The following is a 64,334-nucleotide window of genomic DNA, read 5'->3' on the forward strand; positions in this document are numbered from 1 at the left end:
GAACATGCGAAATAGAATAACAGTAACTTTTATTAATATAAAAAATTATTACAACGTACAAAGAAGGGCTTAAACAAGCCTATACAAAAAATGAACTGCCGAAGCGGTAATAATATCCGTAATACAGATAAGTAAACCGTCAGGTGTCCTTTAAACTCGCCTTCAATGTCTCTCTGAAATCTCTGCCTCAGTACTGTTCTTATCGGAAGAAGAACCTTGTATAGAAAAGGAGAAGGAGAATGAAGAAGAATTGGAACACATGGAAGTACTTCAGCAAGCTCTTGCCGCTGAGGAGGGCAAAGGGAAAAGAAGATGGAGGACATGAGCAAGAAGGAGGAGAAGAAGAGGGAAGAGATGAAGAAAATAAAAAGGAGCAAAAGAGGGAGAAAGGGAATCAAAGGATGGCGCCAGTGAACAAAGAGAGGAAGAAGCAAGGGCGTTTAGTCCCTGCCTCAATCCTAACTCTTAGCTCACTGGAGCCATATTAGGTATGCTCATGAGAGAGCGGGTGGAGATGACAAGGGAGGTTTTCGACTCAGTCACACCGGAAGTGAGATGTGACGAGTCCCTGCTTCGGATTTTGGCTAAAAGAATGGGGAGGCAAATCTTGAGTCTCCGCCACCCTTGCCCCGACCGAGCCATCTCAAGTTTTGTTAGGACATGGCGTTTCTGGAGAAGGAGGGGCTTATTCATGGCTGACTACTATGGTAGATGTATTATGGGATAGGGAATAACCAGATGGAGGAAGTGAATTCTGAGAAGGGCCTAAGGGATTCAGATATGAGAAAATCGCCTTTTGTCTTCTCTCTTTATATAGGGAACGAAGAAAGGGATATATACCACGATCAGATCCCCAGGGAAATCTGCAGAGAAGAATGCGCCGCTTCGTTCCCCCACGCCATCAGTAACCGTTAGATCTGGGAGGTCTCGTAAATGGGAAGCTATTAAAGACACGCTGCAAACAACCAAACGTCATAATGGCAACGTACGCAAATTTAGGAAAACGGCTCATAGACCGGTACATTCCTCGGGGAGGTGAAGAGTCGCCAACGTTGATCAAGGGCTGAACTCAATGAACTGCAATGAAGGCTTGATATTATCAAAACCCACCTTTCCAACCGTGACGTTGGACAGCAGGGTTTTGAGGGGCTAATGTGGGGCCCAGTAGTTTAGGAACCCGGCTCGCTCGCTTATGGGGAGTCCACAGGCCCCAAACTAAAGGAGGCCAAGGCCCAAGTCCAAAAATAGGAAGCCCAAAGTGGCCCGAAGATACGGCCGAGGACAGCTTAGTCCTCGGCAGACCCAAAGTCTCATGGATCAGAGTGGAATACAAGCTAACTGGAAAGATCACAAAATATCTTGGGAAAGTTGTCCTTAATACCCTCCACTGATATGACACTGCACCTAACAGAGCCGGATTCTTAGGCTTTATTGATCATCTCCAACAATTTCAGGATTAGATTGATGGGACAGATATCTGTCCTGGAAAGGTCGACCCTACACGTGGACGAGGGACAACGAACGTAGGCGAGTATAAAAGAAAACGTTAGGTAACGAAGTGAAGGATCCCTATCTCACTTCCTGAAAAATAACTCTAGGAATGAGAATGCCCGGATAATATATGCATTCCACCATGGAAAACCCATCGACGGGCAACCGGAGAAAAACACTAGTGCTCCTCGGACATGATCCGAGGAGCCCAATCCCTCAAGTTATAAAACTATTGGGCTTGGATATCCGGGATAAAGCCTCTTCTAGTCTAGATTTATCTAAGGTCCGGCCTGTACTAACGCCCCGTGACCCAACGCCAGCCTTTCACACCCACTCTCTACAAATTTTATTGTGAATGATCCATCACGCGCGAGCCCAACGTCATCGTTGGGCCGCTTGAGAATCGTGTCCCTACAGCTATTGTCGTAGGATTTGTGTTGAAAGATTTAATTAATTCAAATATTACTAATTGGAATTTTTTTTTTTAAGTATTTGGAAAATCTTTGGAGAAAAGTAATATCGGTCCGTGCATGAATTATATGGATCTTAAAGCATTTGTATCAATTCGTGCAAAAAAAAATCTACTTTAGCATAAGAACTTACCTTTTTCTAGTTTACACAATCGTTTTTAAAAAATTCCCCTATCAGATTATCGATTTTACACTATATTTTACTAAAATATTATTTCTTTATCAACCAAGAAAGGGGTGGGGGGGGGGGGAGACAGAGAGTTGAGAAATGACTAAAAAATTAAATATATAGCTACAATGTAGCAACTTTGCAAATTTATATATTTTTAACTTGACTAATGTGTGATCTTGAAACTTCAATGCGTAAAACTGAGTCATTTTTATATTTTGTATTGTCAAATGCTCTTAGTTGCTTCTATCATGATATTATAAAGAAATAATACAATAATCGGGCATCAAAGCAAACGGATTATGATCAATTAACTCTTACACTAGTTTAGTGCAGCAACATCAATTATCTCTTGATGATGATAATACAAGAGGTTAAGTGAAAGGAGCCCTTTTTCCACTGACTTGACGGTGTAAACACTAAACATATATGATAGCCTTTTGAAAGTAGTGTCAAATCTAACCAAAGAGTTCTAGGACTTTCTTGTTTGTAATTTTCTAAAACTGATATACCGTGTGGAAGCCACTCTTGGTTGTTTCCTCACTGGAAACAATTATGTGTATGATTGCTCATCAGAAAGTAAAGCATACTTATCCAGTTTTTGTAGTTTTCTCAGGAGCTCTTGGAGTTTCTTTCTTATCCTAATTAAAGGGAATTCTGATTGAAAAAACATAAAGCACATTAATGGTAATAGCACTACTGACAGTGGTGTTAAAGTAAGCCTTATGAAAAGATGGACAACCAATCTTATTTCTCACTAAAACGTGGTGATTTAGAAAGCTTGACAACTTGGCTGGGTTTTGTTAGCTTTTCCCAACTAATCTGATTGAACTTCAGATTCCAAATGGGAAAACCCAAATTAAGCTGAAAAAAAGGAAAAACTTCTAGTACATTTTTAGAAATTTGGCTTGGAAAAGAAAAGAGCAACTAGTCACAACATGGGGTAAAAGGCCCCCAAAATTGTGTATTACAAAAGAGAGAGATCAGTTTATTATAAGTTACTGTAAGCCTTTATTTGATTTAGTACTCTAATTACTAAGTATGTTTTTTCTTTTCCTTAAGAGATTTCATGGACTTAAAGCCCTATATTAACCATACATAAAGACCCGTGCTTTTCTATGAAGAAATTGACCTATAAAAGAAGTCATTCTTTATAGCTCAAATTAAAAGCAAAATTTCAGCAAAATAAATAAAAGCAAAAAATCAGTCTCCATAAAAATAAAATTAAAAGCAAAAAGAAAAAGAACAATACCAAATAAAAGGAAGGAAAAGGATCCACCCAATTTCATTAAGGGTACATGGGTTTGGAAAGAGCCCAAAAAACACCTGTCATTGTGAGAGACCCGGTCAATGTGGGCCGACATGAAAAAATATAGCTGGGTTGTTTCACTTGTTTGACGCCCAATCTCATCTTTATCTTTGATGAATTAGCTCTTTTTGGGCAGCCATAACTTCTTCTTCTCAGTCAGTGTACGTATCACATGAAAAGCACTCTATAATTTTTTTTTTTTTTTTTTTTTGAGAAACCCTCTATAATATTCTCTATTCTTGATAGAAAGGCCAACAACCTTTTTCTTTTCTTTTTTGAACAACGGACATCTCTTCTTTAAGGACCATGGACCTAAGGTAGTATTTCCCCCAGTGGTGTCCTTGTTTTGGGAGGACCATTCCACTCTGAAAGCTTTTCTCCAAATCCATTGAATAGCGGCTTGGAAAGATTATTCACAATTTCACGATACGATTGAGGATTGAGCGACTTATATAGCTTCTTTAAATAATATGTATGGATGGTCTTATGAATCATCACAAAGTGGATCAAAGAAAAATTCTTCCAAATCAATTTAAAAGAAAATTTTGTATATTTCACTCTGGTCATGAAGCACCTTGAAAATCCTATCAATTGATACTATAAAGTTCTAAACCAATGAATCTATGAAAAATATGATGTATCTTTTTAAGTCTATAGAAAGGATTTGGATTAGGTCTAGTCTATCCAGTGCATTGAATCGTTGATATGATGACATATAGTAAAAAATGCACACATATTATCATTTCAACAAGTGTAGTACAACTAAACACTAAACCCAAGCTTTAGCCAATACAAAACTCTCCATCCGGTGTGCTCAAACTAAGTCACTAACCACAAAGCTAAGAGCATTCCCATTGGCAATTGTAAATGGGAAATGTAAGGGAAATTTAGCATGAAGGCACAAAAAGAGCCCAGTAGTTGGACTTGTAAAAATTATAATATATTTTAACTCCAAAAGATCATTGCAGCATTGCAGTAGTAGCACAAAAATTATATATTATATTATTTTAGTAGGCAATATATCTGTATATATTAAGAGGATTCAGAAAGTTAGTTATTACTTTTTTTTTCCTATCAAAAATACCCCTAAATTAATTAACCAACAACTTAAAAATTGGATTAAAATAGTAAATTAGAAAAATAAAATTGGTTATTACTTTTTTTACTGTCAAAAATACCCTACCTAAAACTTAAAAATGGGGTTAAAATAGTAAATTGACAAAAATAATAAATTTCTACTTCTACATTGAAATACCTTCTTGCTTCTAATAAACTCCTCATTTCACGTGGATTTAAATTCTCACTTCTACTCACTAACTCCCTACAAAATAGGATTACTTTTTTGTTAGTTTTAAAACTCCTCCAATTTACAAAACTCACCCTACATATTCTTTTTTTTTTTTTTTTTTTACTTCATCACGATGTATTTGTTTCTTCTGTCCTCCTTTTATTTCAATTTTTTTTTTTTTTTTTAAATTTCATTACACCCTCAGTTTTTAGTTTTTTTTTTTTTTGTAATTGGAAAATGTAGAAATCCCAAATTATAATAAATATAAATTATTAATTTTTACCCAAAAAATAGAAGAGCGTGCCCAGAGGCTAGTATTATTTTACTGAGTAAAATAGGAAAATAAAAGTTTGGATGTTGATTGTGTTATAAAAGAGTATGGTATAATTGATAAAGTAGTTTTTTGAGATAATAAAATAGAATAAAATAAAAGTTGGGATGTGAATGCTGTAATAGTTACTAGTTAGTAGTAAAAGCATATAAAATTGCGGTTGACATCACCATATCCACTTACATAGGAGTGTGGCTATCATCAAGCCATGACACTCCCTCTTCTCCTCTCTTTCACCCACACACACTTTTCCATTATTTTCCTTCTCTTCCTCAAACAGAAAAAGAACTCCTCACATCACATGTGACATGGCCACCACAACCACCGTCACACCCTTCAACCTCACTTCCCCATTAGCCCCCACATTCCCCCGTAATTACTCCCTCACCCCTCTCTCCCTCCCTCACCACCACCACTTCTTCACACTCCGATATGACCAGTTTTCCCCTCCGCCCATTCGGAAGAGACTCCCCACATGCAAGGCCACGGAAGTCTCAGTGGCAGAAGAACCATCACCCTCTGGAGGCGGCGGAGGAGGAGAGAAGTGGGTGCCGGTGGTGCCACTGGGAGCACTGCCGCGTGGGGAGCGGCGCGTGATAATTCAGGAAGGAGAGACCATACTGCTGCTGTGGTATAAGGATGAAGTGTTCGCTATAGAAAACAGGTCCCCTGCTGAAGGTGCCTACAGCGAAGGCTTGATCAATGCCAAGCTCACTAAGGTTACTCTCAACTTCATTGTTTACAACCTTTTTTTCCTTTTCTTTTTTACTAGTGTTCCTTGTATAACTTATTTCATGATTGTCTTCACACTTTCCTACTCACATAACATTGACACAGAACACAGAACATTTGAGATAGTGCTTGACTAGGCCCATCACAACACAAAAACAGAGGGATGGTGTGAAACAGTTGGTGAAACTCTTTCCTTTATCATGCACTAATCACAACATGCCATTAAGCATTTGTAAAATAAAAGTGGTGAAAATTTTTGTGCCGGTATACTTATTGTTTTATTAAAATTTACATGTTAAGGAAATTGTGCAATTATGAGTTGGTATACCCTATTACATGTTCTTTTCATGTAGGATTTGTCTTTGGTTTTTGGAAAATGTTGAAGGAAAGAAACATTTAACAGGGTGTCACTATATTTTTACATTTTCATTAATAAACGTGTGCATGCACGTTTATGTATTCTGATGCGAAAAATTAAAAACATAGTGAATGAAGTCAGTACTATCTTATTGGAGGAAAATGTCCCATTGAGCAATGTGTTCTTAGAGATTGTCTAAGTTTCTAGTAGGAGAGGGGTATTGTAATTGTGCCCAATGCTTGAATTTGATGCTAACTGCTATGCATTGGAATGTCACTCCTACATTGTTCAGAATTTAGATTTGAGAAAATTCTGCCACCCCAACAATGAATAATATTTAGAACAGTCGGATCAATGATTTTGTAAATGTTCTATTTTCCATTGCTCTACCCTCCCTCTAGTACTGGTGGAAGTAATATTAACAATGCAGAAAGGAAAATAACTTTCATTTTATGTATTGATAGCTGATGGGAAGAGTTTGAGTATCCTTTCATTTCTAAACCTTGTTTTAAGAGCTGTTACAGTATCCTTGATTTCAACTCTTTCTCGAACAATTGCAAACGAACATTTTAAGGATAAGGAGAATTATAGTTGACCAATGTGTTGCATTAAATGGTTCCTTTCCATCTCTAGATGTTATATCTCATGGCCAATAGAGACTTTAGCCTTAATAATTCTATATTGGATTCTGCTGTTTTTAGGACACTTGAAAATGTTTATTCAGCAGTGTTAACTCTATGAACTCTGTCAATGTCATTACAAACTTCTATAAGATACATGTACGGACTCATATTTGTGTCGAAATATGCCATGAACTGTCTTTGAGATATTGTTCTAAAATGATGAGAAGCAAAAAATGCTGATTGTGTTTTCCTTTTTCCTTTTATTGAAAGGATGGCTGTATAGTTTGTCCAACAACTGATAGCACATTTGATCTCCGAACTGGAGCAATGAAAGAATGGTATCCAAAAAATCCTGTGCTGAGAGCCCTTACTCCTGCTTTAAGGAGTCTATTTGTTTATCCTGTGAAAACGGATGAAGAAAATATTTACATCAGCATGAGAGGAGGTCTAAGTTCTAATGCATCGGCTGAGATTGTCTTCAGTGGGAAGGCTCAACCTGGTATAACTGCAACTGATGTCAATGTGGATGAGGTAACTGAACCTTTTCTTTATTTATTTCTTAAATGTGGGTGTCCGGTTATCTTAGAACACCTGGCTAATCCCTAGGTGCATGTAGTCCCCCGTCTCACACATACCGGATAATTACAGTAAGTAATCTCTTTGGGGTGGCCCCAGTGTGTAGTCTAGGAGACTTGTACCAAAGACCTCATGAAACTACTACCTAATTACCTTTAATAAGAGGGAAAGGAAAAAAAAAAGAACTACAGCCTACCCGTAGGAATTAAAATCTATGGACCCCTTGAAGCAAGAAAGCAGTTTGTTACTTTCATATCTATTATTCTGATTTGTTTACTCTATATGTGTTTTAGACAAGAATGGTGGTTGATGAGGGTCAACAGGGGTTCGGTTTCATCAAGAAGAATGAAATTATCAATGGAAAGGCAGCTGTAATTGGCTTCCTGCTATTGTTAGATTTTGAACTTTTGACTGGTAAAGGTCTTCTCAAGGGAACTGGTTTCTTGGACTTTCTATATGCTGCCTCCAAAGCTTTCAAGTAGATGTGTCAACTAGTCATGGTTCTTTCAGGATGAAAGAGTTTGTCTTTCCCAGCATTCACAAGGGGGAATTAAATGAAAAAACTAAAATGCTAAAGAAGTCTGTCTGATTAGTAGGAAAGTTTACCTGTTTTTTGTTCTTCACATTTTGATGTTTGTCTCTTTGATAGTTTAGACGTGTTTGTTTGTAATTGTATATTCTCTAGAAATCAGACCATGTTGTTGATCCTTGTTCATGTCATGCAGTTGATAATTTCAATCAATTTGTACACTAAATACAAATTTTCAAATTGAAGGACATTGCAAATGCTTTAATACATTATAAATATTGGCAAATTTGTTTCTGAAAGGTGTATTCAGAGACTTCTATGGTGCCTAAGGTAAATATATTTGATGTTTATTATAATGGGCCGAATGGCCCTTTTGTTTTGGGCGATGTTGGGCTTATCTTTCGGGCACAACAGCTCCCATAGTTTCTGAGGTTCATTTTTCTTGATGGGTTGGGCCTCAGTGTTGAAATAGATGGACCAGTGTTCAATAAGCCACTAAAATCACGGTATTATGTTGTTCAGAAAGTATGTGCTACAAGTCGTTAGTGGAGGAAAATATTCGAAAATATGTGCGACAGCCGACAAGTCGTTGGTGGAAAGAAAACGAAAAAGAGGAAAAAAAAACATTGGTACTTTGTAAAGTCACTTCTCATCTCACAGAAAAATGATAAAATGTCAAAAGACATGTCCTACATGTTGTGGTTATATCATATGGATGCCCTCTCATTTTGCTTCTTCTTTTACTCTCTTAGCCCATGTGAAAAGTTCTTTGTACCCTTTTATTCTATAAACTTTTTATCGGTGTTTTTTTTCTTTTTCTTTCCTTTGTAAATATGATAAGATTTGAACTTATAACTTTCGTTTTATGATAGTTGTTTTTAACTAAAAAAAAAAAGACCAATTAATTTTAGTGAAGTCTACATTTGATTTATTTTGCATACTTCAAGAAATTTTTTTTTTTTTTTTATCTCAACTAATAAAAAAAAGTATACATCATTATAAAGTTAATCTTAATCTAACAAAAAATTTATTACCAAAGTTTCTATCTACAAAAATTTATTATATTTATAAAATATTACATAGTGAAAATATGTGGTACTTTTTGTAACACTTACATTACATGGTGTAAACAAGCTTATAAAACTCATCTTTATTATACTAACCATGATATAATATTTTGAGATGTATTTCTTCTTCTTCTCCCCCCACCTTTTTCTTTCTGTTAAAAAAAAAAAAAAAAACTTTGGAGCCCACTTACATCACCTTAATCATTGATAACCTCCTTTTTCAAAATTTTATTATTTACAATAATTTATACATAATAAATGTCCCCCATAAAAAAAAAAAATGAAACGTTAAAGGATGCCCTAAGGCCATTGGTTTATAAACTATTTTAAACAACTTTTTATGTAAAAAAATACAATTAATTATTTTGATAGTTTTTTATATTTTCTATGAAAGTGGTGTCAAAATTTTCCTAAAATGGTTTGTTAACAATTATTTTAAGGGTACCCTTTAAAAGGACCCTAAAAATAAGGAAGAAATTAAATAAGATAATTAAAATATGAGCAAAATTTAGGTGACCTATATTAGGTTCTTAATTTAATTCAAACACATGATTGTATTAAGTATTAACTAATAAAACACAAATAGTGTTATTAATTTTTTGTTTTGTTTGTTTTTTGAGAAACATAGTGTTATTAAATTCAAGACCAATTAAGTCAAATTAAACAATTAGGTGCTAATTGGAGATTTTCATACATTGGCCTAAAGTATTGTACCTTTATTTTTTTAATAAATGTAGGACCCATGCATTACAGGAGCTGCTATATATAATAGGGTGCAGCTTGTGCCTAGTAGCCAGTTCCGCTGGACACGCTGGGATACAGAAGCGTGTCTGCATCTTAACGTGTTCAGTAAAACTAGTCACTAGACATGTCCAACCCTATATAATATAGGTTCTATTTTAGGAAGTGAAAAGTGAACCTTAAATCATTTTTCCTTTTTTTTAAAAAAAAAAAATTCAATTTTCTTTAATTGCAATAAATGAAAGGTTGAAATTCTAGTGGATTTGGTAGCTGCCATCGTCCACAAAATGGTCAAGGAGAGAAAAAAAAAAGTTGCCATAATAATAATAATATAATTTATCCATTTGACCATTTTTTTTATTGGTGGGAATAGTGGAATACATGCTCAAGCTTTTTTTTTCATACAGTGATTCTCCGTATGTTGTGATTAGTCTACCGACTATGATGACCAAGCACGTGATTAATGAGTCCAATAAATTTCTAATTCTGTAAATTATATAAAAAAAAATACATGACTATATAAAAAATTCATTGACTTCAGGGTGACTTCTTAGTGTACTTGAGAAATCTATGGATATGTTAATCAATTTGTAAATGCTCGTAGTTTTAAAATATATCAAGTGGTTTTGGTGGATTGACAATGACATGCAATTACTTTTTGAAAAATATATCCCCACATGTTATATATATATATATATATATATATATATATATATATATATAAAGAGTAAAATTTTATTAAAATAAAGTCAATAAACCCCCCAAAAGTAAAAATAAAGAGAGAAGACAATTGACATGTTGTGTCAAATTTGTGATTAATTTTATTTCCACAAATAAAAGATAGATTATATGATTATATAAAGTGTTAGTTTAGCACCAACTTATTTAACAATTTAAAAATTATTTTCTCCTTAATGTGGATTAAAATATTCTAGTATTTGGAAAAAAAAGGGATGTATTTTTTTAACAAAAATATATATATTTATATATAGCGTAATCATTTTCTTTTAATTATTGTCGTTATGATTATTTTTAGTAAAAAAATATCCTCGTTATGATTATTCTTAAATTATTAGGCTGATAATAGTCCAAATGATCACGCTTATCAAAAATATTCAAATAAGACAAACCAAAATTGCATTATTGTTTTCAACTTTGCCTTCTATAGAATGGTCTGGTCAATTAATTTCTTAGAAGTTAGACCTGTGAGCTGTGGGTGAATTCATCGAGAAAGTACGGTCTTTTGGATTCAGGAAAGGCAACGCTGAAATTGTCCTCGTGTTTACAGCTTTAAAGATATTTAAGCAGTTTGGTAGGAGAGTTTAAGTAGTATTATTTGTAGTTTTTTGAAACATGTATAAGTAAAAAATTGTGTAAAAATATGTGTAATGTTATTTAAAAAATGAAAATAAGTGTTTAAAATGCCCTACTAAATAGACCCTTACTTTTACCCGATCAAAATGTCCTTCATTTTTTTTTATCCTTCTAGATTATAATGATAACTTTTTTTTTTTTTACAAGATATAATTTCTACTCTAGTCTAATCTAATAAGTGTATATATATATATATATATATATATATGTGAAACTCTCTCCTAGAGACTTGAACTCTAACCCTTACCCTTACCACCCACATTTCATAAGCACTTATACATGTAGAGTGACCATCGCACCATGAGTGTGTGGTGGAGTAACTTTTTACCTTATAGAATTACTTACAGGGGCAGCTTGATGCATTTAGGGGCCTAAGGCGAAAATTGATCATCTTATTTAGATGCAAAATTACTACTAATTAACATGAACTACATAGAATTTTTTTTTTTTTTTTGAATTTTTAAGACAAAAAAAAAATTTGACAAAATTTTTCATACTTGTTGATGTGGTAGATTGATAGTGGTAAGTAAAACAGTGGTGTTAGTAGTAGATTTAGATGAAAACTAGTAAAGGTTTGCTAATTAAACTCTTATTATTATTCTTTTTTTTAGAAGTGCAACATTCACAATATTTTTTACAACAAATCCTAGATTTTAAACTGTTTTTTGTTTTTTATTTGAAAATATCACTATAATTATTTTTTTGCCATCAACAATAGGCTGTAATAACTTGCTACTTAGCATTAGTTGTACAAGTGTTGTGAAAAATATTGTGGATGACGTTGCATTTTTCTCTATTTTTTTATTTTTTTTTCATCTAATAAAAAAAATTATTTTATTTATTGATTATAAATAATCCTATTGGTTAAAATTTAGGGGCCTTTTTTTTACTTGGGACCTTAGGCGGTTGCATTTTTTGCTCCACCATAGAGCCGGCCCTGATTACTTATAATAGTGACTTTTTTTTTTTGGAGAAATTACTTATAATATTAACTTGGTAAGACCGGGGTGTCAATTCGAGTTAGCGTGTTGGGATCGTATCGTGTCGAGATAGGGGTATTCAACTAAATGGCTCAACTCTAACCCGACCCGAGACTTGAACTCTAACCCTTACCACCCACACTCCATAAGCACTTATACATGTAGAGTGACCATCGCACCTTGAGTGTGTGGTGGGGTAACTTTTTACTTTATAGAATTACTTATAATAGTGACTTTTTTTTTTTTTTTGAGAAATTACTTATATTATTAACTTGGTAAGACGTAGGGGTGTCAATTCGGGTTAGCGTGTCGGGATTGTGTCGTGTCGAGGTTGGGGTATTCAACTAAATGGCTCAACTCTAACCCAACCCATTTAATAATCCTGTCATAATCCGTCAACCCTAACCCGACTTGTTAATAAGACGGGTTGACCTGACCCAACCCATTTGACACGCTTAATAAACAAGTCGTGTTGGGTTGACACAAATGTAACACAATTCATTTCAACTTACTTAATATTAGATATAACATCCATCTAAAAATAATTGTTTTTTTTTACATTCCCAAAGCAATGCATACACTTCAAGTCTTTAACCCACATTCAAAATAATATAGTTCAACAAAAATATAACATTCATCTAGAAAATAATTTCTTTACACTCCAAAAGAAGTGCATACACTTCAACCCAAATTCAAAATAACATAGTTTAACAAAAATAAAATAACATAGTTTAAAAAAAATATAATATCCTTGGAACTTACCAAATGCTAAGTATCAATATTGAAAGAATTGGAGTTTAAAAAAAATATAATATCCTTGGAACTTACCAAATGCTAAGTATCAATATTGAAAGAATTGGAGCAAACAGTAGAGTGAATAATTATAAAATTAAATATTTATGAGAAGGTTTAGAGATCTAAGGTTTGTAGGGTTTAGAGATTTAGGGTTTGTAAAGTTTCAATTTCCAATTATATTCATTGTAAGTTTTTGTAAGTACTCACTTTTATTTTTAAATTTAAAATATATGTTGGATATAAAAGGCATTTGACAAATCTAAAATAAAATGAATATTTATTTGTTATATGAGTTAAACGGGTTGTGTTAAGTAGGTTATTTTGGGTTGACACAAATAAATTGGCATGTCAAACGTGTCTATTGCGGGTTACGTGAGTTGACCCGCTTATGATACGTTTTTTATTGTGTCTCTTTCGGGTTGACCCGTTTATGACTCAAACCCATTAAGGCTTAATCCTAACCTGCAAAAACCCATGTCATGTTCGCGGGTTGGGTCGAACATTGACAACTAGACGAAAGCACAAATGAATCAGGTGAGAAATTACTTGATACGATTTGTGCCATTCGAAGTTCCAGGAATATATGTACATAAGAAGTAAATTACTTTTTTAAGAAGAATTTTTTTTGAGAAGAATAAAAAATAAATAAATAAATTGCTGGTTAAGTGAAGTAGTGTTAGGTGTTACTGTCTATTTCTATGTATCCTTTCCTTAACAAGATTCAAGATTTCGAGCATACATAATAAAATACTATCACATCTTAAATAAAATTATATATTAAAAAAAAAAAAAAAGCCTAACCAGAAGAGTTTCTTGAAATGTGTGGATTTGACAATACCTCTCAAAAGGTATCAAACAGATTTTTTAGAAGTCAACTACAAATGTTAAGAAACAAGTTAGGAAAAGAGGGAGGGTGGGGGGTGACTATAATCAAAAGGCATCAGCTAGATTAGTTGAAAATTATTGTTGAAATTTTATCTCAAAAAAAAATTATTATTGATTCTTTTTTTTAATTATAAAGAGAATTTTGACAACGTACTTTATGTTTCATGCATAACCTTACAAATAGATATGGAATATTGCTTGCTAGCTCATTAGAGGTACATAGCCCAATTAACTATGTAACATTAATTATCTCACTTACCTATTAAATAAAAGCTCACACTATCTACCATTCAATTTTGCTAATCTAAAAGCCACACCATTTCCTTTATGGTAACAAACCAAATTGAACAAGCTTAACCATATTGTCTTTATAAGTACAAAACCAAACCATCCTAATCTTTCATCAAACTCATTACCTCCAAGCAAAACATTTTTTTTTCTTAAAGCCCTCTCATCATATAAAGGAGAAAAATGCACTATGTATCTAGTGTATATTTCCTCCTTCTCATATATAAGTAAATCCCACATGTATGGGGTCCATCTCATGTAAGAGGAGGGGTACAACACCAGATGCATGATATGCATCTTCTATATAAAGCGGAAATGAGAAGTAAATGATAGATAGCAATATTCATAACAAAAAATTAAAAAATTAAATCTCATATATAATCGGGTAAATTATTTGAAAGTCAACCCAACGAATATTAAGAAGTTAGGAAAAACAAGAAAGAAAACATCAACTAGATTATTTGAAAGTCAACCACAAATGTCAACTTAAGAAAGTTAAGAATCTCCCATGCATAGGTATGTGCCAAGTTATGGGTTAATGTACTAATTAAGTCTTTCCATTTAGTAGTTCAAAGTTTAATTAGATGCCCTAACATTGAATCAGAATCTTGAACTCTATGGCATACACAATTACACATGCTAAATTCGTTTTTCTTTGTTTAATAATGACAACATTTTATTTATTTATTTCAATTTTGAAAAGTTAACTAACTCATGCATGCATGCATGCATGTTTTAGACCAGACTCAAAATTTTCCAATACACATTAGAATTTTCCTTTGACATTGTCATTATTATAACCACTTTCAAATTTCTTTCAATCCACCTTTAAACCATAGTCATATTTCTATATATTTGAATTCTTCCTTGTGATGCTTGAGCATAATTAGACCACCTCTTAAAATTTATGCATTTAGCAGTCATACTAATAGAATTTTAGTTTTGTTTTTCAAAAAAAAAAAAAAAAAAATTCAATCAATTTTGCAGCATATATTTTCATACACACTTTGTCGTAACTGTTTTATAAAGCAATTATGATTAGTTGTTTGTTACTATCCATAGACCTACAATTTTTTTTCGCATCAATCACAAACTGTATAGGATAGTAATGACCAAATGTATATAAAAATGTGCAAGTTAGGACCTCCAGGCAGCGCTGGCATCAACAAGGAATGCCTTGTCAAAAAAAAAAAAAGTGTGATAATTATTGATAGAATTTCTGCCCTTAGAAATTTTAACTAGTTGCATGTTTTGGATAATGACTTATTTTTACTATTTTCTATGAAAACATTTTATTTATTTATTTATTTATTTTAACTTTGAAAAGTTAACCAACTCATGCATGGTTTAGACCAAACTCAAAAATTTCCAAATACACATTAAATTTTCCTTGACATTGTCATTATTATAACCACTTTCAAATTTCTTTCAATCCACCATTAAACCATAGTCATATTCATATATATTTTAACTCTTCATTGTGATACTTGAGCATAATTGGACCGCTCCTTAAAATTCATGCATTCGGCAGTCATACTAATAGAATTTCAATAATGTTTGTACCACACATTTTCATACACACACATTTTATTATAACTGTTTTCTAAAACAAATTATACTTAGCTATCTGTCACTATTAGCCTATCACATAGACTTACAAATTTTTATTCTCATCAATCACAAACTAAATAGAATAGTGTGTGCGTCAAAAATGAGACTATTGGGTTGGGCTTCACTTGAGTTCACAATCTATTTGTAAAGTGGGCTTGGATTTCTTACGTTGGGTTGTTCTCGGCACAGAGACTCACCGAAACTATCTTTCTTTGTCTCTGGGTTCCTCACCCCACTCTATTCTTTGTTTCTCTTTCAACCTTCACCACCCCCCCCCCCCCAGTCCAATATTGTTAATCGTAAGTGGGTGTTTAAGTGGGAGTGGGGTGTGGTAAGAGTGACCTTGGTACTGGTTGTAGATATGCTCAGCAGTGATATTCCCTAGGGCACTGCTGGGCATACAAGAGATGGTGTATCCGAATGCCTTTCTTCTTGCTCGGAATGGTTCGCCGAGCAAGGATCAGGCGGCAAAACAAGGTGCGTGCTAATGTAGACTGTCTACTCTTCAGGTTTTTAAGCTATATGAAGCTTGGGCTCGTGGCTTTCGTGGGCTCAGGCTGGGGTCATGGGTAGAGAGAGATTAGGGCCATGGGCCACACTGTTGAGTCAAAACTCAAGGCCCAAATGGGTCTGGGTACCATAGTGCCGTACAAATAGTAATGACAAAATGTATATAAAAAGGTGCGAGATAGAGCCTCCAAGCGGCGCTAGCATCAACAAGGAATGCCTTATAAAAAAAAAAATGTAATATTTATTGATAGAATTTCCTACCCTGAAATTTTAACTATTTGCACGTTTTGGATAATGACACCTTTTTACCATTTTTTTTGACTTTTTACTATAATCCTCCCTGGTCCCTATATGAGTTGGTATACCCTATTACATGTTTCTTTTCACGTAGGATTTGTCTTTGGTTTTTGGAAAATGTTGAAGAAAAGAAACATTTAACAGGGTATCATTATATTTTTACATTTTCATTAATACGCATGTACTTGAACAATTCATTTATTTGATAATCATGTTTATTTGGATTTAGAAAGGAACTTGAGTATACATACCCATTTATATGACTAGCTTCTTAGTGTGCATGCACATTTATGTATTCTGATGCGAAAAATTAAAAACATAGTGGAAGAAAATGTCCCATTGAGCAATGTGTTCTTAGAGATTGTCTTAAGTTTCTAGTAGGAGAGGGATATTGTAATTGTGCCCAATGCTTGAATTTGACGCTAACTGCTATGCATTGGAATGTCACTCCTACATTGTTCAGAATTTAGATTTGAGAAAATTCTGCCACCCCAACAATGAATAATATTTAGAACAGTTGGATCAATGATTTTGTAAATGTTCTACTTTCCATTGCTCCACCCTCCCTCTAGTAGTGTTGGAAGTAATATTAACTATGTGGAAAGGAAACTAAATTTCATTTTATGCATTGATAGCTGATGGGAAGTGTTTGAGTATCCTTGCATTTCTAATCCTTGTTTTAAGAGCTGTTACAGTATCCTTGCGACTTGGAGGACATAAGACTTCTTGGTCAAGCCAATTTAAACTCTCTCTCGAACAATTACAAACAAACGTTTTAAGGATAAGGAGAATTATAATTGACCAATGCATTGCATTAAAGGGTTCCTTTCCATCTCTAGATGTCATATCTCATGGCCAATAGAGGCTTTAGACTTAATAATTCTAAATTGGATTCTGCTGTTTTTAGGACACTTGAAAATGTTTATTCAGCAGTATTAACTCTAAGAACTCCATCAATGTCATTACAAACTTCTATAAGATACATGTACGGACTCATATTTGTGTCGAAATATGCCATGAACTGTCTTTGAGATATTGTTCTAAAATGATGGGAAGCAAAAAATGCTGATTGTGTTTTCCTTTTTCCTTTTATTGAAAGGATGGCTGTATAGTTTGTCCAACAACTGATAGCACATTTGATCTCCGAACTGGAGCAATGAAGGAATGGTATCCAAAAATCCTGTGCTGAGAGCCCTTACTCCTTCCTGCTTTAAGGAATCTATTTGTTTATCCTGTGAAAACGGATGAAGAAAATATTTACATCAGCATGAGAGGAGGTCTAAGTTCTGATGCATCTGCTGAGATTGTTTTCAGTGGGAAGGTTCAACCTGGTATAACTGCTACTGATGTCAATGTGGATAAGGTAACTGAACCTTCTCTTGATTTATTTTTTAAATGTGGGTGTCCGGTTATCTTAGAGCACCTGGCTAATCCCTAGGTGCATGTAGTGCCCCGTCTCACACATACTGGATAATTACAGTAAGTAATCTCTTTGAGGTGGCCCCAATGTGTGGTCTAGGAGACTTGTACCAAAGACCTCATGAAACTACTACCTAATTACCTTTAATAAGAGGGAAAGGAAAAAAAAAAAAGAAATAAAAAAGAACTACAGCCTACTCGTAGTCTCGTAGGAATTAAAATCTGTGGACCCCTTGAAGCAAGAAAGCAGTTTGTGACTTTCAACTCTATTATTCTGATTTTTTTTACTCTATATGTGTTTTAGATAAGAATGGTGGTTGATTAATTAGGGTCAACAGGGGTTCGGTTTCATCAAGAAGAATGAAATTATCAAAGGAAAGGCAGCCGTAATTGGCTTCCTGCTATTGTTAGATTTTGAACTTTTGACTGGTAAAGGTCTTCTCAAGGGAACTGATTTCTTGGACTTTCTATATGCCGCCTCCAAAGCTTTCAAGTAGATGTGTCAACTTGTCATGGTTCTTTTAGGAAGAAAGAGGTTGTCTTTCCCAGCATTCGCAAGGGGGAATTAAATGAAAAAACAAAAATGCTAAAGAAGTCTGTCTGATTCATAGGAAAGTTTACCTGTTTTTTGTTCTTCACATTTTGATGTTTGTCTCTTTGATGGTTTAGAAATGTTTGTTTGTAATTGTATATTCTCTAGAAATTAGACCATGTTGTTTGATCCTTGTTCATGTCATGCAGTTGATAACTTTAATCAATTTGTACACTAAATACAAATTTTCAAATTGAAGGACATTGCAAATGCTTTAATACATTATAAATATTGGCAAATTTGTTTCTGAAAGGTGTTTTCAGAGATTTCTATGGTGCCTAAGGTAAATATATTGATGTTTTGTCAATGGAGATTATAATGGGCCGAATGGCCCTTTTGTTTTGGGCGATGTTGGGCTTATCTTTCGGGCACAACAGCTCCCATAGCTTCTGAGGTTCAGTTTTCTTGATGAGTTGGGCCTCAGTGTTGAAATAGATGGACCAGTGTTCAATAAGCCACTAAAACCATGGTATTATGTTGTTCAGAAAGTATGTGCTACAAGTCGTTAGTGGAGGAAAATATCCGAAAATATGTGCGACAGCCGACAAGTCGTTGGTGGAAAGAAAAGGAAAAAGAGGAAAAAAAAAAACATTGGTACTTTGTAAAGTCACTTCTTATTTCACACAAAAATGATGAAATGTCAAAAGACATGTCCTACATGTTGTGGTTATAACATATGGATGCCCTCTCATATTTTTTCTTCTTTTACTCTCTTAGCCCATGTGAAAAGTTCTTTTTACCCTTGTATTCTATAAACTTTTTACCGGGTTTTTTTTTCTTCTTCTTTCCTTTGTAAATATGATAAGATTTGAACTTATAACTTTCGTTTTATGATAGTTGTTTTGAACAAAAAAAAAAAAAAGGACCAATTAATTTTAGTGAAGCCTATATTTGATTTATTTTGCATACGTCAAGAAAAAAAAACTTTTTATCTCAACTAATAAAAAAAAAAAAAGTATACATCATTATAAAGTTAATCTTACTCACAAAAACTTTATTACCAAAGCTTCTATCTACAAAAATTTATTATATTTATAAAATATTACATAGTGAAAATATGTGGTACTTTTTGTAACACTTACATTACATGGTGTAAACAAGCTTATAAAACTCATCTTTATTATATTAACCATGATATAATATTTGAGATGTATTTTCTTCTTCTTCTTCTTTGGAGCCCACTTACATCTCCTTAATCATTCATAACCTCCTTTTTCAAAATTTTATTATTTACAATAATTTATACATAATAAATGAAAATAAGATAATTAACTCCCATAAAAAAAAAAAAATGTTAATGAATGCCCTAAGAGCATTGGTTTATAAACTATTTTAAACAAGTTTTTATGTAAAAAAATACAATTAATTGTTTTGATATTTTTTTATATTTTCTACGAAAGTGGTGTCAAAATTTTTCTAAAATGGTTCGTTAACAATTATCTTAAGGATACCCTTTAAGAGGACTCAAAAAATAAGGAAGAAATTAAATAAGATAATTAAAATATGAGCAATATATAGGTGTAGTATATTAGGTTCTTAATTTAATTCAAACACATGATTGTATTAAGTATTAACTAATAAAACACAAATAGTGTTATTAATTTTTTGTTTTGTTTGTTTTTTGAGAAACATAGTGTTATTAAATTCAAGACCAATTAATTCAAATTAAACAATTAGGTGCTAATTGGAGATTTTCATACATTGACCTAAAGTATTGTACCTTTTTTTTTAGTTAAAAAATATTGTTAGAGTATGAAATGTAGGACTCGTGCATTACAAGGACTGCTATATATAATAGGATGCGGCTTGTGTCCAGTGGCCAGTTCCATTGGATCCACTAGGATACAGATATGTGTCTACATCTTATCGTGTTTAATAAAACTAGTCACTGGACACACCTAACCCTATATAATATAAGTTCTATTTTAGGAAGTGAAAAGTGAACCTCAAATCATTTTTCCTTTTTTTTTTTTTTGCTTCAAAAAATTCAATTTTCTTTAATCGCAATAAATGAAAGGTTGAAATTCTAGTCGATTTGGTAGCTGCCATCGTCCACAAATTGGTCAAAGAGAAAAAAAAAAAAAAAAAGTTGCCATAATAATAATAATATAATTTATCCATTTGACCATTTTTTTTATTGGTGGGAATAGTGGAATACATGCTCAAGCTTCTCTTTTTTTTTCTTTTTTTTTTTTCATACAGTGATTCTCTGTGACTATGATGATCAAGCACGTGATTAATGAGTCCAATAAGTTTCTAATTCTGTAAATTATATTAAAAAAAAAAATACATGACCATATAAAAAAATTCATTGACTTCAGGGTGACTTCTTAGTGTAATTGAGAAATCTATGGATATGTTAATCAATTTGTAAGTGCTCACAGTTTTCACAAGTGGTTTTGGTGGATTGACAATTGACATGCAATGACTTTTTGAAAAATATATCCCCACATGTTATATATATATATATATAAAGAGTAAAATTTTATTGGAATAAAATCAATAAACCCCCCAAAAGTAAAAATAAAGAGTGAAGACAATTGAAATGTTGTGTCAAATTTGTGATTAATTTATTTCCACAAATAAAAGATAGATTATATGATTATATAAAGTGTTAGTTTAGCACCAACTTATTTAACAATTTACAAATTATTTTCTCCTTAATGTGGATTAAAATATTCTAGTATTTGGAAAAAAAAGTGATGTATTTTTTTAACAATATATATATATATATATATAGCGTAATCATAATTCTTTTGATTATTGTACTTATGATTATTTTTAGCAAAAAAAAAAAAATCCTCGTTATGATTATTATTAATATATTAGGCCGATAATAGTCCAAAGGATCACGCTTATCAAAAATATTCAAATAAGACAAACCAAAATTGCACCTATTTTATCCTGGTAATGGCTTATGTTTTCAACTTTTTTTTTTTTTTTTTTTATCGGCTTATGTTATGTTTTCAACTTTGCCTTCTATAGAATGGACTGGTCAATTAATTTCTTAGAAGTTAGACCTGTGAGCTGTACGGTCTTTTGGATTCAGGAAAGGCAACGCTGAAATTGTCATCTTATTAAGTGTTTACAGCTTTAAAAATATTTACTTTTACCTAGTCAAAATGTCCTTCATTTTTAATTTTTTTTATCCTTGTAGATTATAATGGTAACTTTTTACTTTCTAGAATTACTTATAATAGTGACTTTTTTTTTTTTGTTGAGAAATTACTTATAATGGTGACTTGGTATAAGACCAAAGCACAAATGGATCAGGTGAGAAATTACTTGATACGATTTGCGCTATTCGAAGTTCAAAGAATATATGTACATAAGAAATAAATTACTTTTTTTAAGAAGTTTTTTTTTTTGAGAAGAATAAAAAAATAAATTGTAGGGGCGGTTTTTGGGGCCTAGGCCCAGCGAGTAAGTGGTTCTGGCCCAAAAGTCCCCAGACAATGAATTTGTAGAGAGTGGGTTACAGAACTAAGACTAGACGAAATGAACGTCAATTAGATGTACGCCATGCAACATGTTGAACGTGAGAATATTCCATTTACGTTTAATAGGATATCGGTCCGAGGAGATGCGTAGTGCACCTTTTACTCTGTTTACAGACCATAGAGTTCTTTCACCTTTTTCTCTTTTTTTTTTTCCTTGATTCTCCGATCCCCCCTTCGTGGAGATCTCCTTCTCTTATATAGCCTCCTTGAATTGATAAGGACCTTACACTTGTTAATCATCTGGACCTTCATTTGAGTGCTTGTCCCATCGGACATCTTCCCTATCTTTCTGTGAGTTGCACTGGCCAATGTAATACTGTTTGCCTGTCTTCTCCACATTAATGCGGCTGAAAAAGTAGCTTCTTGCATTTAATGCGGCAGTTATGGCTGTTCCCCGATGTCTTACATTTTCCTTTTCTATGCTGTGTGAGGCTCACCCTCCTGCTCATGTTCGCTTGGATGGATTCTTCACTGTGGAGGGGACGCATATTGGGCCCGTATTGGTGTGTCCGAGGAGGCATTCCTCCTCGGACGTCTTTTAGATCAAACCGGGCTCAACAGGGTTGGGCCAGGAGTCACTTGGACTCCTATTCCCCGTTGGGTCAGGGTTAGGCTTCGTGTGGGCCCCTAGGCCCATTCGTTGATTTTGGAAATTTCACCCCTACATAAATAAATAGCATACACAATAAAATACTATCACATCTTAAATAAATTATAAATAAAATAAAATAAAAAAGCCTAACCATAAGAGTTTCTTGTAATGTGTGGATTTGACAATACCTTTCAAAAGGTATCATACAGATTTTTTAGAAGTCAACTACAAATGTTAAGAAACAAGTTGAGAAAGAGGGAGGGTGGGGGGTGACTATAATCAAAAGGCATCAGCTAGATTAGTTGAAAATTATTGTTGAAATTTTATAAATAAAAAAAATTATTGATTCTTTTTTTTAATGTTTTATGGACCTTTTAAAATATTTATAAAAAAAATAGAAAAAATTCGAAAGATATAGGAATTATGACTTAAAAATTATAAAGAGCATTTTGACAACTTACTTTAGGTTTCATGCATAACCTTACAAATAGATAGGGAATATTGCTTGCTAGCTCATTAGAGGTCCATAGCTCAATTAACTAAGTTACATTAATTGTCTCACTTACCTATTGAATAAAAGATCACACTATCTACTATTCAATTTTGCTAATCTAAAAGCCACACCATTTCCTTTATGGTAACAAACCAAATTAAGCAAGCTTAACCATATTGTCTTTTTAAGTACAAAACCAAACCATCCTAATTTTCCATGAAACTCATTACCCCTAGGCAAAATATTTTTTTTTCTTAAAGCCCTCTCATCATATAAAGGAGAAAAATGCACTACGTATTTGGTGTATATTTCCTCATTCTCACATATAAGTAGATCTCACATGTGTGGGGTCCACCTTATGTGAAAGGAGGAGGGTACATACACCAAATGCATGGTATACATCTTCCATATAATGGGAAAATGAGAAGAAAATGATAGATAGCAATATTCATAACTTAAAAAAAAAAAAATAATAATCTCATGTGTAATCGGGTAAATTATTTGAAAGTCAACACTACAAATATTAAGAAGTTAGGAATAACAAGAAAGAAAAGATCACCAAGATTATTTGAAAGTCAACCACAAATGTCAACTTAAGAAAGTTAGGAATCTCCGGTAGGGATGTGTCAAGTTATGGGTTAATGTACTAATTACGTATTTCCACTTAGTTTCAAAGTTTAATTAGATGCCCTAACATTGAATCAGAATCTTGAACTCTATGGCATACACAGTTACACATGCTAAATTCGTTTTTCTTTGTTTAATAATGACAACATTTTATTTATTTATTTTAACTTTGAAAAGTTACCTAACTCATGAATGCATGCATGTTTTAGACTAGACTCAAAATTTTCGAATACATGCACATTAGAATTTTCCTTTGATATTGTCATTATTATAACCACTTTCAAATTTCTTTCAATCCACCTTTAAACCATAGTCATATTTCTATATATTTGAATTCTTCGTTGTGATGCTTGAGCATAATTAGACCGCACCTTAAAATTCCTGCATTCGGTAGTCATATTAATAGAATTTCAATAATGTTTGTACCACATATGTTCATACACACACATTTTATTATAACTGTTTTATAAAGTAGATTATACTTAGCTATCTGTCACTATTAGTCTATCACATAGAATCACAAATTTTTATTCCCATCAATCACAAACTAAATAGAATAGTAATGACAAAATATATATAAACATGTGCAAAGTAGGGCCTCCAGGCGGCGCTGGCATCAACAAGGAATGCCTTACAAAACAAAAAAAAAAAAAAAAAAAAAAAAAGTGTAGTGATTATTGATAGAATTTCCTACCCTAAGAAATTTTAACTAGTTGCACGTTTGGGATGATGAATTCTTTTTACCATCTTCTATGACTTTTTACTATAATCCTCACCTTTTTTTTGTTTTTGATAAGACTACTATAATCCTCACCTGGTCCCTTTATGTGAATTATGATAAATCAAATGTCACATTTTTTCCTGTTGGTTGACTTCTTTTAAAAGGAGTGACTTGACGGAGTTCAAGAGACATTGACCAGCCACTTGTGTGTTATGACATCATTCCTGAGGTGTCCAAAATAGACATCTCCGTCCATACAGCAACATTAAATTTATCTTATTATTACCGACTAATATACAATTAAATGTACGTATTTAGTATTTCCATGTGTGATATGATCGGTCGAGATCGGAAATGTTTTAATAAAAGTGGGGTGATGAACAGAACCTCTATGGACAATTTACTATTACAATAAATTAGAATAAAAAAATTATTAAAAAAAAACATTTAGATTAAAATTCAATCTATTCTCTTAATTTTTACTTCAATAGTCCAATTATTTATTAAGGCTTAATTTTATCTCCATCTTAATAAAACGAGTTAATTTAGCCATTTTATCTAAATTTGTAAGTAAATGAAACCCAATTTTAACAAGGTAAATAGTACTCATCAAACAACAAGATTTATTTACATAGAGCATCTCGTGAATGTTTTTTAATTTATCTTTAACGCGAAAAAAAAAATTAAAAATTTAAACATTGTTACTAATAAAGTTGGACAAAAAAAAAAAAAAAAGAATAAGATTATCTCAATTTGACAAATTGAAAAACTAAATTGACAAAATTAAACCTTACAAACTAATTTGACAATTACAATAAAAGTCAAAAGTCAAAAAAAAGAAGGACCAAATTGAATTTTAATCCCAAAAAATAATTGTAACATACTCGTATGAATTTATTATTTGACCAGATGTTATGAATGTATATTTTTTGGGCAATATACATAAACGGCAATAATAAATATGGCATGTGTTAAAAAAAAAAAGAAAAAGAAAAGAATAAATGGCATTTACCAAAAGAATCTAGAATCCGAGTCTTCGCGGTGGGGTTTTTAGTTTGCGGCTATAAATGTTGCAACACGTTTTTGCCGCCTAAAGCCACACCAAAAACCAAACGCACACCTTTTACAATTTATAAATCAAACCTCAAATTAAATATTTCCATCTGTATTTTTGTATATGTATTTTCTACTGTACACGTCATCACTCTTCAACTTGGAATGAGTATGAGTATCAATATGACCATAAAAATATTCACCGACCCCACTTTTTTTTATAAAGAAAAGATCCTCCCCAACCCCTTCCTTACTTTTGACCCTTGAAAATTTTGACCCTCTCTACCTCTGACTTTTTTTTTTTCTCAACCTATATAAACACTTCCTCACTCTATTTTTTTCAAAAGCTTTCTTAACTAGCTTGCGCATACACACACAAATTGCAATCTTATTCTTTTTCTCTTTTTTCTCTCACTTAGTCAGAATGAGTTGTAGCTCAGAAGAGAATGGTGCAAGCACATCTCAGAAGAAATACAAGGGAGTTCGGCAAAGGAAATGGGGCAAGTGGGTGTCTGAAATTCGAGTCCCAGGCACTCAAGAGAGGCTTTGGCTTGGTTCTTATTCAACGCCAGAGGCTGCAGCTATGGCTCGTGATGTTGCTTTTTATTGTCTTCACAAGCCATCAACTTTGGAAAAGCTTAACTTTCCATCCATGTTATCTTCGTGTAGTTTGAGGACTGACTTGTCTCCAAGGTCAGTGCAAAAGGCAGCCTCGGATGCTGGCATGGCTATTGATGCTCAGTTGATCACAGAAAGGTTGCCGGAAAGTAATGAAAGGAAGGAGTTTGATCATGGCCATGGTCATAGCGGTGGTGGTGGTGGTGGTGGTGGAGGTCATGGTTTGGGGACTGGGTTTTGGGAAAATGGGGGAGACAATAATTATGGGACTACTTCATGGCAAGGAAGTGAGTTTAAGGAAGAAGAGGGTTTGAGTATTTCCATTGAAGACTACCTTTAACTGGTTTGTAGTTTTTGGTTTTATGATTATCATATGTAGCTTTTGCTTGTATATAGGTAGGTAGTAATGTTTGAAGCATAACTATTTACTCTTTTTTTTTTTTCAAATTGGTTGACTTGATAACTTATGATTGGAGTAATATCATTATCCCAACGTTTACACTGAAGTTGATAACAATCATAACGTATCATCTCATCAGTTCTGAAAAAGATTAAGAAAATTGTTATGTTTTTCATACTTTTTGATATGTAATTGGGGACAATGGTACTGTCATCATTCCCAAGTAGTTGATGATATATATACATTACTCCTCAGTGTTTTGGCTTCCTCTCCAGTTTCAACTTTCAAAGACATGGCTAGATTTAGAGTTTGCTTTTGTTAAGCTTTCCTTGTTTGTAAGCCATGTATACTTATTAGAATTTTCTTTCTACCATTTTGTCATCTGGGAAAGGTAGATTTTACTGGTTGATTTCATAGAAACAGCGGTTTTTAGTGCTTGCTTAGAGCGGTCCTGCTCTTGCAGACCGTGTGAAAGAGAAATAAGTGGTTATTTTGAGTTTGAGGTGGTAGACCATGCTTGACTGGTCCACCTCATCCACTAATTAGACTAATCAATTATATCTATTACACTGCGTTTCGGATCCGAAATTTTATTGACTTAGCCTTTTTGACAAAGCTAATGGACCAGCCACGCTCTAGACTGAATAGCAGTACGCACACGCAAAATAATAAGCATATAAAATTTTCACCACAAATTTCATCATTCTTGAAATGATTGATTATGAGCGATGAAAAACACGTAAAATCTTCTTCTAAATCATAATTCTTGAAATGATCAATTATGAGTGATGGAAAGGACGTAACATCTTCTTTTAATTCATAATTCTTGAAATGATTAATTATAAGTGATGAAAAAGAAGTAAGATCTTCTTTTAATATATATAATACTATTTTTCAATTGGCTAATGACGACTTTTGGGGGAAAAAAAAGGAAAAAGAAAAGGAAAGAAAAACTCTTTTAGTTGTGCCTCTTAACGAATGGGACCCAATTGGTCACCTTTCATCCCATTTGTATGTAGTACAAGCTTTTCCACAAGTATTAAATACGGTAACTTGATAAATTGAAATGGTAATTCTACCTATAAGACTATACCAATCATTTAAAAAATTATAATATGTAAAATAAAAATTTGTGGCATTGGAGTATTATAATATGTATAAATTATAATACTCTGTTAGTAATTGCTATTGGAGAGTTTTTCTTTCTTTTTTCTCTTTTTTTTTTTTTTTTTTTTTTTTTTTTTGAATGAAGGAACTTTCTCTATTCAATGGAAATCTTTTTGTAATTGGACTCAGTCAGTGCCCCAAGCCCTAGGGCTAGACAAAGATCGCTTTAGGCTTAGGCCGTCCTTTTTTTTTTGAGAGATCAGCCCACAAAAGAGGGTGGAGACTATTCATTGATAAAACCAAGATCTTGGTTGTAAACATCAACAATGTCTGGAGGAACTTTCTCCATCTAAACTAGCATAGGATTACAAAAAGATCTACAAGTTAAGAAATGAGCTACCCGGTTACAAAAAGATCTATAGGCTTAGGCCGTCCTACTTCCTTTTTGTTGCTATTTAGAAATAGAAAGTTTGTACTATCTTTTATCGTCAAAAAAAGAAATGGAAAGTCTGTACAAGATAAACAAATCAATATCAAATTACACCGACATTTTAGAAGTTAGTGTACATCAAACTTTTCATTGTCACCTTCCAAGAAGCTTCAAGGTTGGTGAAGTTGAAGTTTTCAAAGGGGCGGTTTGTTTGTTGGTTTCATGCATTCATCGACAAGTCCCATCCCATCCAGGTGGTCCGGACTCAGAACTCAAATCACATGATATTGATATGGTGTGAATATATAATGGGATGGATTAAAAAAATAGGTTCCTCTTGTGGTAAAATTTTAATTTTATAATAAAGTTTGAATTCCTTCTTATAAAGAGTCAAAGAATCGAGTTAGTCAAGAAGTTACTTTTAGTTTAAAATTTACTTATTTATTAATTTATGCTTAGTATTTATTTATTTATTAGTTTTTATTATTTTCCGTAAGACTCTCTTATATATGCACTTGTTAAACTAAAATTTTATAACATAATTAAATTACTTTTTATAGAGAATTGAGCCCCTTTTATCTTAAAGTTCACATTTTTCTTAGTTTTTTATTTATTTATTATTTTCCAATATCGATAGAACTCTTTTTTATGCGTTCGTTAAAATAAAATATTATAATATAATCGAACTACTTTTTATAGAGAGTCAATTCCCTCTTAGCTTAAAATTCATTTTTTTTATTATATATTTTAATTTTTGCTATATTCCAATGCCAATAGGACTCTCTTATGCACCTGTTAAAATAAAATTTTATAATATAATTTAACTAATTTTTATAGAAGTCAAATTACTTTAGGTTAAAGTCCAAATTTTTATTAATTTTTGTTATGTTTGACCCCCTCGTAAGGAGGATAGCACAATAATAATGTTAACAAAAGTTGAAAAGATATATGTGATGTTAACTTGGTGTTGAGCTTGCATAAAGCCCAAAAATAAACTTAAAAGGCCACCTATTGGTTTTGGGTCTTATGTCCGATATCTCTCTTTTTAGTATTGGGCTTTTGACCCAAACATTTTATTTTTTTCACAAGCTGGGCTAAATGACCTGCCAAAACCAATTAAATCGTACCACCACAACCGGGCTAAAGGACCCGCAAAATCCAACTATGAAACATTTAGCAATGAGTAAATTCAGTACAGTACAAAAAGACCCCAACAAGGCTTGAGCCTGAAATTTATGTTTATTGAAACACAATATAGTAATAATGTTTTAATGTCACCAATTTCCAGCATGACCAACTTGAACACAACTTAAACAACATAGAATATTAAATCTAATAGATGCTACTTGCTAGGTACATGGATACATATACTTCTGAAAGCAATTTTTTTCTCATTTTACCTGTTGGGGACTGAATTGAGCATAATGAGTAGGACTAGCTACAAATTTACTAGGAGATGTGCCCTACAATAGAGGCCTTCCACTGTAATCCAAAAGGGGCCTCCCTGTGCCCACAAGGGATGTTCTTCTTGAGCCATGAGTTGAGAGCAGAATTCGGAGTGTCCAATTGAGAATGTTTGGTGCAAAAACCCTGTATAGAAGGAATATGTCATACCAACTTGGAAACTTCATGTATGAGTCTCCTTGGCATGCCCCGGATACAATCAACCTAGCGTAGTCCTCCGCAGTTCCACCAGTCACATGTACCTAAAAAATAAACGATTAGCTATACGTTACCTCATGTATCAAATATATGTATTCTTTCTTTTTACAGTGCGTCTATCAAGGTTAGTTTTAAAGGCGAGTATCATGCATTTGAACATTAATATCCTCTTCTTTATTTGGTCACAAAAACAAAATAAGTAAGTGTCCTCCACTAAGAACTACTAGCATTCTCTTTCTGCAACCAAAGGTGTCAAGGGCTCTTTTAGCACCTGAGATGTGTGTAGTCCATCTTCTCTCTCCTATACGCCAGATATAATTAAAGAAAGCACTCAATTGGGATGACTGCAACGTTGACCCTTAGTTTTATCAGTTTTGATATTGTTAGAATTATGGTTTAAGTGATTAAATTCACCATTTCCTGATAGCTTAAGTTTTTGGGAGAATTGGTAATTTAACAGATATAAAGTAATTTTTCCATGAATCAACATTTAAACTATTGTGCTAAACAATTGTAGAAGTTCATTCTTAACAAAGGTAACTGTATATACAATAATGGTGGAGATATGAAAGCCATCAATTAAAGACTTACTTCTCTTTCTTCCTTCCATTGCATCTCTGCACCATCCTCTACCATAAACTTGCCTCCAGTTATTTCACTTCGCCAATTCAACTATGTGTTGCAATCGTTATTCCAACATCATCTTTCACTTCAAATCTCAGTGTCTCATAGAAGTTCACAAGAGCTGCCTTAGCAGCCTAGTATTTGAAAACACCAGAAGTAAAAGAAAACCAATTAGTGCTATCTGATTAAGAAAGCATGGCATACAGTGCGATGAAGGAAGGTAAAACAAAGCCAAAAGCAAAAGAGACAGCATAGAGGAAAAATAAAGATTGACCTCAGAGACGTGTGTGTGTGTGTCTGTGTGTAACCAGGTGCATTATGATATTTAATTTTGATATCTATGATGACAAAGTTAGGAAGACCATGAAATTAAATCATATTCATTCTTCTAGGACATTTCTAGCTATGAGTTAATGACACGTAGATTTTCTTCCTAAAATGGTGCTGCATAATCTGGTAAAGTTATCCCATTAGCGTTCTTTTTTTTGTGTCAATATTGGCATTCAGAATCTTTCTTGACCTTTTTTTTTTTTTTTTTTGGTGGCAAATGAGTCTAATCTGAAGCTTTGTTTACAAATACTACAGAAAACAAAACTACCTAATTAATTATCCTCAAATAAAAATAAATAATTAAAAAAACAACTGAAAAGAAAGTGAAAGAAACTCAAACAAGTCAAAGTTCATAGTCCTACTCACAGCATATAAACTCATTCTTGGCAGAGGTAATAACCAGTTATCTACTGAGGCATTAACAATAATTCGACCATTGCTGTGATGTAGATAAGGTAAAGCAATATATGTTGTATAGACATTTCCCCAAACGTTTATGTCCTGCAAACAAAAAATTCCCAAACCACAATGTCATTGTAGTGGTAACTGAAAACAAATTAAGTGCACATTGTATCAAAAGTATTATTTGAACCAATATTATTGAAAAGCTAAGGCTGCGTCACATGATTTCCTATTCATGCAGCTAGTACTCCTTACCATTAAATGTGGAAACACGGATGTATCAGTCACTTCCTCAAAGTAGAATCTGTGCCCCAAACTCGCAGCGTTTACAAGATGATCGGCTGCAAGAATTTTACAAAAAAATGATGAAAAAGAGAAAATGCAACAGAAGTTCGTTGATACAGCAGTATAAAACACAAGCTTATTTATGAAGTCAAACATCCTTACAAGTCACAACTCCATTGATCTGCCTATACTAATGGTAAAAGCCTTCTTATATGAGTGTGCATTGAAGTGATATCAGAATCCAAAAATACGCCTCAGATAAGTGAAAGAAATTTCATAGGTTAATGAAATAAAGTGAAAGCATGTTTAGAATCATATATATACGACAACAAGAATTATCTCTAATTTACTACATTGAAGTCTGTAATGCTTTGCAAGTGAAGACTAGTTCTTGCAACATTATCTTCTCATAAATAGCTGGAATAGTTTGGTTAGTTAGATTATGGCTCTCAAGAATGCGTAGAACAGAGAAATGATTCTAACTCAAGACCATCTACTTTGACACCATAATAAATTACCAATTGTTCCAAAAGTGTAGTTTGTTAGAAAAGGTTGAACATTAAAAAAAAAAAAAAAAGGCTTGCCACATAACAACTCATAACTAACAAGCTAGTTTTTTGAGCATTTAAGGCATGCCATATCAAAGTGTGCAAAGTGCACACTATGGTAAACAGTGCATCTGCTGTGAATGTGATGCCATGTACTATAGTTGTTGTGGTGAAGATACAAACTTGTTTTAATCAAAATTCAAGTAGCTCCATGTTATATGCAATTGTCAACATTCAACCAACAATTTTGAGTGAGACATACCACGCCCATAGAATTTTATTGTCTTATTAACAAATCTCCTACAATCCTCTTCCTTGACAACATCTGCAGCTATAATTGTGATATGATTTGCACCAATTCGCCTTGCGTTCTCACTGATCACTCGGAGCCTGTTCTCTCGTCTGGCAACCAATACAAGATTTGCCCTCCTCTTTGCATATTCATATGCAATTTGCTGCAATCACAGACAGCCAATATATAGCATGACCTTATTAAACCTATTTATCAGGGGAAAAAAGGGCGAGAATCATAATGTTATTTGATTCAAATGAACGAAGAATGTATTAGTAATGCATAACTCTTTTTGTGCTCATTATCTGTCAACCCATGTGTTAGCTTCTTAAAGGAAATAGCATTCTTGTCTTCTAATTCTTATATTCTTGCAATCCAAAAGAGTGGTGTCACTGTTGTTGGAAACTTGACTAAATTATAATGTGATTTTTAACTTCTCAAGGGGACAAAGTTTGAGTGTCCTGCTCTAAAAAATAATGACATATCACTCAGTAAACTACCAGTTGTCCCAAAAATTTAAGCATAAATCTAATCACTTAACCATTGTTGTAATACTTTAACCACGTGTGGATCCCAACTTCCCTTAATATGCCAATTAATAAGCCAATGCCATGCGAGATTTTTATCTTTTTAAGAGATTTTTAACTTTTTAAATAGGAGATAGAGTTGAGGAACTTTTTAAATAGGAGGTAGAGTTAAGATGGTTAGGGTTCAATGCCATCTACTTTGATACCATGATAAATTACCAATTGTCCTAAAATTGAATGTTTAAAGAATAAAGAAAATTTGAATTTTATCATTTAATTATTATTCTTACACTATAGTAAGATGAGTACTTAAATCCCAAAATTTAAATATACAAGCCTCAACAGGTAAACGGCTGGATAAACCATATCACACTATAGGGTTTAACTCTTTTCAAAGAATATGCTTATTACCATATGATCTTAATTAGAAACATAAACCCTGTGCCGAAAAATGATCCAATAACCAATTCTAATCATATATGATTTATGATTATAGATTAGTAATTGACTTATCCTCAGAAGGTCACCATCTTATTTGATACTTTTTTCAATGGATACATAATGATTGAACCCATGAAATCCATTGTTTTTTAATCATTAAGTCAAAACATCAATGGCTAAAATTTTAGTGCAGGCTCACTTCTTTATTCACTCCAAGAGACTTTACAATTTGTGAGACTACAAGAGACTTTACTTGAGATAAATGGAACCAATATACCCTGTTAGTTTGAAACTTAGTTCAGTAATTTGTTGGATATTAATTTTCAACCATCTCACCTATCTTAATTTTGTTTATGCAGTCTCTTAAAGTTTTAACCAATTTGGCAATTCAACTGTCATCTCACCCATCTTACATGTGAAGCCTCCCATATTAATTTTTAACCAACTTAAGCATTTCAATTCATGTCATCTAAACTTTCATATAAAAGCTATAAAAATAGTTTTAAAATATGGAAAGTAATTTAAACATCAAGGAATATGCAAAATTGGAAAAAGAGAAATTTACCTCTCCTATTCCTGAGGAAGCTCCAGTGATAATGACCACTTTGGGTGTGTTTGGATAGAACTTATTTTGCTGAAATTGAAAACTGAAAACACTGTAGCAAAATAATTTTTAAATGTGTGAATAGTACCGTGAGACCCATTTTTAATGAAAAAATTGATAAAAAATGAAATTTGTGAGTCCGTGAACAGTGCACGGATGTACTGTTCACGTAAAACTGGTCAAATGTTACGGCTACTGTTCATGTACAGTACATGAACAGTAGCCGCTTGTGAGGGGGAAAACGTGTGAAAAAAAAAGAAAAAAAAAAAAAAGGAGAAAACGTAGAAACTGAAACGCAACGCAGCAAACGCCAACCCAAACACACACTTTATCTTCCATATTTTCATTATATATGGAGTTGTAGACCCACTCACAAGCATTGATGAAGCACAAAGTTGGCCATGCAAAGGCTAGTAGCATCACCAAACTTTCCGGAGGCACCACCCAATTCAATATAGTGTTAAAGAGAGCCATCACCAAAAAGCTTCAATTCACTCAAGAATTGCTGTAGAGGAAGAGATTATTGCTTAGTTTGGTAGGTGAATTGAGAGAGAAAAGGAAGCAAGATATATAAGGCAGGAGAGCTTGAGGTTTGACATATAGTGCTAGCTACTCGATACCATGATTACATGCATAAAGGGTGTGAGCAGTGGCGAAGCCAAGAATTTATCTTGGGGGGGCCATTTATAAAATTTTGTGTGTGTATGAAATCTAAAATAGTAATTTACAATACTTCGTAACTCAATATGTGCTATAAACAACAACTAAATATATATATATATATATATTTTTTTTTTTTTTGAAGTGCTAAATACATGTTAATATAGCAATATATATTGTATATTTTAATCAAATTAATCAAGTACATTTATAAATTATAATGCCGTATAGTATATAATATATTGATTATTATAATAACAAATAATGTATTATAAGGAATATATATAAAAAAGAAAGCAAATGAAAAATAAAGTAACACGTACAGGAGCACTATACATGGGTGAGGGGCCTACGAAAGCTTCAAATTTGTCTTTCACTCTTTCTTGTCTAATTTAGTCACACAGAACTTTTACTTTTATATTGTAAACACAAAACTGCAGTAGTAGTGGGAAAAGGAAAGAACTGAAAAGAAAAAAAAAGTTTTTAGATTGTATTCTATTTTACAATATTTTTACAAAATGTTGATGTGGCCAACCTTTTATTGATTTTCATCTAGACCTACCATTAATATCATTTTTTCATTTACCAATAACCACTTATCACATCAATAGTTTGTAATATTTTTTATAAAATAGTTTGTATCTCTAATATTATATTCCTATTTAAATGAAAGTTATGTTTATTTTTAGACTTTCTTAAATATATATGTATATTATCGGGGGATAGAGTGCCAAAAGGACAAGGTTCTTTTAAAAATTTCCAAATTATTTACGATAATTCCAAAAAAAAAAATCATTAATTTTTTTCAAATATTTGGGGGTGGCCAAGGCCCCCTTCAGTCCTTGTGATGGTCCGCCATTGGGTGTGAGCACACGTGGTGGTTGCAGGCTCATGTTGTGACGAATGGATTATGGAAGAGGCTTTTGGATTTTCCTGCATGAATTCTGATAGACCCTGTTGGTACTTTGTCGAATTGAACACCTGTCCACTTGAGTGACTCTTTATTACTTGCTACACAAAACCTTAGAATATTCATGTACAAGTAGTGGTGTTCTTTATTCATGTGTAATTATCAAAATTAAATAATTAAAAGTAAAATGAAAAAAAAATACAGAAAAAAATCTTAAAATGTTAAAAGTGAGAGGAATTTATTTTATAGAAGAGATGATTATTTTAAAATCAACATTTTCTACAACTGCTTGTTGAAATATTGATAGGTTATAATGGGGTGGAAAATAAAAGTGATGTTAGTGTAAGTCCATGTGAAAGAAATTATCTACCACTCACAACTTGGCATCTTAACATTTCTTTAAAAAAAAAAAAAAAAATTGGTATCTTAACAGCTTGTAAAAAAATTTGTGGAATAAGTTGTGTCCATAGCATTGTTTAATAGTCAACCATTATGTAAAAATAACATTAATAAATTACATGTGTAAAGACACAAAAAATTTTACAATTCATTGAGATGATAAATTATGTTTGGTACATCACTGAGGTGATAAATTATGTTTGGTAAATCACTAACATATGCATCCACAACTTACCAACTGATCAATTGCTGGAAATAAAGTTGTGGAATTTATTGTCTTAGACTTAGTAGTAAGTAGTCATATGGTATATATCAATTAGAATACGATTGGGTGTAATATATCTTTGGCTGTTACTGTATGTGTTGCTTTTTTTTATTTGATGGCCAATATAAAGAAGTAATAAAACTTATATATGTGTTACTTTTTAGTTGCTATTTTCACATAACTTGAGTTTAATTGTGTCATAATCCCACCTTAATTGTGTAGTTATTTCCCTGATTGAGTCCCAAACTATCACGGTTTTATTATATACCAAAGTACACAGTAGTGAAGAGACAATAACATGGCAAGATACGTGAATGGTAGGAATACGTATATTAATTAATTATATATATATATATATATATATATATATATATATATATATATATATATTTCAAAACTTACAAATTTTGATTTATAAAAAAAATTATTTGTTTTTTAATAATTTTTAATAGTTAAAAAAAAAAAAAAAAACCATTAACGCTTATACAAACCGACCTCAAATAAAAAAGAGAGAGAGAGAAAGTTGAAAGAGACAAACCATTAACCCTTATACAAACCGACCTTAGATAATAAAAAAATAATATTAAAAAAAAAAAAAAAAAAAGAGAAAGAGAGAGAGAGAGACTGAGACAAAGACTGGAGTGGAGAGAGTTTAGAGTAGAGAGTAGAGACCCACACTGCTGCCACAGACATTAGATCCCCCTCACGCCGACGCCATCGTTCTCCTACTTACCTAAGCAACGTCACAGTCCTCAGTGTTTATAAAATGTAGAAAAATTTGCTACATTAATTGTTTGTAAAAATGTTGTAGAAAAATTTGTAACTATACAATATTCTTAAAAGAATCAATAATATTGTTAACGGGAAAAAATGTAATTTTATAAAACAAAATTGCTAAAATTAGTACATATATATACTTTTTTTATACCTATACTTAGTATCACACATACTATATATACATATCGTTTTTTCCCTAAAGAACCATCAATATTACCTCCATGTAGGCAACGTTAGCTGCTCTAGTTCTGAGTTTAAGGTCTCCATGAGCTCCTCTTCTTGCCCTACATTTTTGTGTGTAAAAAATGACAATGAACTTAGTCTAACACACACATATAGATTTTTGTTCCCCAAACCATTAGCATTACCTTCGGTTCCAACTCCAACAATTACTTATGTTGCTGCTCTTGTAATTGGGAAGCCTCCAAGAGCTTTTTTTCTTATGAACATACATAAGTATATATCGATTGTTTTTATTTTTTTATTTTTTATTTTTTATTTTTATAAATTGTCACCTTTACAAACACATAAATGCCGTATATATAGTGTGTGTGATACTAAGTATAGGCTTACAAGTATAGGTTAACATGATTCTCAAAAAAAAAAAAAAAAAAAAAAAAGTATATATCGAGTGTTTTTTTTTTTTTTTTTAAATTTTATAAACTGTCGCCTTTACAAACACATAAATGCTGTATATATAGTGTGTGATCCTAAGCACAGGCTTACAAGTAAAGGTTAACAGGATTCTAAAAACAAAAGAAAAAGTATAGCTTAATTAACAAATACATGTTGGTACTCATTGTCATCTTGACGTGGTTGTTTCATCTTTGGAACCATGTGTGGAAACTGGAAACCTAGCAAAAGCCCACAATTGCACCAAGGGTAATGCACCACTAATATGTATTCTCTTCAGTTTTAGCATTTTAATTTCGATAATCCAAAATATTTTATTATAATAATACTATATATGTTTATATTTCCCTCTTATTTCGGCAATGCCATTGCCATTTCCAAAATACAAAACTTTTTTTTCTCCTCGCCAATTTCAGCATTTTAATTTTGACAATCCAAAATTTTTTTTTCTAGATTGCCAAAATTAAATTTTTTTTTTCTTTTTCAGCAATAGGATTGTAAAATACAAAATTTTTTTCTCTCATCTCTTCCAATTTTGGCAATTTCATTGCCACAATTTAACTTTTTTCTCTCTCTCTCTCCTCTCTCCTCCTATAAGGCAATAATATTGCCACATTTTTTTTTTTCAAACGAATGGGGCACGCATGACTATATATCCCTGCCGTGTCGAACAGTGGAATGGTAGAACCAAATGTCATGTTCGTACTTCCTCACACAATTTGCACAGTCTTTCTATAGCTAAATTCCTAGAGTTAAGGTTTGAAAAAATTTGCAAAAAAATTTCCCTAGGGTTTGCTTTGATGAATTTTTTGAACACCTGCATTGTATTTAACTTTTTTACATCCTTGTTGGTGGTCTCTTTACAAATTCAATCTCAAGGGGGAAAAAATCCTAAAGTGAAAGCATGCTTAAGAATATGGCAAAAGAAAATTAATTCTTCAAGCATTTTGCTTCTATAGCATAGAGATATACTCCAACATAACAAAGATAGAAATGAATTACATAGGCATGGACCTAATCACATATGCATATAGCCACACAACAAGATATTACATCAAAGAAGGTGACATCCAACATTTAAGAAGAACAAACTAAATGCCATATCTGAATTGTATAATTGAGAATCATGAAATGATTTGTTAATTAGTTCCCCCATATTATTTGATGAAACACAGTCTGCAACAAGGATTAGTGATAAAATGTATAGAGAAGCCAAAGGACCAAGTCCCCAAACACAAGTGAAGACATGAATATGGTAAAATCTATAAATAAGATAACAAAAGAAGCCATCAGTAGGTGCATTCCCAAAAGCCCACAAAATATGCTTCATCTTTGACAGCAAGTATATAACTAAAGAGAAGCATATGCCATGAGCTTCGGAAGGTAAATTTTCCCACCAAATCACTCAAACTGAAGCAAGCTAGAGAAATTGAGACTGAAATCTTAACAAAACAAGCTCCCTCTACCTCCTTTAACAAACCTTAGAGCTAAATCTGTACCATGACGGCTGGACTTGATTCAGTAATGACAAAGGTTAGAACTACAAGTTTCATGGGGCATCCATATTATGTAACATGATCTCCTTTGAAGCTTCACCTTTGGGCCTAGATGACTTTCAACAGTAATTTTCATTGTCTTTAATACTTTTGCTTTTTTTTCAGGACTTGTCTAACAAGTTCCATCTCAACCTCATGCCCTGAAAATCCTTTATAATAACAAGTTGTAAGGTGTGATGACAACCATTCAGGAACATTAATAAGTGGCTTCTTTATGCAACTATCAGGTGGCTAGTCATATTCATCCAATTCACCATCAAAGGTCATTTCAAAGGCAAGTGTTTGTAGCTTTGGAGCTTGACAAAGCAAGAGTTGTACCATAGGCCACACATAATACTAACTCAAAAGATCACCATCAAAGGTCAAGGAATTCAAATTATTAAACATAGGAAGATTAGAGTTAGAAGCATTGTAGAGGATCTGCACAATCACATAACAATCACAAAGTCACAACTCACTCACAACAATAGAAGTATTTAGCAATTTAATTAGTGATAAAGAGAGTTAGAGAATTAAAAATAAAAGTAAATAACAACGTGCCCAGCAGCCTTACTTGTGCAATTTCTATGCAGAATTCCATGGATACAATGCTATAGAGTGGTCTCCTGAAGTCACATATCCTCTTGCATAACCTCCTGTACTCGAAAATTTCTCTATCTCCTTGAATTGAAAGCCTAATTTAACTGAGTTGGGGAGGTTTTCTAACACAACATTGTCGCTTAAAAGACCATGGAAATAAAAGTGCTCAAGAGCAGGGGCATTTAATCGGAGTATGTAAAAGTGGAGGAATGGGTAGGAACACTCCTCAAAAAGCCAGGATAAATATAAGATATTCAGGATAAATTGAAAGCATGCTTAAGAATATGGCAAAAGAAAATTAATTCTTCAAGCATTTTGCTTCTATAGCATAGAGATATACTCCAACATAACAAAGATAGAAAATGAATTACATAGGCATGGACCTAATCACATATGCATATAGCCACACAACAAGATATTACATCAAAGAAGGTGACATCCAACATTCAAGAAGAACAAACTAAATGCCATATCTGAATTGTATAATTGAGAATCATGAAATGATTTGTTAATTAGTTCCCCCATATTATTTGATGAAACACAATCTGCAACAAGGATTAGTGATAAAATGTATAGAGAAGCCAAAGGACCAAGTCCCCAAACACAAGTGAAGTAAGACATGAATATGGTAAAATCTATAAATAAGATAACAAAAGAAGCCATCAGTAGGTGCATCCCCAAAAGCCCACAAAATATGCTCCACCTTTGACAGCAAGTATATAACTAAAGAGAAGCATATGCCATGAGCTTCGGAAGGTAAATTTTCCCACCAAATCACTCAAACTGAAGCAAGCTAAAGAAATTGAGATTGAAATCTTAACAAAACAAGCTCCCTCTACCTCCTTTAACAAACCTTAGAGCTAAACAGCGTCTGTATCATGACGGCTGGACTTGATTCAGTAATGACAAAGGTTAGAACTACAAGTTTCATGGGGCATCCATATTATGTAACATGCATGTTAGTGGATAAAGAAAGCACTATATATTCTATGCTTTTTTTTCTCCCCCAAAAGAAAAACAAAGGTAGAGAAAGTGAAACATAATTTCAACATTAAAAAAATATTCTAATCTTGAATACATTATAGTTTCAAATGAAATATGCGAAGAATAATGGGCATTCCCATAAAACTATTGCTTCTCGCAAATTAAGAAACAGAAGTTTTTAATCGAAATGCCCCTTGTCAAATTCAATTTGACAAGTACAAGATCTCTTTTGAAGCTTCATCTTTGGGTCTAGATGACTTTCAAGAGTAATTTTCATTGTCTTTAATACTTTTGCTTTTTTTTCAGGACTTGTCTAACAAGTTCCATCTCAACCTCATGCCCTGAAAATCCTTATAATAACAAGTTGTAAGGTGTGATGACAAACATTCAGGAACATTAATAAGTGGCTTCTTTATGCAACTATCAGGTGGTTAGTCATATTCATCCAATTCACCATCAAAGGTCATTTCAAAGGCAAGTGTTTGTAGCTTTGGAGCTTGACAAAGCAAGAGTTGTACCATAGGCCACACATAATAGTAATCCAAAAGATCACTATCAAAGGTCAAGGAAGTCAAATTATTAAACGTAGGAAGATTAGAGTTAGAAGCATTGTAGAGGATCTGCACAATCACATAACAATCACAAAGTCACAACTCACTCACAACAATAGAAGTATTTAGCAATTTAATTAGTGATAAAGAGAGTTAGAGAATTAAAAATAAAAGTAAATAACAACGTGCCCAGCAGCCTTACTTGTGCAATTTCTATGCAGAATTCCATGGATACAATGCTATAGAGTGGCCTCCTGAAGTCACATAGCCTCTTGCATAACCTCCCGTACTCGAATATTTCTCTATCTCCTTGAATTGAAAGCCTAATTTAACCAAGTTGGGGAGGTTTTCTAACACAACATTGTCGCTTAAAAGACCATGGAAATAAAAGTGCTCAAGAGCCGGGCCATTTAATCGGAGTATGTAAAAGTGGAGGAATGGGTAGGAACACTCCTCAAAAAGCCAGGATAAATATAATATATTCAGCATAGGTATGATTACTATGATTTTTGAGCCTTTCTGTATTATTTTAGAAATTTATATCAGACAATGTGAGAGCCAACTCTTGGAGGACCGGGCAGGTAGCAAGGAATGTGGGGAGAGAGTCGCAATTTGCATATCTAATTGCATATTCAAGATACATAATCCACAGATTTGGGAAGCTGGAATCAGGAAGAGGATTGAGAAGAATGGTACCTTGCAATTTGAGAACCACTAATGTTGTAGAAAAGAAGAGACTAGGATGCAATTCCAAAGGTGGATTAGGATTAGTATATATGTCAAGATTGAGATCGAGCTCTTGCAGCATGTGGCTATGCAGAATGGAATGTTGGATCATTGTGTCGACATAGGATGAGTCACAATTGGGCCTCCAATGGAGGTGAAACTTGCGTAAGGGAATGGTGGCATTGCGAAGAGTCCGGATGTTGGACACTATATCTAGAAAGTTTAAATTTATAGAAATGTCGTACTGGTCCAAGTGAAGAACTGGGACGAGTCTCCAGAGAGGGCTCCACCTACTCGACAAAATGCTTGTTTGGATAGAGTCTCAGGTTGGGAGTAAATAGAGGATGTGGGTAAGGACCAAGGTTATCAGGATCGAGTTCCTACACAAAATTAATGAGAGGGTTCAAGAATCGAATAGTAGAATTGGCATAAAGATCGTAAGATCCTATTTTCTGATTAAAAAAATACTAAAGAAATACCATAATTATAATTCATAATATATATATATTAAAGAATCGTTGAAAAAAAAAATTATTTTTTGATACGAATTAGTGAAATTACTAATAATATATCAAATTACAAAATACTTCAAGGAAAAAACCTTATTGCAATGAAATTTTTTATGGCAATAAATTTCAAATTATTGTAATAAACCTTTATTGCAATGAAAAAAATTTGTTGCCCACTGTTGTGATAAAGTCTGTGGTAATAGACTATTGCAACAAAAAGCCTTATTGCAACGAAAGTTTTTTTGTTGCAATAAACTTCAAATTGTTGTAATAAACTTCTATTGCAACGAAAAAATTTCATTGCCCACTGTTGCGATAAAGTTTGTTGCAATAAACATTAATTGTTTTTTTAAACTTATAAACGGTCACCTTTAGAAGCACATAAATGACGTATATATAGTGTGTGTGTGATACTAAGTATAGGCTTACAAGTACAGGTTAACAAGATTCTCAAAAAAAATGTATAGGTTAACAAATACGTATATTACTTTCAACGGTGATTTTCATTGTCTTTAATACTTTTGCTTCCTTTAAGACATGTCTAACAGGTTCCATCTCAACCTCATGCCCTGAAAATCGTTTATAATAACAGGTTGTAAGCTGTGATGATAGGCATTTAAGAACATAAATTTATAGAAAGATAGTACTAGTCCAAGTGAAGAACTAGGACGAGTCTCTAGAGAGGGCTTCACTTGCTTGACAAAATGCTTGTTTGGATAGAGTTTCGGGTTGGGAGTGAAGAGAGGATGTGGGTAAGGACACAGTCTAGTAGATTGCTAATAAAGTTAGTAGTACCATTTTCCTGCCTTTCTAATCTTTTAATTCTCTGCCTCTCTGTCCTTTCGTCTTCTTCCTTCGACTCCATGTCTCTCCTGTTCTACCACTTTAGAGTCTTTTTTTTTTTTTTTTTTTTTTGCTTTGAGTGAGTGAAAGGGTTTCTTTGGGGATTCATTTGCCTATTTATATACCACTGAAATTAATACAACAATGAAAACCGAGGCACATTATTTGGGAATTGGGATAAAAGAAAATGACGTCGTTCGTAGGATTCATACTCGGAAAAAAGCTCCGACCTGCCAAAGTGTATGGAATTGGTATCTTATCTATCATTGTATCTGTATCAATACCTACTTAATTCTTAGAACATTCCCATCAGCTCATGGAAAGTCTTCTAAAATAGAAAAAGATGCAAGTTTTACACATTTTAGGCAAAAAAACACCCACATCAGTGCGTGTAAAGATGTGTAAAATATACACCCGGAGGTGTAAAGGAACAGTAACCGTACATATATGCACGGTTACTGTTCAATGTGTAAATAATTTTTTATTATTTGTTTCTCTCTCCTCTATCAAACTGCAACAAACTAACGCGGCAAGGAAGAAGAATATCCAAGCGCCACCGCCACCACCAAACTACAACAAATCCAACCACCAAACCCAGCGCCACCACCAAACACTGCAACCTAGCACAGAAAAATATCCCAAATTCAACAGAAACTCAAAAATCAATCCAACCCAAAATCAACAAAAACCCAAAAATCAACCCAACCCAAAATCAACAAAAACCCAAAAATCAATCCAACTCAAAATCAATTAAAAATCACCGGGAAACCAAACCCAAAAACAACACCCATCCACCGGAAAACCCAGACCAACGGAGCCGGATCTGCCGCCCGATCTGCTGCCACTGCTGTCGTCGGGTCTTCCATTGCTGTCGTCGGATCGTCCACTGCTGTCGTCGGTTGGAGGTGAGAGGCGAAGGGTCGGTTGTGGAGGAGAGAGGGAGGGCGAAAGTGAAAGGAGGCCGATTCGACTGGTGGCTGAGGCAGCGGCGGCGGCGAGCTGGGAGTGAGTGAGGGAAAGAGAGAAAAGGATGACTGAGCTGAAAGAGAGAAAATGACGACTTTGCTGAAGAGAGAATGGGTGAGAAATGAGAGAAACGGGTAGGGAAAGAGAGAAAAACTGTTTTAATAACTAATAATAAAAAAATAATAAATAATAATATTTAATTAGAATAGATTTGTAAAATAGATGAACTGATGTGGGTGTTTTAAAAATGTGATAGTGTAAAATAGAAAAAGTAGCTTTTTTCGTGTAAAATAGATGATAAATTTACACGAGTTGATGTGGATGCTCTTATTATCTGTTATTTTCAAACTTGTAATTTTTTATTTATAAAAAAATAGATAAATCTAACTTTCTTTGTATTACATTTTTACTCAACTCGATCAATTGAATTGATAAAAGTTTCTTTAGTAATTATTGTTACTAACTTGTAACCCCATGCATATGCATGAATATATTTAAAAAATACACATTAAGATGTATAGTATAATTTCTATATATATATAATTTAAATATTATTGATATATAGTCATTGTTATATTTTATTAACTCTTTGAAAAACATTGTAAGAATATTATTAGGTAGAAAATGTAAATTGTCAATTTTTAAAATAAAAAATCTATTAATTCTTAATTTTTGATATTGTGAAGCATTTTTTTTCCCACAATTCATTATTTCTTGATTCTTTGGTTTTTGTGCTCAATAACTCACTTAGATGAATATTTATGATGTGGTCTCACATTTGGCTCCAAAATTAAAAAATAAAACTCTCTAAAGATAAATAATTTGGGACACATGGCATAAAATTGGACTTCAATTGTAGAATCTGATAGGCCAAAAATGAATTGACCCCTTGTGATAAATTAACCAATTAATTTAGCCGAGTGAATTAATTAAGTTAATTAAAATGCAAACGCGTGCTAATACAAATAAATCACCAATAAACTAATTATGCAGCGGAAAATAAATAATACAGTGATTTGTTTACGAATGGCCCACCGACTGATTTTTAGGTCACCACTTTTGAAATTCCACTATTATCAAAACAAATGGTTACAAGTAAAGGAATCCCAGTATCTTATACCAACTTACAGTTGAACATTTACCCTAATACCCAATTGGACTTGTTTTGTAGTAACAATTTCCCTTTTGATGCACGGCTTCCAAGTACGTGATTAATTAATGCGCGAATCCCAGTACGCAACTTTAATCACCAACTAGAGAAAGTTGTTGGCTACAAAGTTCTTCAGTTCATCCCAATGATGAAGATCAAGAAGATGCTTAGTCACAAAACCCTACGGTGTACATACACAACAACTTCTTCACAAGAATGATGAACTAGGGCAAAACTTTGTCTCCGGTTACAAATTACTTGAACGAATTTTGCTCAACACTTGTGCAACTTGTGTACACTTTGACGGTCCTTAAAATAATCCTTTTATGTCTAAGGTTAGAAAAAAAGAAGGCCCAAACACATAATCATGGATTAGAGTCAAAACAGAACTGGAATTCTATTTTTCATAAAGCTCGACAGATACCTGTCTGTCGAGATGCTGTCGAGCCACGGGGCTGAAACAACTTCTTAAGCTCGATGGATAGCTAGCTATCGAGCTTTAATGAAAAGCACTTCTTCAGCTTGAATCTTGGACAAACTTGCATGTCTTCAATATTTGATCTTGAAACACAATTTATTGAAGTATTAAACACATCTTAGATCTACCCAAATACAAGTAAAGTGCGTTTTGTCAAAGGATATGCCAATTACATAAAATAGTGACATATATTTCCTAACAAGTGAATCACATATGTCCTAACAGAATCTAATTGGATTTTCTCCATGTTTTACCTATATATATATATATATATATATATATATATATATATATATATATATATATATATATATTTATATAGATTATTTAATGTATTATAAAGTCAAAGAAAAATATTTATTTCATAAATTGATATAAACGGTTTTACTTTTTTATTTTATTTTATTTTTTAATGTTGGTTATCACGAATATACTTATTTAAGTGCCATTATTTTTTTTTTTTTATAATTACAAAATAACTATTGTATAAATTTTCTATATTCATTTTATTTTAATGGATTGTTTGATACATTGGGACTTTGTTTTATTGTTTTGTTAAACGGATTCTATAAAATTTGTGGTTTGTATTATTATTATTATTATTAGTGGATTGTATGATTAGGTATTATTGCTGTAAAAACCTTGACATGTGTTATTATGTTAGCATATTAAAACTTTGTATTATTTTAAGGGAAAAATATAATTTACACACCTATGGTTTAGCTAAAATTTAAGTTGCCTATCTGTAATTTGAGATTTGACACTTTATCCACCTGAGATTATCTCAGTTAAAGTTTCGTAACCCACATCTATTAAAAACATGACTAGATATATAATTTTGTTACACTTTTATGTCTCTCTTCTCCAAAAACACAAAAACATAAAAATACAAGATAAAATAAGATAAAAGAGATGTTAGTAAAGAAAAAGGAAGATCTAGTTGATATAGGAAATTCAAAACAAATATTGATATATTTCATTCGAGACAACTTTTTTTTTCTTTTTTTTGCATTTTATCTAATACTGAAACTTTGAATTGGAAATTTGAATCAACATGAGAATGAGTGCTTTATCTTTGTGGTTGATCGAAATTCTTATACGAATGAGATTAACTTTTTACAATATAATTATCAAAATTCTTAAAATTAATGTCTCTTTTAATTAATGTAAATCTTTATGTACTTTAAAAAATAAATGATTTATATATATATATTTTTTGTGATACAAATAAAATCTAAAATTGACCATAATCATTGTTCTTTTTTCATGGTAAGCACGTGTTGCCATAACTAGTTTAAACAATAAAAGTGTTGAATGAAAGTTTTAATTGAATCCAATTTATTTAAAAAAAGAAAATAAAAGTGTTGAATGTAAGTTACATTATTATAAAATGAGTGCTTTGTTGAGTTTGTTCCATCCACAACTATGATTCGGCCCATATGATATGATAATTACCCCCAAAAAACCTAAAAAACGGGTCAGCTATTGTTTTAAACAAAACTTTATATCTCAAAAATAAAGTACCGTGTATTTTTTTAACAAAACTTTATATCTGAAAGATAAAAGTACCGTCTATGTTTTTAACAAAACTTTATATCTTAAAGATAAAGTACCGTGTATTTTTTTAACAAAACTTTATATCGCAAAGATAAAGTACCGTCTATGTATTTAACAAAACTTTATATCTAAAAGATAAAGTACAGTGTATTTTTTTAACAAAACTTTATATCTCAAAGATAAAGTACCGTGAATTTCTTAACAAAACTTTATATCTGAAAGATAAAGTACCGTCTATGTATTCAACAAAACTTTATATCTTAAAGCTAAAGTACCGTGTATTTTTTTAACAAAACTTTATATCACAAAGATAAAGTACCGTCTATGTATTTAACAAAACTTTATATCTTAAAGATAAAGTACCGTATATTTTTTTAACAAAACTTTATATGTCAAAGATAAAGTACCGTGAATTTTTTAACAAAACTTTATATCTGAAAGAGCAAGTCAAGTGTATATTTAGAAAATACAATAAATTTCAACTTAAGTAGCTTTGCAATAATACATTTTGCAATTCACTAACCCCTTTTGTTCATATTTCGCAGGGAACAAAAGTAATTCAAGGCATAGTACTAAAAGTTGCATGAATCGAAAGAGGCAAATTGAAATCTGAATCTTTTTCAAAGATTCATCATCTTAAATTACTCATAATTAATAATGTTCAACTTCTCCATGAACCCAAACATCTTCCTAATAGCTTAAGATTTCTTCAATGGATTGGGTACCCTTCAAAATCTTTGCCATTAAATATCCAATCAAATGAGCTTATTGAACTTTACATGTGTGATAGCTACATTGATCGACTTTGGAAATGAGCAAAGGTAATTTTAGTATCCTTGTACAACTTTATATATAAGTTCCATTAAACTGTAAGGATTTGTTGAAGCTAATTGTAATTTTTTTTTGGTGCGAAGTCTTGTCTCGCAAATAGTTCTTTTGTGTGGACAATTATAGTTTACAAGACAGTTTGTATTCTCAAAACAAATTGGTGACCACAATGGGAGTACATGCCAGTCCTTACAAGAAAAATGAGGAATAATAGCAACGAGAATAATTTTGGTTCTTCTAATTCAGGAGAACCAAGTCCAGTTTCACGGCCTATTACAGAGCATGGTGAATCTGGACATAATGGATTACATTCAAATTTAAATTCAATTTTTCTAGAGGTAATCCTCACGCAATTTAATCAAACTAGCCGCAAACCCATGCGGTGCATGAGAATATAAATATTATGCGAATATGTAATATATAAAAAATAACAATTATTTCAAATATTGTTTATTTTTAAAAAAAGATTTCTAAAAGTATTTTATATCTTTTAATCTCTACAAATATATTATTTTATTATTTTCTATGTGTTTAATTAATATTTTTTAAGGTAAACTATATTTTAACTTCTATTGTAGTGTATTATATTTGCCTAATATACAACTAAACTTTATAAGTTTCAAATTTATTATTCAAATATCTCATCACTAAAGGAAAAAGAAAAAAAATATATATATATATATATATATATCTAAAAGCAGAAGCATAACATTTATTATTATTATTATTATAGTCCAGATGAGTCACACTAGCAGCCATGTCATTATCCTTTTTATTTCCAATTTTTCCTATATATTTTTCAAAGCATTTACTCAACAAAGCACAATAATTTTTATGGTTATCAATAAGAAATGGATATCCTTCTCAGGAAAAAAAAAAAAAAGAAATAGCTATCATAGATGTCTTAAATGGTTATTAATATAGTTACGTAAGTGGTATGTCAAAGGTTTTAAAATTTTTTTTTTCTTCTGAATTTTCAAGGAAATATAGAAGGCATTTCTCTAATTGGTGTCAATTAATTAAGGCAACTATAATGTCTTAACGGAAGTAATAATGAGCCTTAAATATTTTTAATGTAGGAAGTGGTTCAATAAATGGTATATCAATTTTTTTTTTTTTTAAGAAAATGAATTTCCAAGGAAATGTAAAAGGTCTTCTTTCTTTTTTTTTTTTTCTTTTTTTTTTGCAAAAAACTTTACATAAACTCCTCTTTTGTGACAATTTTTTTTTTAAAAAAAAATTTTGCCGAAAAAACTTGATATTATTAAGAATTAAGTTACAACAAGTGGTGGTTGTAAAACATGTTAGTGATATACAAAATAGAAAGGTTTAAATATTTAAAAAGAATTTTTAGTAGATTGTAATATATAAAAATAAAAAATAAAAATTTCTCAATATTTTAGGTAACATATTCCATAAGATCAATATTGTTGGCATTCTTTAAAGATGATACATAATATTTTTGAGGAGAAGAAGAAGTAGAAGCAAAGAAGATGCTAACACATAATATAAAATTATTAAGTTCGCATGATTTAAATTTGTGGCAAAAAAAAAAAAAAAAAATCAATGATAAAGGTTTTTATCTACATGATATATAGCAGTCCATATATAAATACCAAACTTGTAACATCTAATAAGGGATAGTTATTGTTTTCAATTAAAAAAAAAAAAAGTTATCAACCATTTTATATAGAAATGGATTAATTATTTTTTGTAACATAATCCATCAATTATTTTATAACAAATTAACCAATTTGAAAGCAATGAATAAATTTTGATTTAAAATTTAACGAAAAAAATATTCTTAAGGAAATATCTTATTCAGAAAATAAAATACAAAATACAAATTTTTGTTTAAAGAGATTAAACAATTAATGAACCATGAATCTAAATTCCCAAACTGGCCTGTTTCAACTCATATTAGATTTATCTTCAGGTCCATAAGGTTGGGTTACATGGCCCATAATTTTTTTTTTTTTTTTTTTTTTTTTTTTTTTTTTTTTTTTTTTTTTTTTTTTTTTTTCAGGATACTTGATTTCTAAGAAATAAAGTCTCGTCTAAATCTACCACAGCCATGTTTCGCACATTCATCACTCTCAGTCTCTAGTCTCTCTCACTCTCACACTGGAATCTGCTTTTAGCTATTTCGTGAAAGCTCAGGTTTGATATATTTTGGTTACCCAGATGAGATAATTCTCGATTACTTGGTTTAATATGTGTTTTTTTGGTTACCCAAATCTTAGTTTCTTGACAAAATAAAATAGACAAAATTTATTAATTTAACTTTTATAATTAATTTTTTAAGAAAATTATGTCAGATGATTAAAATAATTTTTTTTAAATATGCAATTTCTTTTCCAATTTTTTCAAAAGTAATTCTATTTTTTTTAAAAAAATTTTGTTAGATGATTGATAATTTGATATATAAAAATATATATATATATATATATATATATATATATATATATGTATATAAATCATGATATTTAATAAAAAAAAAATTCAACAGTAATACTAAAACAAACTCGTTTCAGTATGTAGAGCGCATAATAATTTTTTGCATATATTTTTAAAGAGAGATGCTATGTCCACAATATTTTTACAACATTTCACAACAAATCATAGGTAATTAGTTGTTATTATTTCAAATTTGAATCTAACACAAAGATTACTTTTTTGCCACAATAATAACAACATGCCACTTAAGATTTGTTTTAAAAATGTGAAAATGTTATGGTCATATCATTTCTTAATTTTTTTAAAATGTACTTGATACCGTGTAAACAAAACCAACCATATCACTTCTATTTATTGAAACATTACTTGATTACACGAGAATCAATTACTGAGTATAATATCAAAACGAAGTCCTCTCTCTCTCTCTCTTTCTCTCTCTCTCTCTCTCTCACACACACACACATTAATTTGTGCTCCCAGCCTACACATTTTTCCCCCACATATTACTGATGTTGTGAGTTGAATTTAGTGCTCTTAGCCTTTATTTATTTATTTATTTTTCAATGACTGGTTTTGTGAGCTTATGTTGTGCCTTGGTCCTTTTTTGTAATTGATGGTTGGTTTTGTAAATCTTAGACATGTACTCCCAACCCTATAGGTATTTTGTCATTAGGTTGTTTTTTTTTTTTTTTGGTAAAATGGTTTGGGGTGAAATTTTGTAGAATTACCGCTTAAATAGTTAAATGCCCAATAGAAAAGCATAACACAACTGTGAAAGGAACCCTTAGCCCCTGGTATCATGAGTAAAATGGAAGTTTTCATTTTTTTTTGAAATATATTAATTCCAAAGTTGTTATACCTAATAAGAGATAGCTATTGTTTTCAACTAAACAAAAAAAGAAGAGTAATAGTTATTATAAACTTACAACCATTTTTCATAGGAATAGATTAATTATTTCTTGAACAAATTCAAGGCACTATTGTTGAGAAGGTCAAGTGTATGTTGAGAATGGCTAATTAAACTATTGATGAATCATGAATCTTGATGAGTCTAGAAAAATCATTAAGGTCGTCCATTAATATGGACGACCTTGCATCATTAGTAGGCCATCAAAGATAACCACTCAACACATTCAACAACGACCATCAAAGGTCATAAACTCTCATCAAGACAAAGAACGTTACAATCAAGGTAATAATCACCCTAATTTATGTACAACAGCTACCTAAGTCACCTATAAAAAGGACAATTTATCTCACTAGCTAAGGTATGTCAAAAACTAGTACAAAATATTACAAAACACTACCTATATACATAATATGTGGGCTGATAGTAACTTAAGCATCGGAGGCTCCCCACCGGGCACAACCCGGTGATCTCTTCGATCCATCTCTCTTTCATCTTGCAGGTCTTACAAGATCGTCTAATACTTCAGATTGGACGAGTGACCCATCTGATGATTTTGGCATTATCAGTTTGGTGCCGTCTGTGGGAAGAGACTAGCCATTCAGCTCTTCTTGAGACAAAAGGGTTACTCTGCTCAATCTAGGACCACGGATACTGAAAATGCTAAGCTCGTCCCAAAACCATCAACAAAGAATGCATATCCACACGTCAATAGACAAAAGAGTGACCACAACCACTCCAATGAACGATCTCAATTAACTAATCCATAGATATGTTCATGGCCATCGCAACAGCACCACCAACTATCCTCAAAAATCTTTGGCCGGATCGAGACAAGCCTCACTACCGCAGACACTCCAAAAAAAAAAATAATAATCTCGCTCATCATCTATAACAACAACAACGGGCTCCTTGAGCCCCACTTCTTCGTGCTGCCCCTAATCTGAGTTGAAATTTTCTTTGATCATACCTCGTGGACATTTCACGTCACTATGAGTGTCAAAATGGTAAAGGAGGGGGCTAGACAAGAGAGGACGCAAAAGGGATAAATTTTTGTGGTTTTCTTCAGACTCGCTTGGTGCCTGGTATGTTATTTAATAACTCAATTGCTCATGTTAGCTAGTCTAGGCCATCCATCAGAAGATGGGGCAATCCTTAAGCCCATGTGTCATACTCATGAGGCTAAAGTGATAATAAGATGGTGGATGACCCACACAGCCAAGCCTTTTGTTATCCACTAGCACAACATATCACCATGTGCCTTTCATGCTTATCATATTCACCAATTTCAAGTTATTTTTTCTTATGTCATTTGATATGAATCATTAACCAGCCTTTGACTAATATAAAGCAAATATTAAAAAAAAAAAAAAAAACTAGAGATATTACTTCGGTTACAAACTATGATATCTTCTTTACATGGTAAATGAGTTTCTATGATGCTTATATCTACCTAGTGGTCCATCAGTTAATACACCCAACGCCTACCTCTCATGCACCTTATTTCATAATAATGCTTATGTTAAGATTGTTGTTTGAGGTTACGAATTTGCAGTGCTACAGTATTTAAGTATAAGGACCATTTAAGGTAAGGGCTCTCAACTTTCGTTATTCTACCAAATTTAAAGATACTAATTTTGAGCATTGAAGAAAAATGAAGCCAAAAATCTACCATCTTACCAAAATTATATATCGTAATTTTGGACGTTAAATATGTGAAGATTTTGCATGGAGGTGGCTAGGGTTGGTATCATAGAAGTTTGGTTGCATTCCAATTCTGCTGCCTTAATGGAATTAGCATTTATGTTGGACACTTCAATGCTATTCCCCACTAATATTGCCCCCATTAATTCCGTATCAATTAGCTGAGCTGGAGTGGTTAAAGACCATATCAAATTCATCCTTTTTGGAAAGGAAATCAGAATCATTACACCTTACGTTAGTCATAATCACTTCCTTATTTTTCGGCATTGAGTGATTACATTTATGGCCCCAAACGTTTCTGTCTCCTCCCTCAAACTTCGCTGCACAATTACTTCTGTAACTGCCTCCATGGTCTAATTTTCCTCCTCCCCTTTCTCCGCCACTATTGGTTCTGTGTCCGCCGGAGTTGTAGTGCCTGACTGAACGAGACCCACATTATGAGAGCTACCTTCATCCTTGCTTTGTGCCTACAATCTGCTTGCCCTCTTCTCATAGTAACCGGGGAGATGCTTTATCACCAGTCTTCTTTCCCAATATGTCTTGCTAAAATAGGAAAGATGAAATCCACTAATCCAGTATTATTGCTTTGCCCAAAATAATAAATCTCAATTTTTAGTCGTTAGAGAAAATGAAGCAAAAATTTATTACCGTACAAGATTATAGCTTCAGATATTAAAGAGGAGGGGCAATTCTTATTTCGCTTTCAAGTTTAAAAGCCCCAAATCCAAGAATTAAAACCGGAGATTATTCGGTTTTCTTTTTATAAATAGGGCAACATATTGAATTATAAGCATACATATGCATGTGACATTTACTCTAAATAACATGACAACTATTTTTGACCGTCAATCTTAAATAATTTTAAGATAGTCACTTTTATTATTCCATTAAAAAAAAAAAAAAAAAAACTTAAAAAGTAAGTTTCAAGCAAAATTGCAAATTTTATATTTGCCTTATAGGCTTAAAAATAAGAAATATTGCTCATTGACATTCCAAGTTTCAAGATCCCAATTTTGGGTATCTAAAAGCATGGAGCCAGATATAATTATTAGGCTTGAGATCCTTCTTGCTCCCTTTAAAATTGAAACATGGCATGCCAAATTATTTCTCTGAATTTTGCATATGCTCGTGCGCAACTAATTAATTACATGTGCAAAACATCGTTTTCTTTTGATATATATCTCATATGTTATAGTTCGTCAAAAAATAGATCCCTTTTAGGAGAAATCCTATGAGCATATGATTGATTATGAATTCACAAATAATAATCATGACCTACTATTCCAAACCTTTCTAAATGATATTGGCTGCTTTAATTTTGAGAAGGAATTCCAAAACATATTTGTTTTATGTAAACACTCTAATGGATATTATGCTATGTCATAGATGCATCAACATATATCGCCCTTAAGTTAGAAATTTTTTTTAATTAATTGTGAATTTCTTTATTGATATTGTTGCTCCTAGTCTAACACTTTGCACAAAAGAGAGTACATGTAGTACAACCACTAGACTAGAGCAATTAGACTATCTCGATTGTACATATACTGTCAAGTCCACAGGATTAAGGATGAGAACTCATCAAGAAGAGCTTGCTAAAAAGAAGATTAGAGGTATGTGACATGATAGCATCGTACCACCACATCTCTATCTATATATAATTGTTGACACTGTTATAAGGTAATTTTGTACCAAGGCCAAAAATCATGGAAAGGCCTAGACTCTTTCCATAGCATCACGAATATTTCTTTCATAATGGCATTGCTATATGTCTATAATTGTTGACACTACTATATGTCTATTACATAATGGCTCACACAATGGTATATATGAGGCGTGATGTTAAAACATTAGCTTAAATATTTATTGAATGTGAAAGTATGATAATAGATCACATGTCAAGCATAAGTACTCTCTTTAAATTGTAGTATATGCGTAACCAATTAGGCATGTAATAATAGAAGCACATGGCATAACCTTCGTCCCTAAAGGAAGGAAATATAACCTTGAACGAATAAAGTGTCCTAGTACTTGTACCTTCAAAAGAATGAAGCAAAAGAGATCTAAGCCTCAAACATGAAATAGCATGTTAAGCTTAACAAAAGAGATCTTAAAAGAGGGAGAGCTTGTCAAGAAGACTACAACAATGAAAAGATCGAGGTACGTACACAATAATATCGCGATTTAAGGTCTCTTGTCGAGGTAACTCATTTATTTCTTTCTCTTTAATTAGCCATGCCAAATATTATCTTATTAGAATTAAGTGCATATCAAGCTTGCATGATCATTACAAGTATGCATATATGGAACATGTTGAAAATATTGCAATAAAATTGTTACAATTATCACGACCAATATGACTATATTATTAGTAACATATGTTTCATCGTCATGAATCTGAGAAGTTCTATTAAGTTTCCTAAACTTAAAATGCTAGATGATCATGTTCACAATATACTTATGAATTTAAGTCTTAATGAATTTCCACTATCTCCATCAACTCACCAAAATCTTCTTAGATTGCTTTAAAAATCATATACGATGCAAGCACCTAACAAAGACCAGTTTAAAGAAGCATATAATCAAATAGCTTCAATTTTTATACTTCTCTATGATTCAAATAGAATACACTTCGTCTTGTATAGCATGCAATTGCACATTTGTACATTGTCATGCAACTAGCACTATTGAAGTGACTTAAGCGTACAATTAAAGAAGAAGGAAGAGGAAATTGCTATTACAAACGGTAATGACCATAGTCATCAAAGCACGCCAAAAAAAAAAAAAAAAAAAAAAGAGGTTCCAATCGTGATAGACCATTCCTCTAGTCGTCAACAAATGAGAATTTTACTTTTCACATTTGAACAGGGGCAAAAACGTGGCCTAGTTTTTACGCCTTCAAAAAAAATTGAAGCAAAAGAGATCTAGGCCTTAAACATGAAGTATCATGTTGAGCTTAAAAAAATCTTGAAAAGAGAAAAGCTCATCATCTTAAAAAGGGAAGAGGTTGTTAAGAAGATCCCAGCAATAAAAAGATCGAGCTATGTGACAAAATAATATCGTCATTTAAGGTAACACATTTATCTCTGTCTCTTTTATATTTGTCTATAAAAATTACACCTAGTAAGGTTTCATGCAAAACTGTATGCATTACTAGACAGATCACAAAAGATGTAAAACTCTAGGATTACAAGGAAATAAGAAAAAGGTCCACCTAGGCTATTGGTAACTTATTATTTATATATGAATTGTTCTAAAATTTTTGCTTAACCAAGTCTTGGCAAGTGCATGTGCTAATTAATGCAGATATCAACATGGCCTCAAAAAGGTCTAAAACGACATAGCGTCAAGGAATCTTTCCAACAAGTGACAAGATTCCTTAAGTGATAAGATTCCGCCAAGACGAATGTAAATCACTGACGAAGCCCAAGTGACAAGATTCCTTAAATGGATGTAAGTCACCAAAAAATGGCTAAGTGATAAGATTTCGCCAGGACGGATGTAAATCACTAACGAAGCCCAAGTGACAAGATTCCTTAAATGGATGTAAGTCACCAAAAAATGGCTAAGTGATAAGATTCTGCCAGGACGGATGTAAATTACTGATGAAGCCCAAGTGACAAGATTCCTTAAATGGATGTAAGTCACCAAAAAATAGCTAAGTGATAAGATTCTGCCAGGATGGATATAAATCACTGACGAAACCCAAGTGACAAGATTCCTTAAATGGATGTAAGTTAAAAATGGCTAAGTGATAAGATTACGTCAGGACGGATGTAAATCACTAACGAAGTCTAAGTAACAAGATTCCTTAAATGGATGTAAGTCACCAAAAAAATGGACAAGATTCCGCTAGAACGATGTCAATCGCTAACGAAGTCTAAATGACGAAGCTCCGTAACTGGATGTAAGTCACCTAAAAGTGTCTAAGTGACTAAATACCCTTAGACGAGTGTAAGCAGACAAGGATTCTTACACAAGCGCAAGTCACACGCAAATCAAGAATATCAAATGTGACAACCAAAAAATGAATAAAAGAAGAAGCATCGAAGTGATTAAAGATGGTCGTCCAAAGAAATCACCTCGCTCTTTAGCAGTGATAAAAAATGGTCGTCCAAAGAAATTAGCTTGCTCTTCAGTAGTGATAAAAAATGATCTTCCAAAGAAATTAGCTCACTTTCAAGATCAAGCTATGATCCCTCGTGTTGAGGATCCTTTGCCATAACCTAGGGCTTTCCATATGTGCAACCTCTGACCCTCAATCATAGGAGCTTGTTTAGCTAATTCTTTCCACTTATTTTGTAATCAACATTTATGTGTAATTACGTTATACAATCTGTAAATGACTATATATACATGCAAAACTCTCACCACTAAAAGTGTGGTGGTTTTTCTTAACATTCTCATGGTATCAGAGCCTTACCTGGATTAGCATCCCATGATCCTCCATGGCCTCTGATTCCTCTTCCGATCCCTCTTCCACCCTTCTTCCCTTCAACACCATGATTCACATGGTTACCATCAAGCTCTCCTCCTCCAACTATCTTTTATGGAAAAGTCAACTTCTTCCCCTCCTTGAGAGTCAAGGTTTACTGGGTCATGTGGATGGCACCCTTGCGCCGCCACCTTTATTCGACTCCCCCACCTCTCAGACGCCAAGCAACAAACACCTGGCGTGGAAAGCAACCGACCAACGCCTCCTTAGCCTCCTCCTCTCCTCCCTTACAGAGGAAGCAATGACTGAAGCCGTTGGCCTCTCCACATCCCGTGAGGTATGAACTGCCTTGGAAAACACCTTCAGCCACCGCTCCAAGGCCCGTGAAATCCACCTCAAAGATGACCTCCAATTGATGAAGCGCGGCACCCGTCCAGTCACTGCCTATGCCCGTGCCTTCAAGGCTTTGTGTGATCAGCTTCACGCAATCGGTCGCCCAGTTGATGGAACCGACAAAGTCCACTGGCAACCGGTAAACGTGATGGAGGCTTATATGTGCTAGTGCGCGGCAATTCTGCTTTTATTTCTGTCCTTAAAAATAAATCTCTTCATGCTTCATATGATTTATGGCATGCTCGCCTAGGACATGTAAATCATTCTGTTATTTCTTTATTAAATAAAAAAGGACAGCTTCATCTTACCTCTTTATTGCCATCTCCTAAGTTATGTGATACATGCCAACTTGCAAAAAGTCATCGTTTGCCTTATTCTCATAATGAACATAGGTCGTCTAATGTGTTAGATCTTATTCATTGTGATATATGGGGTCCCTCACCCGTAAAATCAAATTTGGGTTTTGTATACTATGTTTTGTTTATTGATGATTTTTCTCGCTTCACTTGGCTTTATCCCTTGAAATTAAAATCTGACTTCTATGATACCTTCATTCAATTTCAAAATTTTGTGGAAAATCAATATTCTACTCGTATCAAAATTTTTCAAAGTGACGGTGGTGCAGAATTTACTAGCAACTACTTTAAAGCTCACCTTTGTACCTCTAGCATTCATCATCAACTATCTTGTCCATATACTCCCGCCCAAAACGGTCGTGCTGAAAGAAAGCACCGTCATGTAACTGAGACCGGTTTGGCCCTGCTTTTCCATTCCCACACTTCTCCTCGCTTTTGGGTTGACGCCTTTAGTACTGCAGCTTACATCATCAACCGCTTGCCCACACCACTTCTCGGAGGTAAGTCCCCTTTTGAGCTTCTATATGGTTCCCCTCCAAATTATGAAAATTTTCATCCCTTTGGTTGTCGTGTTTATCCCTGTTTACGTGATTATATGCCTACTAAATTTTCCCCCCGTAGTATTCCTTGCATTTTTATGGGATACAGCTCCTCTTATAAAGGGTTCCGTTGTCTTGATCCCACTACATCTAGGCTATATATCACCCGACATGCTCAATTTGATGAGAATTATTTTCCCTCCTTAGAAACCTCCCAGGCTCAACCCATATCCTCTCTCCAATTTTCAAATTTTCTGGAACCAAGTCTTCCCCATACAGACATGCCCCCATCCTCCCCTGCGCCCCATTCCCCGCACATTGCTCAATCCGGATCTAGCCCGTGTGTTCTTTGTACTAATCCAGTGGATAAGTCTTTGCAGGATGGTGATTCTATTGCAGGACCTTCTTTGCAGCACTCAGATCCTAGTCCAGCTTCTCTTGTGCCCACTGAGCTGCCCCCTGCTGCTCCTGTTGCTGCCATTCCGACGAGTTCTCATCATATGCTCACACGAGCCAAGGCTGGTATTTTCAAAACTCGCCATTCGACGAATCTTGCTGTCTTGGGATCCTCTGGTCTTCTCTCTGCTCTCCTGGCATCCACTGAGCCAAAAGGGTTCAAATCTGCTGCTAAGAATCCTGCTTGGCTTGCTGCCATGGATGAAGAAATTCAAGCCCTGCAAAATAATCGTACCTGGATTTTGGTTCCTCGGCCTACCAACACCAACATTGTAGGTTCCAAATGGGTGTTTCGGACCAAGTATTTGCCCGATGGATCTATCGAGCGTCTCAAAGCCCGCCTTGTTGCTAAGGGCTACACACAGGTACCTGGTCTTTACTACACTGACACTTTTAGCCCTGTCATCAAGGCTACCACTGTTCGTGTTGTCCTTTCTCTTGCTGTGACCAACCACTGGCCTCTCCGCCAACTTGATGTTAAGAATGCATTCCTCAATGGTCATCTTACTGAACAAGTCTATATGGAACAACCTCCTGGGTACATTGATCCTCGCTTCCCTAATCATGTTTGTACGTTGAAGAAAGCTCTTTATGGCCTCAAACAAGCACCTCATGCCTGGTTTCAGCGGTTTAGCTCTTTCCTCATTCACCTTGGTTTTTATTGCAGTCGTGCAGACACATCACTCTTTGTCTTTCACAGGCAGTCTGACATTATTTATTTGCTTCTTTATGTTGACGACATCATTATTACCGGAAACAACTCCTCTCTTCTAGACCGCTTTACTTGTAAGCTTCATTCTGAGTTTGCTACTAAGGATTTGGGTTCTCTCAGTTACTTCCTTGGTCTCAAAGCTACACCAACCACTGATGATCTTTTTATCAGTCAGCTAAAATATGTGCGTGACATTCTCACTCGTGCTCAATTACTTGACAGCAAGCCTGTTCACACCCCTACGGTTGTTTCTCAGCACCTGTCTTCTGATGGTCCTCTGTTTTCGGATCCCACTCTTTATCGATCTCTTGTAGGTGCTCTTCAATATTTGACCATCACGCGTCCAGATATTGCTCATGCCGTCAACTCTGTCAGTCAATTTCTACACTCTCCAACTAATGACCACTTTCTTGCTGTAAAGCGCATTCTTCGCTATGTCAAGGGTACACTGCAATTTGGCCTCACTTTCCGTCCATCCGCTGCTCCTGGTACTTTAGTTGCTTACTCTGATGCCGACTAGGCAGGATGTCCTGACACTCGTCGCTCTACCTCTGGTTATTCCATTTACCTTGGCAACAATCTGGTTTCTTGGAGTGCCAAGAAGCAATCTACCGTTTCTCGTTCAAGCTGTGAATCTGAGTATCGTGCCCTTGCTCTCACTGCCGCCGAACTTCTTTGGCTCATGCATCTCCTTCGTGACCTCAAAGTTTCTCTTCCACGGTGGCCTCTTCTATTATGCGACAACAAAAGTGCCATTTTTTTGAGCTCCAATCCTGTTTCTCACAAGCGGGCCAAGCATGTTGAGTTAGACTACCACTTCCTTCGCGAACTCGTTGTTGCTGGCAAACTTCGCACATAGTACGTGCCCTCTCACTTACAGGTTGCCGATATCTTCACCAAAAGTGTGCCTAGGCCTCTCTTTCAATTTTTTCGATCCAAGCTCCACGTCTGTTCCAATCCGACGCTTAGCTTGCGGGGGGGTGTTGAGGATCCTTTGCCATAACCTAAGGCTTTCCATATGTGCAACCTCTGACCCTCAATCATAGGAGCTTGTTTAGCTAATTCTTTCCACTTATTTTGTAATCAACATTTATGTGTAATTACGTTATACAATCTGTAAATGACTATATTACATGCAAAACTCTCACCACTAAAAGTGTGGTGGTTTTTCTTAACATTCTCACCTCGAACGTCCAAAAAGACCTTCAAAAGGCAGATAGTAAGAAGTCGTCACAAAAATACTACCATTCTTGAAGAAGAAGGTAGTTGAAGATAAAGGAGCCTGAATCTAACCAAGTCAAGAATATTCCCTAAGCCTAACCAGCATAAAGCAAAATCAGACTTGGGAATGGGGGGCAACTGATGAGTCTAGAAAAATCATTAAGGTCGTCCATTAATATGGACGACCTTGCATCATTAGTAGGCCATCAAAGATAACCACTCAACACATTCAATAACGACCATCAAAGGTCATAAACTCTCATCAAGACAAAGAACGTTACAATCAAGGTAATAATCACCCTAATTTATGTACAACAGCTACCTAAGTCACCTATAAAAAGGACAATTTGTCTCACTAGCTAAGGTATGTCAAAAACTAGTACAAAATACTACAAAACACTACCTATATACATAATATGTGGGCTGATACTAACTTAAGCATCGGAGGCCCCCCACCGGGCACAACCCGGTGATCTCTTCGATCCATCTCTCTTTCATCTTGCAGGTCTTACAAGATTGTCTAATGCTTCAGATTGGACGAGTGACCCAACTGATGATTTTGGCATTATCAAATCTAAATGCTAAATTCCTAAACTAGCATGTTTCATTTGTTTGTAAACTTCTATGGAGCTATTTTTGCAGATGAGGGTTGTGTTGGTTTGGGAATAGTAATACGGAATGAAGAGGGGCTTGTCATGGCTTCCCTATCCCAATTGATACCAATACCCTTAATAGTCTTTGAGGTTGAAGCTTTGGCGGCTCGACGGGGGGTGGAGCTTGCTCTTGAGCTGGGTTTCAACAGTGTTGAATTGGAAGGAGACTCGGCAGTTCTAATCAGTGCCCTCAAGGTTGGTCAAAGGCCCCTAGCTCAGTATGGTCATATTGTAGCCGATATTCAATACCTTGCCTCATATTTTTCAGTTTCAATTTATCTGATGTTCGTAGGCATTGTAACAAGGTGGCTCATTCTCTTGTGAGAAAAGCAACCATTTCCCCCCTAGACACGTGATATCTAGGAACTAAAGTACCGTCTAAAACTAAAGTGACCTCATTTCGCTCATTCATCACTCTCTGTCTCTCTCTTCCAAACTCAATCTCTTTCTCAATGGAATTTGCTTGATTTGTTTTGATTGCAGCAAATAGAGCTTCAAAGAAGTATTGAAAGCTTAGATTTGATATCTTTTGATTACCCAGTTGAGATAATTCTTGATTACTTGATTTAAATCGTGTTTCTTTGGTTACCCAAATCGTACTTTCTTGAGTTCTTGCTATTTAGTAGGAGACCCTATAACAACACTTATTTTTTTAATTGGGAAAAAACTCTTTACAAAGTTTAGGGATCAAAATAGTATTTTATCTAAAAAAATTATCACGTGCAACACGTGAGTCTACAATATTATAATAATTAAAATTAATCACAAAATTATAACATTATCTTAGCCAAAATTAAAATGAAACTAAAGTAATAAAGATAGATTTTATAACAATGCATCGTTTGTCACCAAAAAATGAGGTCATTTTGCTATTTTTGAGTTTATTAAATTAAAAAATCCAAAAAACTAATAAAATATTTTTTGAAAGGAAATTCTCACGCTTCCTCTCTCTAATATGATATCATCTCTCTCCCCAACCGCTATCGCAAGTTGCAACCCGCAACCCCTCTGAACCTGTTAGGTCCAAAGTTCAATCCCTCTTTCTCTCTAGTCACATAATAGAAAACCCACAAAATAAGAAGAATGGGAAAGAGATTTTCAAACTCAAACAACTTTTTGGCATAGATCTAACTTCCTTTCTTTTTAAGATATATTTGAAAATGCTCAACTTGCCAATGCCAATTGTTTGTACTACAGAGTAGTAAACTGGTCCTGGGAGTTTCAATTCAACAACAGTTGCACTAGATGTTGGGCTCACACTCACATACCCATAGCACCAGCAGTATGGTACCCTAAAGTTATCAAAAACCCAATTTCCGCGCCCATATGATAAGAAAAAAAGGTAAAAACTATCCCCTCCTCACTTCTTAGTTCTCACTATCTCACAAAGTTGGAAAAAGAAAATCACAATTTCCTTCAAAACCCAATGCAGATCTATCATTTATTAACTGCCAAATAATTTTTTTTTTATTATTTTAATGGTCACGTCAACATTAAATGTGTTAGTACTATACTCTATTTGCCACATAGGATACTTCCGTTAAGTGAGTAACGGTAAGGACCAAAATGGAACACGTTTTTCATTCTAGGCATAGTTGTCAAAACGTGAATCGTACCGTGAATCGATTTTTAATTTTTTCGTATCGTGTATTGTATCGTATCATATATCGTAAGATACACAAACACGTAATAAAATTTATAAAAAATTATAAATATGCATATATAAATGGTATATTCATTATAAATTTTGAATATATTTAACTAATAACTAATTTATTCATCACTTATGTAATAATATTTAACAAGTTAACTAAATAAATCAAACTAGCATTTGTTCATAACATACATATTCAAATTACTTAAATTCAAAAGTGATAATCAATTAAAAAAAAAAAAAATTCAAAAGTGATAACATATTATAAATGACCCAAAAATAATAATTTATTTTCATCATATTCATCAAATTACCTAGTCAACCCCATCTAAGTCTACGCTATCATCATGTTTATAATTTTGCAAATTTATTTCTTTATTAAAATTTTCTTCATCGTCATTTGTCATTAACATTTACTATCTCTTCTTGTTCTTTTTATTTTAATAATTTTTTTTAGTTTTTTTTTTATGGCATTCTAGTTTCTTGGACTTGTAACAATAACAATAAAAATGAAAAAAACTAAAATTTTAAAAAAAATTTAAATATTAAAGTGAAATGTAAGTGTGTACTGTGTAGTCCAATTGTAGGAGAGAGGGAAAAAAATAAGTCTAACAATTTGTTAGATTCAAATGAAAGTACAAATTTTAACAAAAAAAACTTATTTTAAAGTATTTGTCTATGAATCGTACGATACGTATGATTTTACAACATGATATGATTCATACAATACGTACACTGTATCGTACGATTCATGAGCACTTATGATACGCCGATACAATATAGAA

The 64,334-nt window shown here is 33.1% G+C and overlaps 4 protein-coding genes across 4 annotated transcripts; 3 read left to right on the plus strand and 1 right to left on the minus strand.

Moving 5' to 3' along the window:
• Positions 1–5,245: 5,245 nt before the first annotated feature.
• LOC126699232 (uncharacterized) lies at positions 5,246–8,175 on the plus strand. Its single transcript, XM_050396942.1, has 3 exons — positions 5,246–5,777; positions 7,042–7,302; positions 7,641–8,175. Exons 1-3 carry the CDS (start codon positions 5,367–5,369, stop codon positions 7,827–7,829), a joined length of 861 nt encoding a protein of 286 aa, XP_050252899.1. The 5' UTR covers positions 5,246–5,366; the 3' UTR covers positions 7,830–8,175.
• A 7,849-nt stretch (positions 8,176–16,024) lies between these two features.
• On the plus strand, positions 16,025–18,340 carry LOC126699787 (photosystem II 22 kDa protein, chloroplastic-like). The gene is made up of 4 exons (XM_050397758.1): positions 16,025–16,094; positions 17,537–17,591; positions 17,640–17,787; positions 18,173–18,340. The coding sequence occupies exons 1-4, from the start codon at positions 16,025–16,027 to the stop codon at positions 18,338–18,340; spliced, it is 441 nt and encodes a 146-aa protein (XP_050253715.1).
• A 7,428-nt stretch (positions 18,341–25,768) lies between these two features.
• Positions 25,769–26,705, plus strand: LOC126700005 (ethylene-responsive transcription factor ERF020-like). Its single transcript, XM_050397980.1, has one exon. It carries the CDS (start codon positions 25,846–25,848, stop codon positions 26,377–26,379), a length of 534 nt encoding a protein of 177 aa, XP_050253937.1. The 5' UTR covers positions 25,769–25,845; the 3' UTR covers positions 26,380–26,705.
• A 2,587-nt stretch (positions 26,706–29,292) lies between these two features.
• LOC126700026 (11-beta-hydroxysteroid dehydrogenase B) lies at positions 29,293–36,241 on the minus strand. The gene is given in 8 exon segments (XM_050398008.1): positions 29,293–29,682; positions 30,230–30,298; positions 30,301–30,396; positions 30,959–31,093; positions 31,250–31,335; positions 32,090–32,282; positions 33,653–33,690; positions 34,015–36,241. Coding segments are annotated over 8 exon segments (1,083 nt in total). The 5' UTR covers positions 34,166–36,241; the 3' UTR covers positions 29,293–29,367.
• Positions 36,242–64,334: the final 28,093 nt, after the last annotated feature.

This window comes from Quercus robur, chromosome 9 (assembly GCF_932294415.1).
Source record: "Quercus robur chromosome 9, dhQueRobu3.1, whole genome shotgun sequence".
Classification (NCBI taxonomy): Eukaryota; Viridiplantae; Streptophyta; class Magnoliopsida; order Fagales; family Fagaceae; genus Quercus; species Quercus robur.

Bases quoted from the DNA above. Each gene is read 5' to 3' on its own strand.
- LOC126699787 (XM_050397758.1), top strand. From the start codon at position 16,025: ATGGTGTATCCGAATGCCTTTCTTCTTGCTCGGAATGGTTCGCCGAGC. The intron at 17,592-17,639 runs GTATCCAAAAAT...TCCTGCTTTAAG, and splicing joins ACTGGAGCAATGAAGGAATG to GAATCTATTTGTTTATCCTG. The intron at 17,788-18,172 runs GTAACTGAACCT...TTGATTAATTAG, and splicing joins CTGATGTCAATGTGGATAAG to GGTCAACAGGGGTTCGGTTT.
- LOC126700005 (XM_050397980.1), top strand. From the start codon at position 25,846: ATGAGTTGTAGCTCAGAAGAGAATGGTGCAAGCACATCTCAGAAGAAA.
- LOC126699232 (XM_050396942.1), top strand. From the start codon at position 5,367: ATGGCCACCACAACCACCGTCACACCCTTCAACCTCACTTCCCCATTA. The intron at 5,778-7,041 runs GTTACTCTCAAC...TTTTATTGAAAG, and splicing joins TCAATGCCAAGCTCACTAAG to GATGGCTGTATAGTTTGTCC. The intron at 7,303-7,640 runs GTAACTGAACCT...TATGTGTTTTAG, and splicing joins CTGATGTCAATGTGGATGAG to ACAAGAATGGTGGTTGATGA.